General features: G+C 41.3%; 2 protein-coding genes across 2 annotated transcripts; both read right to left on the bottom strand.

Moving 5' to 3' along the window:
* Positions 1-39,704: 39,704 nt before the first annotated feature.
* Positions 39,705-42,350, bottom strand: LOC122043321 (mitogen-activated protein kinase 5-like). The gene is made up of 6 exons (XM_042603892.1): positions 42,124-42,350; positions 41,862-41,991; positions 41,643-41,780; positions 41,218-41,550; positions 40,881-41,064; positions 39,705-40,100 (listed from the first exon to the last, which is right to left on the bottom strand). Exons 1-6 carry the CDS (start codon positions 42,273-42,275, stop codon positions 39,928-39,930), a joined length of 1,110 nt encoding a protein of 369 aa, XP_042459826.1. The 5' UTR covers positions 42,276-42,350; the 3' UTR covers positions 39,705-39,927.
* A 1,490-nt stretch (positions 42,351-43,840) lies between these two features.
* On the bottom strand, positions 43,841-48,123 carry LOC122043322 (probable sugar phosphate/phosphate translocator At3g11320). Its single transcript, XM_042603893.1, has 4 exons — positions 47,321-48,123; positions 45,611-45,714; positions 45,295-45,523; positions 43,841-44,318 (listed from the first exon to the last, which is right to left on the bottom strand). The coding sequence occupies exons 1-4, from the start codon at positions 47,840-47,842 to the stop codon at positions 44,166-44,168; spliced, it is 1,008 nt and encodes a 335-aa protein (XP_042459827.1). The 5' UTR covers positions 47,843-48,123; the 3' UTR covers positions 43,841-44,165.
* Positions 48,124-72,089: the final 23,966 nt, after the last annotated feature.

Genomic DNA, 72,089 nt, shown 5'->3' with positions numbered 1-72,089 from the left:
TCACAATCATATTTTAAGTACTAAATAAAAATTGTAATTAGTTGACCAGCGAATAAATATCAAGGATGTAAATCAATTTTAATCTTCTTTTTTTAGCTAGAATCTATTCATTCTAATCAATCACTTTCGTAGTTATGTTCCATGAACTGAATCATTCATAGCCAATAAGGTACATGCTAAAATAACAAACATTGATTAGAACTTTAAGTAGACAGCTAAATAGTCACGTAGGATAAAATTGAAATTAACTTATAATTTCAAGGGTCTTACAACTGTTGGTTAGTCCTAGGAAAACGTACCGGTTCCACTGTACAAAAATTTTGTACAAGTGTCGAACCTTTCCTTAAATAACCTATTGTGTTCTTTAGAAGTTAAATTAGGAATCACAGACGGAACTTAACATCATTGATTCCAAATTTAACTTATCTGTTCTCGATGGTTTAGATTTGAATCGCAAGCGGAATTTAACACTATTGATTAAAATCCACCTATGTTATTAATTCCATTAAATATTAATTTTCAAAATTGGCTTCCAGGACTGCATGGCGAGGCACATGGCCTTCTTGGATATGGGAGCAACCACCACCGCCTAGACAAAGCCTTTTAAGGAAAGCTAATATTTGATCTCCTTAAATAACTCTAGGTTAACCAAAAAGAACAATTGAATCACAAATTCGAAAACAAAGAAAACACAAACTCGAAAAACTAATTCGAAATACTAGATCTAATGCCTCTTGTGTTTGGAATTCATACAAAGAAATATAATTAGCATGATGCGGAAAACAATTGCTAATTATACCTTCTCTTTGTATGCTAATGACCTCGAGATCTTCTGCCGTATTCCTCGCCTCGCCTTGGACGTCGTGTGGGCGACGATCCTCCAAGATGAACACCACCCAAAAGCTTTCTTCCTCTTCCTCTAAAATCCGGCCACCACCACCACCAAGGAGAAGAGAACAAAGGGAAAGGGAGAAGAGAGAGGGTCGGCCACACCAAGAGAGACTCCTCCAAGAGAATAAGAATTGTGTCTCATGAAACCTCCTCACCCCTTCTTTTATAATACTTGCCCAAGGCAAATAAGGGAAGAATTTTTACAAAAATTAAAATCTTCCTCTAGTTTTTCCTTTTCCCTTTTAATTTTCCTTTTCTTTCCCCTTGATTGAATCAATCATCAAATCAATGGTTGGATGGATTTAATCTTGGCCGACCCCTTGCTTGGGCACCAAGCAAAGGTGGCCGGCCACTTATAGGAAGAAATAAAAAATTTTTAATAAAATTTTACAAGAAGAAATCCGCTTATAAAATTTTACAAACTCTCTTTCCTAAAGTGGATGTTAAAAAGGAAAGTTTTAAAAATTAAAACCATGTTTTAAAATTTAAAACTTCTCTTCAAAAGTTTCCTTTTTTTAACATGAATAGAAAATTTTAATTTTTAAAACTTCTCTTCTTTTTTTTCTAAAACTATGAGGATGGTTAAAAAAGGAAAGTTTTAAAACTTTTAAAACTCTCTATTAAACCATGTGACCTAATTCAAATAAGGAAAGTTTTTAAAATTAAAATCTCTCTTTTAAAACTTATAGTTTTCTACAAAGAGAAGATTTTAAAAATTCAAAATAACCCTCCTTGTTTGATTAATGTTGCCGACCCCTATTTGTTTGATCATCAAACAATAGGGCCGACCCCCATAGAAAAGGATGTGGCCGGCCCTTGCTTAGTCACCAAGCATTGGATCGGCCCCCTTCTTGGACACCAAGATGAGCTTATATTTGGATGGACTTGAGGCTTTAATGAGGCTACGATAAAGACCTAGAGAAGAAATTGGTTTTGACCTTCCGATGAGCTTGAGTATCCCGTGTTCGCCCCGAACACACAACTCAAGTTCATCGATAATAACTCATTCCACTAGAGAGTTATTATCGCACTATCGTACCAATCCCAAATTACATTATAGGCTCCTTCTTATCATGAGTGTGTTAGTCTCCCTGTGTTTAAGATTACGAATGTCCACTAATTAAGTAAGTTACTGACAACTCACTTAATTAATATCTAGCTCCAAGAGTAGTACCACTCAACTTTATTGTCATGTCGGACTAAGTCCACCTGCAGGGTTTAACATGCCAATCCTTATGAGCTCCTCTTGGGGACATTCTCAACCTAAATAACTAGGACACAGATTCCTGTTGGTGCGGGTAGCACTAACGGTCTAACCTAGGTTTTGATGAATGACAAATAGGTTAAGTTAGTTTTGTTGTTATCTGACACTTTGATCGAGTGTGCAGGAGAAGTCCAGACAGGTCGACGGGCTGACCGGATGTCTGGCACGAAGTCCAGCTAGGTCGACGGGCTGACCGGATAGATGGCGAGAAGTTCAAGCGGGTCGACGGGCTGACCGGACGCTTGGCGAGAAGTCCACTGGAGGGGAGTGACTGCGAGGACGCATTCCCGGGAAGGGAATATTAGGCGTCGATCCGGCTTAGATCCATTTTGGATATCTAAGTCGAGATCGTGACTAGATTCCGGTCTCGGAAAGACGGAATCTAAGTCATACTATTTGTGCTAATTCATACTATTATAAAATGTGCTAACAATCTATGTTGCAGGTTATATATTGCCTCGGACTAACTTTGTTTAGCAGGAAAAGGGAGTTTTCTGGAACAAAGTGGTCCGGACGCCCGGACCTCCGGGCGCCCGGAAGGCAAATTATATCCAGCCAAGTCGTCGTCACGTGGAGCATCACGGTTTGAGCAGCTACGTCATATTCCAGGCGCCCGGAACAACATATAAAAGAAGCCCCAGGCAGGAGCTTCAAACAATCAATCATCAATCTGAGAACTCTGCTGCGACGCCAACAAAGCTCCGACAAAGTGCTCCTTCAGTTTTTAGTTAATTTCCTTGTCGGTATTACTTTGTTTCATTAGCATTTCCTGTATTCATCTTGTAATTATATTCGAATTGCTAGTGATTGCCCAACGAAAGTGGTCAAGAACCACGGGCCTTCGAGTAGGAGTCGTCACAGGCTCCGAACGAAGTAAAAACAACTGTGTTCATTTACTTTTCCGCTACGCTTATACTCTGTATTTTCGAATCGATATTCACCCCCCCCTCTATCGAATCTAACGGTCCTACAAGTGGTATCAGAGCAGGTACCGCTCTGATTTGGTGCAACCACCAATTAGGCTGGGGGTGAAATTTTTTGTTTCCTTTTTTCTCTCGGTCTTCAGTTTTACACTTAAACTCAAAACTGGTTTATCATTTTTTTTAATATTTTTTTGTTGCAATTAAATCTAAATTGGTGCAACACCAATCTAGATTTTTCTTCTATTCTCTCTTCCCGCACTACTAATCCAAGACCAAGTCTTGGGTTTTTTTTCGGTTATTTATCTGTGTACAGGATGTCCCAACAAGAAGGCTTCAGCACAGTACGACCTCCACTCTTCAACGGGGACAATTTTCCGTACTGGAAGAAGCGCATGGAGGTCTACCTCAAAACAGGGATGAGCGTTACGAGACCCTACAAAATTCCAGCAGACACTTCCGGGAATATACTGGATCCTGAAGACTGGACAGCTGATTTGAAGAAGAAAGCGTCAACAGAAAATAAAGCAATCAACACTCTACAGTGTGGATTAACAAGAGAAAAACTAAATAGAGTCGGTCCACACAAAAACGCTAAAGAGCTGTGGGACAAATTGATCGAGCTACACGAGGGAACGAGCGACGCCAAGGTAACCAAACGAGACTTGCTCTTAAATAAAATTTTTAATATAAAAATGCAGGAAGGTGAAACGGCGAATCATCTCCACGCGAGGATCAAGGATATTCTCAACGGGCTTCATGCGATAGGCCACCAGATGGAAAATAGAGACTTAATAAGGTACGCATTAAATGCTTTTCCACGTAATAGTTTGTGGGCATCAATAGTGGATGCCTACAAAATTTCTAAAAATCTTTCCAAGTTAAAGTTAGATGAGCTTTTCTGTGAATTAGAATTACATGAACAAACTAATGCTGGAGCCGAGAAAGGTATAGTCTTATTTGCAGGTTCCACCAGAGAAAAGAAAAGCAAGCCTGAATTTGAAGAAGATTCCGACCAAGATTCTGAAGACGAAGAACACCTGGTGAACTTGGTAAGAAAAATGTTCACCAAGAGAAAAAGGAGCTTCAGCAAAAAGGATCTTCAAAAGATCAGTTCTCCCTCAGAACAAAAGAACGTGACTTGCTACGGCTGCAATAAAAAGGGACACTACAAGAACGAATGCCCAAAACTGAAGTTCGACAAACCAAAGCCAACCAAAAAGAAGGCACTCAAAGCAACGTGGGACGACTCCTCGGACGAATCGGAGGAAGAAGAGCAGAAACATCAGAACCACCTCGCACTGATGGCTCGCGAAGACGAAACAGAAGACGAGTCGGAAGATGAAGACGGGTCTGAACCCGAAACAAGCCACGAGTCCGTACTCGTTTCCGAAGGCCCGAATGAGGTATATTTTAATTTAAACAAAAAATTTTTTAGAATTATTTCCTGTTTAAATAGTAAATTAACTAAAATAGAAAATGAAAACAAATCACTTCTTGAGGAAAATCAAAACCTCAAGGAACAAATCAAAAATTCAAATCCAACTCAAGATCTAACACTTGAGGAGGAGAATTTATCACTAAAAAATGAGATTAACAATTTAAAAGAAATGTTAGAAAAATTCACAACAAGATCAAAAAATCTTGACTTAATCCTGAACAATCAAAAAGCATGTTATAATAAAACCGGACTCGGATACAAGTCAAACTCAAATAAAACTTTTAAGTCATTAATAACTCAATACAAATCAACTAATCAAGCTTGGGTTCCAAAAGCGTGTCTGACCACGCAAGTAGGACTTAATCAATATTATATACCTAAAGAAAAAATACATTATATAAAATCGAATAAACCAAACCAAAATCCAAAATACAAACCTAAATCAAATTCAAAATCTAAACATTTTAAAAATCAAGAAAATTATCACCAAATTAACCATAACTATAAAAAGAAACGACACAAACCTAAAACCAAAATTTAAATTAATGACCAATAATTCAGGGGGAGGCTCCAGAATAGCTGGCACCTCCAAAACTAACTTACCCGACAGGGTAACCCAAAACAAACTAACCCGGCAGGGTAGTTAGGATTAGAGACCAAGTTTAACTTGAATCATGGTACTAGTGAAATTTTTGGATGATTGTACGTTAGGGAAGCTTGGGCATCGCATGTCTAGAAAGATATGGCTTCGATCTGGTGCATTTGGCCAAGTGGAACTGACCGAAGCTACCCTTAAATGGATCCTAATCAGTTATACCAAGATTTAGTACTAAGCTCCGTGGATAGGACTATTCGGAAAATCTCGAAAGGTTGGTTACTTCTAATGACGTCCATGTGACTCACCAAGCTTAGAAATTTATCCGAAGAATGCCTATTTGTGGAGACCAAAGCTAAATTTGAATCTAACACAAGTTAAACCAAAACTCCATAAGTAAAAAAAAAATCTAATTTCATCTCACAAAATCATAGGATTCCCTGATTGATAATATAGATCGGGTGAGATGAATAAGGTACAAAATTTAATTTTAAACTTAAAAATTAATTTCAAAATTTTAAACTTAAAAATTAATTTCAAAATTTAATTTTAAACTTAAAAAATTAATTTCAAATTTAATTTTAAACTTAAAAATTAATTTCAAAATTTTAATTTTAAACTTAAAAAAAATTAATTTCAAATTTAATTTTAAACTTAAAAATTAATTTCAAAATTTTAAACTTAAAAATTAATTTCAAAATTTTAAACTTAAAAATTAATTTCAAAATTTTAAACTTAAAAATTAATTTCAAAATTTTAATTTTAAACTTAAAAAAAAAATTTCAAAATTTTAATTTTAAACTTAAAAATTAATTTCAAAATTTAATTTTAAACTTAAAAATTAATTTCAAATTTAATTTTAAACTTAAAAAATTAATTTCAAAATTTAATTTTAAAACTTAAAAATTAATTTCAAAATTTTAATTTAAAACTTAAAAAAAAATAATTTCAAAATTTAATTTTAAAACTTAAAAATTAATTTCAAAATTTTAATTTTAAACTTAAAAATTAATTTCAAAATTTAATTTTAAAACTTAAAAAAATTAATTTCATTTAATTTTAAACTTAAAAATTAATTTCAAAACTTAACTTCAAACCTAATCTTTAAAAAAAAAAAAAAAAAAAAATTCAAAAACCAGGGACGGGTGCCCCTGGTATTCTCCTCCGGGGCGCCCGGAAGGGGATCCGGGCGCCCCGCCCTAAATCAACCCCGGGCGCCCGGAAGGGATCCGGGCGCCCGGAGTCCCCTATAAATAAGGGGCATTTGCCCCACCAATTCTCACTTTTGCCAAGGTTCACTCCGAACCTCAGTATGAAAGTACTTTAAATCAAAATTTTCTTACGGTGAACGCTGCTGCGATTCAACCGAGGTCGTCAGATCTATATTTGTCGATGGCTCCTCGGTAAAACCTCTTCCCCTCTTTAAAAGTTTTTAGAATTTGACTTCTCAAATTTTTCTTAGAATATTTTCTTATATATACAGTAGGAAACGAACGAATACTAGTGCTGGACCCTCTAATGCTAGCTCTGACCCTAGGTTTCCCACAGATGAACTAAGGATTAAGTTTGAGTCAACCATTTATAAAGCCATTAGGACTACCTGCATAGATAGATCATTCTTTCTAGAGTCATGTCCCTCCGTTTTAGAGGTTATAGAACACTATAACTTAAGGAACCTTGTCGAATGTACCAGTCCAATAAACATAAGTCTGTGTGTCGAATTTTACAATAACCTAGTGAAAGTAGACGATCTCACCTATACCACTAGGGCAGCAGGCACTGATATCACATTTTCCCCTACGACTATCCGAGAGTTTTTAGAGTTGCGTCCATCTACTTGTTCCTTTTTGTGCTATCCTCCCAGGGATCTACCATTCGGAGATCCCTACTCACATATTACTCTCGATACGATTTATTCGTATTTTTTTGGGGGAGAGCGAGATCCCACTGTGACACAGTTTAGGTCGGTAGAACTTCGGGTCCAGGACTACGCTCTTTATAGGGTTTTAGTCCTTTGCATTTTACCACTGACTACTCGGGACATCGCTGTGATGCGCCCATTCCATTCATTCTTACTCTATGCCCTGAGTCATAGGTTAGATATTGATATCAGCCTACATATCTTCTCCACCATTATCTACTCGGCGGATTCGTGACTGATAGACAAGTCCACATGCCATTTTGTCACATTTTGACAGCCTATATGTCCTCGTTGCACATTGATGTCACTAGAGGAAACATTGCCCATATGACCGAGTTCGATGTTATAGCAGCTCGGAACTTCTCCCTAGCTGGTGTCCAGATAGATAGGGATGACGGGACTATGTCTTGGCGGAGGGGGGCACAGCACCAGCCCGATCCAGACGCACAGGTGGACGAGTTCATGCTCGCTAGAGGAAGCCGTGCAGGCTCCACCACCGCCCCCAGCTCGAGCACCACGTCACGCTCCCCGCACTCTAGCCGACCGTATGACCGGACTAGAGAGAGCTATGGCGAGTCTCCAGCAGGAGAACTTAGATTTTCATCGGGACATTCGGCGAGAGGTTGCCGAGTTACGAGCTGCCGGGGATACCCGACACACTGAACTGATGGCGCTTCTCCGATCCTTGGGATTTGGACCACCCCCTTCATCATCTCAGTAGATCTAGTTATGACTCACTTCTGTAGCTACACTACCTGTAAAATATTTTGGATCTATCTAGTGATATTTCAGACTTACATTGATTATGTTCTATCTTGAAAGACTAGGATTTTTCAAAAATACTTTCAAAAATGGTTTTATCAAATTATAAGTTAAACTTGTTTGTTTTCAAAACTTTCCATTTTTAGATTTTCAAAAACAGTTTTTGCCTTAGACTAGTTTTGAATCCTTAGAAAGCATGTACCCATAGGCCTAGTTTTTGAGCATCTCACCAACACCTTAGGTTTACCTTGCTTGTGTTTGACAAACATAGAAAGGGGTGAGATGCATAGGCCAATTGTCTGGACTTAAAATGCTTATTTCAGTGCATCAGCATAAGTCTGGACGTTAAATACAACTCAGATATTAATCAGATTAAGTCAAACACTGACTGCTTATAATCAACTTAATCTGACTAACCAAGTGAAAGCTACTATCTTCTGATAGTTAGTTAGTACCTAATTGGTTAGACAGCTGGTTAAATTTAAGTATCACGTTCAGGGGGAGAAATTAACTAAAATTTTGTGTATTTGAAAAATGCTTTTTAAAAACTAATTTATGTTTGAACATTAGTTCACAAAAAGTTAAATTTAATTAAGTGTTTGAAAAACTTGGAAGTTTAATTCCACCTAATTTTCAAACCTGATTTTAAAAGTTGACTAATGAACTTTCCAAATTTAGCTTTTATCAAATTAGCCTTAAAAATTTATTTTGGCAAATTTAATCTCACTTAATTTTTGCTTTGTTTTGAAAAATTGAAGTTGAAAATTTACCTTTTGAAAAGTAAATGTTCCTTAAACCTGAAAAGAAAATTTACCTTTTGAAAAGTTGAAAAACCTGATTTAAAAATTTTACACGCTTGAAAAGTTAAAACTTGATTAACTTTAAATTTATACTTGTCAAAATTCAACTTGTCTTCCCCAAATCAACTTAATTTTTTTTTTACTTGGATTTTTTTTACTTTTTTCCTTGAATTTTGAACCAAACTAAGATATTTTTCAAGATCAGTTGTTTTACAGTAACTCTACACTATGTTTACCCTTGTTTTTTTTTATGAATGCCAAAGGGGGAGGGTTAGGCGGTTAAGTTAGATAAACCAAATTGAAAACACTAAAACTAACTTTAAAACCGATGTACCTGTTTTTTGCGTTCTTTCACTAACTTAACCAGGTTGTCATTCCATCAAAAAGGGGGAGATTGTTGGTGCGGGTAGCACTAACGGTCTAACCTAGGTTTTGATGAATGACAAATAGGTTAAGTTAGTTTTTGTTATCGACACTTTGATCGAGTGTGCAGGAATTGACGAGTCCGGATGTCTGGCACGAAGTCCGGCTAGGTCGACGGATTTAGGCACGAAGTCCAGCTAGGTCGACGGGCTGACCGGATAGCTGGCGAGAAGTCCAGACGGGTCGACGGACTAACCGGACGTCTGGCAGGTAAGTGAGGTAAGTCACTGGAGGGGAGTGACTGCGAGGACGCGTTCCCGGGAAGGGAATATTAGGCGTCGATCCGGCTTAGATCCATTTTGGATATCTAAATCGAGATTGTGACTAGATTCCGGTCTCGGAAAGACGGAATCTAAGTCATACTATTTGTGCTAATTCATACTATTATAAAATGTACTAACAATCTATGTTGCAGGTTATATATTGCCTCGGACTAACTTTGTTTTGCAGGAAAAGGGAGTTTTCTGGAACAAAGTGGTCCGGGCGCCCGAACTAGGCTTGCCCCAAGTCGGCCACGTGGAGCATCACGGTTTAGGCGCCCAGACTCATTCCAGGCGCCCGGAACAACATATAAAAGAAGCCTCAGGCAGGAGCTTCAGACAATCAATCATCAATCTGAGAACTCTTCTACTGCTGGTCCTGCTGCGACGCCAACAAAGCTCCGACAAAGTGCTCCTTCGGTTTTTAGTTAATTTCCTTGTCGGTATTACTTTGTTTCATTAGCATTTCCTGTATTCATCTTGTAATTATATTCGAATTGCTAGTGATTGCCCAACGAAAGTGGTCAAGAACCACGAGCCTTCGAGTAGGAGTCGTCACAGGCTCCGAACGAAGTAAAAACAACTGTGTTCATTTACTTTTCCGCTGCGCTTATACTCTGTATTTTCGAATCGATATTCACCCCCCCTCTATCGAATCTAACGGTCCTACAATTCCTTCTATAATCAACAACACACACTATAAGTAATATCATTTTCCAACTTATCGGGCATATTGATTTATCGAGCTAAACCTCACCCTTTGATAAGTCAAAGAAATAAATATTAAATATATGTGCTTGTTATTATATTAGGATTAAGAGCACACACTTCTATAATAACTAAGGTCTAGTTCTTTTATTAAGTCAGTACAAAAAGAACTTACATAAAATGATCCTACTTAATACACTTAGAGTGTACCAGTGTAATTTATTAATCAAGATAAAATAATACTTAATTACACTACGACTATTCCGATGGTTTGTTCCTTTCCATCTTATTTGTCAGCAACTGTTTATAATTTATAAAGAACCGACAACATGATCTTCTGAGTGTGATACCACACACCATGTTATCTACTTATATAAATTAATTGGACAATTACATTTAACAAATAAATGTAGATATTGACCAATGTGATTCTTTTATTTCAAAAATAAATGTTTACAAAAGCTATGCTTTTAGTATGCACTCTAACAACAACTAGAGAAACAGGGATTCATTCTCCTACTACCTTATTATCGCTATTGCACATGTGGTACGAATCACATGTTACGATGTTTTCTCATTATCAATAAAGAGTGCATATTTTTCTCAATTTTAACATCGTACAGATTTAAATCTAGACATTCCTAATGACTAATCCTAAATTCAACTCATGAACTTCAATTTGGCCTCTAGCAGGTTCAGTAAATGGTGGGTACATTTACTCTGATTATTATTAATTCACAGTTGATCTAATCTTGATACAATAATCAAGGTGACCCCAACTTACATGTATGTCTCCATTCACAGCTGTACTAGATGACTCATAAGTAACGGTCTTATTTATATTTATACTAAACAAACAGAGATAATTGTCTATGTGAATGGATCAATCTCAACCTGTCAACACACTTATCTAGACTCTATACAAATGTAACAAAGATATGTACACTGAATAGATCATGATATTTTCATATATCTAATTGTCTTTACAATATGTTACATTCTTAGAAGTTTCAAAGACTTCACATGTCCTTGAAATAACTCTTTAGTCAATGACTTAGTAAAAGAATTTATAAGCATAACACGTGTAGAGATGTACTTAAGAACTGTCTTTTACTTGTCAATAATATCCCTTACAAAATTATATTTAATTTATATATGCTTACCTTTGCTATGATATTTAGGATCCTTGGAAAAAACTATAGTAGTTTGATTGTCACAATATACTGTAACAAGACTCTCATTATCCTCAGCAATTTTTATATGCTCCAAGAACCTTCTTAACTAAATAACTTGTTGCACAGTTGCTACACAAGCCATATACTCGACTTCCATTGTCGACAGTGCTACACAAGTCTATTTCTTGTTATTCCATGAGATGACACCATCATTAAGCAAAAATACATTGATAGATGTGGATTTTCTATCATCATGGTTTCTTGCCCAATCTGCATTTATGTAGCCCTTCAGGCTCATCTCAGATCCTTGAAAATAGATAATAATTTATTGTCCCTTTGAGATATTTGAATATCCTCTTCACCGCTTTTAGTGTCTTGATCTTGCGTTTGGCTAACTAAGCCAATAGTATAGCTTATATTAGAACGAGTACACAACATAGTGTATATTTAACTACCAATGACACTAATATATGTTTTTCTCTTCATTTTAGCTATTTCTTTAGAGTCTTGGGACACATTCTTTTACTAAAAATAGTACCTTTCACTGTAAATATTTGTTTAATGTTGCAATCTAACATATTGGAGTATTGTAGTATCTTAGTGATATAAGACTTTTGAGATAAACCCAAAAGTCATTTTGACCGATCTCTTATAATCTTATTTATAAGATGTATTTAGCTTCTCCCACATCTATTATGTCAAATTGTGATAAAAATAATGATTTAACTTTTATCACAAACTTTATGTCACTCACATCTATTAGAATATCATCAATATATAATGATAAAATGATAAACTTTCTTTTTTTTCCTTTCTTAGATAAACACGCTGATCATCATTAATCATTTTAAAACTACAAGATAAAATAATTTCATTAAATCTTATGTTCCATTGTCTTGACACTTGTTTTAGCCCATATATATACTTTTTAAATCTATATACTCTATTCTCTTGGCCTTCAGATATGTAACATTCTGGCTATGTCGTATAGATTTTCTGGTCAAAATTACCATTAAGGGAAGCCATTTTTACATTCATCTGATATAATTCCTTTTGTAATTAGTTGAGTTTTGTATCAATTAATCGATCCATCTACTTTCCTCTTAATTTTGAAAATCCACTTATTTCCAATAGCCCTTTAGCCTAGTGGAAGATCTACTAAAACTTTATTCTTTCTCATTATTCCTCATCCATTGTAATTTTCTATTTTTCTCTTACTGAGCATCTCAATGCTTCCTCAATCATCCGAGGTTCCTCATCGTTAATTGAGAGAATTATTAATACCTCATTCTCAATGTTAAATATTCTCTCAGGAATTATCTGATGACTACTTTTTCATAAGTTAGGCTGTTGAGAAACTAAAGCATTCATCGACAAATCACTCCCACTAGGTTGACTAGATTCAAACATTTTTCATGATACCTGATTTGTTGATTAAGTAACATTATCCTCCTCCTCTTTTACAAATAAAGGAATTGTCTTATCAACTTCACCTTTCGTTTAAATTGATTTTCAACTTCATTCAAATAACGATTAAATCAATCTAATGCTTCAAATTTATGAGAAATCAAATACACATGATAAAAACATGTGAAGTCATGTAATGAAATAAGAACTTCCATGTCTAGCCTTCACATTCATTGAACCATAAATATCTGAATAAATTAATTGCAATGGTGATTCAGCTCTAATAGCTTTATCAAATAGTTTTCTAGTTTCTTTTCTAGCAAAACAATGCGCACATATAGACAAGTTAATTTTAGCATGAGTGTCACGCAGATCCTCTTTAGCTAATCTATTCATTTGTTCTTGTCATATATGTCCTAATCTAGCATGTCAAACTTCATCATTTACATTAGCATCGCTAATAAGAGCAATGTTTGAAAAATAACCATTATTGCCACAATTAATATCTGGTTCTATATCAAGAACCAGAAACCATTCAATACATAACCATATTCTATTAACATAGAGTTAATATTTAGTTCCATACAACGATTGTAAAAGTTTATACAATAATCCAAATCAAGAAGACTAGTAACAGAAATCAGATTCCATTGAATCTCAGGAGCATACAGGACATCATGTAGAAACAAGGTACATCCACCACATATGTTGAGTTTGCAAGTGTTATGTAAAATACCGAAAATAGGCAAAAATTAATAAGGGAATTTTTCGGGATTTTTGGAAATTTTTCGGGAATTTTTTGGAGCTCATATGGACGAGTTTTCGGGGATAAAAGTGGGCCCGGAAAAGCCTGTTTAGGTCACCCTGTTTTAATGAGGAAAAGTTTTATTTCCTTTTTCTTTTTCTTTTTCTTTTTCTTTTTCTTTTCTTTTTCTTTTTCTCTTATTCTTCCCCGCGTGCCCGATTCCTCCCCCGCGACTGCGACGCCGTGCCCTCACCCGAGCGATCTCCCTGCCCTAACCGCCCGCGCACGCGGCGGTTCTTCTCCTTCCCTTCTATTTCTTTTCTTCCTCCCGATTCTTCTCCTCTTCGTCCTCCACCCGACGGCGCCACCTTGCTCCGCCAGCTCGTCAAGCCGCGCGCCGATCTCCCTTCTTTTCCGATTACACCACACGAGCGCCGGCTGAGCCTTCTTCCCGCACGAAGCCAGCCCAGCGACGCCAGCCGATCGCCGGCCCCTCCTCTGTGCTCGTGACCTAGCTAGCCGCCGGTGTCGCCCGGAGCAGCGCCGCTCCTCACTGTGCCGCCTCTCTTTTAATCACCTCTGCTCGTGCCCTAGGTCTGATCTCACCGTCGGCCTTGTCTCCCTTTCTCGGAGTCACCCTCTACACGGAAGAAGCAAGCCCTAGATGAGCCCCTGCCGATCTCCGATTGCCAGCCACCGAGATTTTTCCTAGCTGGCCAAACGTTTCTACCCTAGACCTCACCACCGGGTCCTCCTTCGCCACCAGCCGCCGGCAGAGAGGGAAACAAGGGGTGTCGAGTTAGGTAAGGCAAAAAGAGGTATTTGGATTTTTGATTTGGATCCTGTGCTGAATTTGTTGGCTGATAACTGTGGAACTTGTCACTGTTTTTCCCACAGCAGCTTCTCCAGATCTCGGCAGTAAGTTCTTCAGAATTTGAGCAACGCTGAGGCATTGGAAAATTTGGGTAAGGTTTTGTGTTAAGCTAAATACTAAGAGGGTAAGTTAGGTATGATTTGGATTTAAGTTAGGCAGGTCGAGGAGGTTGATTTAGGGTTTTGCCCTAAATAGTTCTTAAGAATTTATTTAGCTATTTATGTAAATTGTAGCTAAATAAATTATATTTATTTATTTGTGACTTAGGGTTTTGACGCGAGACGAGCATCTCGACGTCGTATTTGGACAGATTGGACTTTTCTATTGGAGGCGGGTACTTCTGACTTTATGTCGTTTGATATGCATAGTAGTGAATTTAACAAATTGTAATAATTATGTTTTTATCTGTTTCGGTTAGTCACTACCTGATACTTGTTACATGCTTGGTTGATACTTGTTTTGCATCTCATGTTATTCCTTACCTGCTTATACATGCTTATAGGGGGTAGTGATATACCATGCTTTACCATGTTCAGGACCTAGGTTTTATACCTTGTCTTATCTGTGTACCTTTGATTTGATTCATTGACCTAAGGTGCACCTTCTATATATATATATGGATTAGTTCAGGATATTTCCATGGTTAGTGTCATGCACCATTTGCATGATTGCATGCTGTGCGATAGTCCGCTCCATTATTGTTGAGCACATCGCCAGTTACATGGATCTGCACACACCACCACTCATGGGTTAGTGGTCGATTCAGGCAGAGTGTGTTGCAGCAGGGACTTTGTTTGGCTTCGTTGGTCCGCTCATGGGTAGTGTGACGCAGCGTGGTAGCCGGCAGAGATTCCTCCCCGTCATCGTGTACCGGGAGTTGAGAGCATTGCGCTCCCCCATTTATGATTTGGGGTAGGAGGATAGGTGTACTCCGACAGCATCCCGTCCACTCGGTCACTCATCAGGAGCAGTGACGACAGAGTGCACGGTTGTCACAGCCCTACCCACTCTGTCTCACTATTGTGTGTGAGATGGTTGACTGACGTCAGGGGTGACCAGGACGCATCATTGGCATCGTACGCATTGATGCATTTATTTCTTGTAATTGTGTTTGCTGCATTTATTTGCTGCATATTGGTTGGATGTCATGCTTGACATGCATACAGGATTTCTATACCTCTCGGACTGTTTATCCTTGTACCAGGTCCTGGTTAGTACAGTTTCCTCCTGTTTACTACAGTTGCATTTTATCCTTCTTATATCAGGAGACTGTACGCATGATTAGTGCTAGATGTTATTTCTCTACTATGTATATCAGTTGTTACCCGCTGAGGAGTTGACTCACCCCGTGGATATTTACTATTTTCAGGTTGATGCTGTCAGGAGAGAGTTCCAGTTGCTAGTCCCCTGGAGCCCACGAGGATGTCTATTGTCTTTTGGTGTCTTTTACTAGACTATGTTGGAAATTGTATTGTTTTGATATACTTGGATTTTATATGGACATTGCCGATGAGTTTTTAATTGGATTTGTTTTACTACACGCCTGCCTAGACGGCAGAAGAGGTAAGTGGATTTTATCGTCGGATTTGAGCTTTATGAGTGTAGTGGAGTAGGATATCGGTTTTGAGCTTTATGAGTATAGTTGAGTAGGGTGGATTTTGAGTCATATTATCCTTGTTCTAGTTTGTTATCTATTTAACTGCGTGGATGGCTGTGTGATGTATTTTATTATTGTTATTATTCCAGCTGCATGTGGCTGAGGTATATGGTGGTGTAGAAAGTTTCAGATTGTCCGCCGTACAGGGGAGATGCTGCCGAAATTTCTTCGGACAGGGACTCCTCTGGGGCGTGACATGTTAATGTTAGAATCCTTTGTACGGTTAGAGAGGGGGGGTGTGAATAGCCGACCCCAATTGCTCGCGTTTCTTTCTACAAACTAGGGTTAGCGCAGCGGAAACTAAATGCAGAAAGAAAACAGGAGAAGAAATCAAACCTCAATGCAAGGATGTAACGAGGTTCGGAGATGATACTCCTACTCCTCGGCGTGTCCGTAAGGTGGACGAAGCCTATCAATCCGTCGGTGGATGAGTCCCCGGGAAAACCGGCTAAATCAAACTCCTTCTGGGTGGAGAAACCTCGCCACAATGTCTTGCAATAGCAAGATAAACAGGAGTACCAGAATACAGCAAGAAACTAAGTACAATACAAGAATGTAATAACCCTAGCTTGGCTTCTTGTCGATTTGGATGAGCAAAGAACTTCAAGAGACGCCTACAGCGGGAACCCGTAGGAAGCTCACGAAGCTTTGGAGGAGCTCAAGCACAGCAGCACTTAGGGACAAAGGAGAGGAAGAAAAGCACCAAAGCCTTGATCTCCTTTTATAACTGCGAACTGCAGTAAAGACGAAGCCGGCGGAGAAGGCGGGCGACCGTTGTGACTCAAGCGGTCGAATGCGCCGATCGGGCTCCACCACATCGGTCCAGATTCTTCCGATCGGTCCGGGACCGATCAGCCTGGCTGATCGGTCCCTAGACCGATCAGATACTAGTTGCCCAACTTTTTCGTTTCTGATCGATCGTGGACCGATCAGCCACAACCTGATCGGTCCACGCACCGTCCCACCTCTCATTGCGTCTACGATCGGTCATGGAGCCGATCGGGCTATCTTGATCGGTCCCAGACCGATCAGTAAGCTCAGAACTGCGCTTTGCCTTCGTTTGTTATCGATCGGTCACCGGATCGATCAGATACACAAACGTATCGCTCTGATCGATCCGGAGCTTGGATTTTGCCCAAACCAAGTCCCAAGTCTCCAAACCAACATCCGGTCAACCTTGACTGTTGGTACATTATGCTTAGCATCCGGTCACTTCCTTGACCGCTAAGACTCTCCACCAGTGTCCGGTCAATCCCTTTGACCCACTTGGACTTTTCTCTTCGTGTCAAGTATCGGTCACTCCTTGACCTACTTGATCTTCTCAACACCAGATGTCCGATCATCCTTGATCCATCTGGATTTTTCTTGCAGCTTCACTCACCACTTTCCTCGCTTCACTCACCATGATTTCCACAACGCCTAACATCCCACTTAGACTTTCTCACCTGCTTCACTCACCAGGATTTCCAACCGCCTAACATCCTAGTTAGAACTTTCCCACCGCCTGCTTCACTCACTGGACTTTCCACACTGCCTAACATCCTAGGACTTTCCCACTGCCCGCTTCACTCACGGGACTTTCCACGCCTAACATCCAGTTAGGACTTTCCCAGCTCGGCTTCACTCACGGGACTTTCCACCGCCTAACATCCAGTTAGGACTTTCCTCGTGCCAAGCTCCCTGCTTGGACTTTTCCGTGCCAAGCTCCCTTGGACTTCTCCATGCCAAGTCTCCATACTTGGACTTTTCGGCAAGTCTCCATACTTGGACTTTTCAGTCAACAGGTCAATCTTGACCTAGGGTTGCACCAATCTCTCAACCATCTATTCTTGTCTCACATCAAGAATAGACTCTCTCACGAGTGTCAAACATCAACATGCAACTCAACTAGGTCAACCTTGACCTAAGGTTGCACCGCAATCTTCCCAAGTCAAACATCAAATACAACTCGAGTCAAGTCACCTCGAGTCGGGTCAACCAGTCAACCTTGACCTAGGGTTGCACCAACAATCTCCCCTTTTTATGTTTGACAAAACTCATAATCAAGTTAGGTTAACCCGATAACCTAACTTAGGTTTTCAACCATCTTCCAATGTCCAATGTTCTTTCCTTGAACATTCTCTGGACATTCTCCCTTTAGGTAACCCGATAACCTAACTTGGGTTCTCCAATAATTCTCCCCTTTTGACACATCAAAAAAAGGAGGTCAAGGTCAAGAGTTTCTTCCTAATGAAAGTCCCATACCTTTCATAGGAACTCTTAATTTCCCCCTTGATACTAAACTCAACAATCAACTTAGTGACAATCCCATATCACTAATCCTCAAGAGTCTTAAGGAGTAAAAACTCCCCCTAAAAGTCAACTCCCCCTTGACAATTAGTTAAGACTCCCCCTAAAGGTCAACTCCCCCTTGACCATTGCACCAACAATGTCTTGGAGAGTTTCAAACCTTTAGAAACCCGAACCTCAACTCCCACAGCTGAAATTTCAGACCACAGTCGAATTTCAGCAAATTCAGCACGCCTGATCGGTCACCGGACCGATCAGAATACCTCTGGATCGGTCCCCAGACCGATCCAGCCTTCCCTGGATCGGTCCAGTGACCGATCCAGCCTCTGAAATCAGAGATTTCTGATTTTTCTCCCCGGGAGAAATTCAGAAACTCACAGAAAATTACAGAAAATTTCAAAAATCATAAAATTTTGAGGATACATTCCTCATACCATATACTATCAAGGAAAAATAATTTTCTATGAAAATAACTTCCATTTTCAAATCTTGATACAAAGTTCAAAAGACTTTGAAATAGTTCAAAGTTAAGTCATCTTTGTATCATCTTGCTCAATGATGAATGCTATCACTAGAAAAGCTTCATCAAGATTTTTCAAATCAATTTTAAAATGATTTTAAACCTTTTAATTTAGGACCATAATCTTAGGGCTAAATGTATATGACTTGTACATAAGCTTTCCCTATGATCCCCAATTTCTTGAATTAGGCTCATCTAGGTACAAGAACTATGCACCTTGATCCTAACTCATGATCCTAATATCTCACACACATCTAAAGTGTATCAAACACATCCAAGTCAATTTTGATGTGAGATATGGGTTTAGGTTATCTTAGGCTAAGTTCTCATGCATTTGCTAAACTACACTTTGATCTCAATATCAAAATGTGTTTTTATCCTTAAATCAAATTCATTGATTATTAATGCAAGAGATGATGACATGGCATGAAATAATATCATAAATAAAAGCATGTGCCAATGTCATGATGTCATGGCATAAAGTATGAAACTTAACTAAAGCATGACATATAAATAACCTAAGCATTATCATGACATTTCAAATGATCATAAATTAAATATGATGTCATGACATGGCATATGGCAAACAATCATGGTAAGTTAGCACAAATGAAATACCTAGATTACCTATCTAAGTATCCTTAATCACTTAGCTAATTTAACATCTAATCCTAGATTGCCCTTATATCCCTAAGAGAAACCAAAATCCCAATTATGGTATTTCTCTAGGTTTTCCTCAAATTGTGCCACTTAAGATTAAAAATGATATTTCCACCATTAGGCACATTTAACTCTTCAAGGAGTAACTAGTAATTCTATTTCATTTTCAAAGGTTAACAAAACCTTGAAAATGCTCCTTGAGTGTCAATTTCCTCAAAGTTGGGCTAACTACCCTTCTAAGCGGAGTTGACACTCTCTAACCCATCTATGAGGTAGAGAGGATGCTCCTAGGAACCCAATACCTATTTGAGCTCATTGGGTTCACTAAATATTCACTAGGGATTACTTCCCTAGCAACCCTCCTAATGACTCTCTTAGGCTTTAAAGCCTTGGTCATTTGAGACTCATCAAGATCAACTCTAGGGGTGACTCCCCTTGTGACCTTAGTGGTGGTCTTCCTAGCCCTAGGTTTTGTTCCATACTCGAATGGAACACTATGATAAGTGGGCTTGGCCACTTGGGACTTAGGTTTGTGACCCAAACCTTTCTTGTCCTTGGACATTGATTTTTGACCCCTAGACTCTAGAGTCAAATCCTTAAGAGCCTTTTCTAAGGAGTCAAGTCTTGACCTCAAGACTTGATTTTCCTTTTCTAATACCTCAAGTTTTGATTTGTCATTCTTTCTTGAGGTGTTCCTAGGCATATGTCTAGTTCTTTTGGGGCTTCTACCTAGGTTTTCCTTAACCTTAGAAGTGTTAATCCTAGAGTTAGCATTCCTAATAGTATCCCTATCTAGGTTGACATGCTTGGCACCTAAGCACTTGTATTGATTCCTAAGGTTATCATGCTTGTTATTATCGACAAGTGCAATAAAATTCCTAGCATGCATTTTATTAGAATTGCAAAAATGAACCTTAGAGGTTACCTTAGGGTTTGCCTTAGCTCCCCCTATCGATGTGTCCGGTCTCTTGCCCTTGTGAGGTTGCCTCCCCCTCGGACAATGGCTCCTATAGTGTCTCCTTTGCTTGCATTGGAAGCACACGATGTGCTCCTTGCCCTTGCGTTTCGGGACTCTGGCTTCCTTGACCTTTGGCGCTGGTGGAGTCTTTCTTACCCTCTTCGGACACTTACTCTTGTAATGTCCATGTTCCCTACACTCAAAGCACATAATGTGTAATTTAATTAAACTTAAATTGCTTGAGTTACCTAGGGTTGAGGGTGGATGCGAGCTCTCTTCTTCATCCCTTTCGGAGGTAGAAGCTTCTTCTTCTTGCTCCGAACTTGAAGAAGAACTCTTCTCCTCTTCGTCCTTAGATGTTGAGTAACCCTCAACTTCTAATTCCTCTCTTCCATGATGTGAGCTACTTGATGACTCACTTGTCTCCTCTTCATGATTTGAAGTGGAGCTCTCCTCATGGTACTTGGCCAAGTTATCCCATAATTCCTTGGCATTGTTGTAACCTATCTTACACAAGATGTTAGTAGGCAATGAAAATTCAATTATTCTCGTTACCTCTTCGTTGATTTCGGATTTGTGAATTTGTTCTCTGGTCCACTCCTTCTTCTCAAGAGGTTTTCCTTCCTTATCCACCGGAGGAGTAAAACCTTCTTGTACACAAAACCAATTCATTATGTTAGTCATAAGAAAGTACTTCATCCTTACCTTCCAATACGCGAAGTCACCGCATTCGTAGAAGGGTGGAATAGTGACATCTTCTCCGAGTAGATCCATCCTCTAGCTCGTGCTCCCGGGTGTTAATCCGATGAAGAGCAAACCTTGCTCGATACCACTTGTTAGAATCCTTTATGCGGCTAGAGAGGGGGTGTGAATAGCCGACCCCAATTGCTCGCGTTTCTTTCTACAAACTAGGGTTAGCGCGGTGGAAACATCGAAAGAAAACAGGAGAAGAAATCAAACCTCAATGCAAGGATGTAACGAGGTTCGGAGATGATACTCCTACTCCTCGGCGTGTCCGTAAGGTGGACGAAGCCTATCAATCCGTCGGTGGATGAGTCCCCGGGAAAACCGGCTAAATCAAACTCCTTCTGGGTGGAGAAACCTCGCCACAATGTCTTGCAATAGCAAGATAAACAGGAGTACCAGAATACAGCAAGAAACTAAGTACAATACAAGAATGTAATAACCCTAGCTTGGCTTCTTGTCGACTGGATGAAGCAGCAACTTCAAGAGACGCCTACAACAGCAGGAACCCAGCCGGAAGCTCACGCGAAGCTTTGGAGGAGCTCAGCAAAGCTCAAGCACAGCAGCACTTAGGGACAGGAAAAAGGAGAGGAAGAAAAAGCACCAAAGCCTTGATCTCCTTTTATAACCTGCGAACAAGAAACAGCGAAGCCGGCGGAGAAGACGGAGCGACCCGTTGTGACTCAGCGGTCGAATGCGGACCGATCGAGCTCCACCGATCGGTCCAGATCTTCGATCGGTGCGGGACCGATCAGTCTGGCTGATCGGTCCCTAGACGATCAGATGCTCCACGAAAGTGCCCAACTTTCATTCGTTTCCTGATCGGTCGACCCGATCAAAGGAATCTGATCGGTCCACGGACCGATCCCACCTCTCTGCAGTGCTGATCGGTCATGGAGACCGATCAGGCTTCATCGATCGGTCCCAGGACCGATCGTAAGCCTCCTGAAGCTGCGCTTTTGCCTTGTTTGTTATCGATCGGTCACCGGCCGTCAGATATCTAACGTATCACTGAATCGATGCGGGCATCGATCCGAACTATTTTGCCCAAACCAAGTCCCAAGTCTCCCAAACCAACATCCGGTCAACCTTGACCTGTTGGTACATTATGCTTAGCATCCGGTCACTCCCTTGACCTGCTAAGACTCTCCACCAAGTGTCCGGTCAATCCCTTTGACCCACTTGAACTTTTCTCTTCGTGTCAAGTATCCGGTCACTCCCTTGACCTACTTGACCTACTTGACCTTCTCAACACCAGATGTCCGATCATCCTTGATCCATCTGGATTTTTCCTTGCCTGGCTTCACTCACCAGGACTTTCACCTGGCTTCACTCACCATGATTTCCACACTGCCTAACATCCCAGTTAGGACTTTCTCACTGCCTGGCTTCACTCACCAGGACTTTCCAACTGCCTAACATCCCAGTTAGAACTTTCCTTGGCTTCACTCACGGGACTTTCCACACTGCCTAACATCCAGTTAGGACTTTCCCATTGCTCGCTTCACTCACCAAGACTTTCAACCGCCTAACATCCCAGTTAGGACTTTCCCCTGGCTTCACTCACGGGACTTTCCACCTCAACTCCAGTTAGGACTTTCCCTCGTGCCAAGCTCCCTGCTTGGACTTTTCCCGTGCCAAGCTCCCTGCTTGGACTTCTCCAGTGCCAAGTCTCCATACTTGGACTTTTCCAGTGCCAAGTCTCCATACTTGGACTTTTCAGGTCAACCAGGTCAACCTTGACCTAGGGTTGCACCAATAATCTCACAACCATCTATTCTTGTCTCACATCAAGAATAGAACTCTCTCACGAGTGTCAAACATCAACATGCAACTCAACTAGGTCAACCTTGACCTAAGGTTGCACTGACAATCTTCCCAAGTCAAACATCAAAATACAACTCGAGTCAAGTCACCTTGAGTCGGGTCAACCAGGTCAACCTTGACCTAGGGTTGCACCAACAGTTAACTCCTTCGACTTTAATCCTTATATTGTTTCTCACGTATATCCATTTGAACTGGTACTCGACGATACTCCATGAATGTAACTCAATCATGAATTACATGATTCATTGCACCTAAATCTATAATTCACAAAGGATAAGATTCAAAAAATAACATTGAACTAGTAATATAATGCTCATGCAAAGAAGATAAACATGGATCTACCTTTTTCAGTTCAATACATTCCCGAGCAAAGTGACCCTTCTTGTCACAGTTATAGCAAGTCAGCTTGCTATTAGGTTTTTTTCATACTTATTTCCTTTCTTCTTAATTGGGTCTTGCCCAGCAGTAGCATCAACTTCTTTTCCTTTTCCCTTCACTTTCTTGAACCATCTTTACTTATTCTTGAATCCAGATGCTCTAACATAACCTTCAGTTACAAAAGTTTGTCCAGAAATCCTTACAGATTCAATTCTCTCTGCCTCAAGTTCAACATGACGTGAGACATCAATGAAAATCTTGATACTTTCATTGTGTGTAAGCCTCTATTTCATTGTTTCCAAAGAATCAAGAAGGAAATGGATTACTGCTAAACCTATTGTTCATCAGTCAACTCATGACCAACAACCTTTAGATCTCGAATCATATTCATCATTTCCTTCAGATGTTAGGCCATGGATACATTCAGACGCTTTTTACATTTTGTCAAACTTAATTGTCATCTGACGAAGTTTGCTCAAGCTAACTCCATTATAGTTGTCTCTTAGGCCAACCCAGATAGCATAAGCTGATGCTAATGACTCATACTCAAATACTAGGTCGTCTACCATTGAACTAATAAATATCCCCTTAACAATGGAGTCTTTTTTCTTCCTTGCCTTATATGCATCAAGATCATGTCTATGTTGTGTTGTGAAACCATCAATAGGTTCTTCCATAAACTGATTTACAGCCTCTAGAACTTCTTGTTTCTCAAGAACATATTGTATCTTGAGATGTCATATTTTATAGTTATCCTCATATAATTTATCTCCCTTATTGAGTTCAACTATGATACTTTTAGTATTCATGATCTAACATAAATAAACACATTATTTGAATTTCATATGTATATAATTTATTATTGACTCAATGTACATTTAAGTTGGTTTACAAAATCAAGTGGTAACTATATTTCCACTCATTATTTGTATGATCTAATCTAATCAACATTGATCAATTATATTACACATATCCCATCAAATGAATTAATCATAAAATGAACTAATCATTTTTCAAGTTTGTTAACATATAACATAACTTTTTTCATAAAATATAACACTATTCGTACATAACAACAGTTTCCTATACATTATTTTCATAAACTAAATGAGCTAATACTATTTGTATATAATGACAGTAACAATAACAAAACTCTAATAAACTAGATTGATCCGACAGTAAGGAGGCCCCCCCCTTTAGCAGAGTCAACGCCACGTGGAGGTTGAAAGGTAAAAGGCCAACCAGAAGCTTGGCCGAGTGGATAAAGGTTGAGGCGACCAGACGAATGTTCCGAGCGGAAGCAAAGACACCCCGGCGAGGAGTCGGGGTTCCGACGCTCATGTTTATCAGAGTCGTATGGCCGAGCGGGTCGCCCGCTCGGCCGAAGACATAAAGTAGCAACACTGCGAACAGTCCACAGAGCACACAACCAGGAATCTCCCGAGCGGACAAGCACATACGACCGGCCGGACGCGAGGGAACTGCCGACCGGCCGGACGCTCGACATGGAGTAAAAGGAGAAAAGGACAAGGGAACATCTTCTGACAGCGGGTATGTTCGACGAGCAAGTCATACGCAGGATCTTATGATAGAGGGGTCCGCTGTCCCATCAGAGATGTGCTCGGACTGTAGCAGTATGGTGTCAGGTAAGCTTTTCTGACAAGCCCATACTGAGGTATGGGCTGAGGACACGTATTCGCCTCGGTATGTGTGCGTGAGCCCCTTCCCAGCTCTATATAAGGAGCCTCACACTTCGCCGGAGGTACGCATTCTCTGATATTGAGAGCCACTTCTTTGTTGTCCACTTGCCTGACTTGAGCGTCGGAGGGTCGTCGCCGGGAACCCCTTCTCGGCCCGACTTCTTTGCAGGTTCGCCGGAGCTCCGTACGACCGGTCGGAGATCTACGTCAGCAACTAGGAGAGCGCCATGTGCCCAGCGTCCGTTGATTCAGCGATTCGGACAGGATCAATTTGGCGCCGTCTGTGGGAACGCTCCTGCATCCGATCAGAAGCAATGGACGAAGCTGGACGACCGCACTCGGTGATGCTCTCCACAGAAGAGCTCGACGCTTTGATCGAGACAAGAGCAGCTAAGCTTGTGGAACAACAGAGATAGAAGTTGCAAGCCGAGCGGATTGAGCAGCAAGCGACATCAGTATCAGGGGGCCGAGCGGAAGCACCTCAGGCCACGGTTCCATTTCATCGGGCCCTATTCCGCACGCCTCCGGAAGCCGCAGCAGTTAATCGCGATCGAGGATCCTCATCAGACGAAGTGCCAATACGAGACAACAGAAAAGGCAAGGCCCCCCGAGCGGACGCTTCTCCTGAGCGGATCAATCGGCAATTCTCAGAGGTCATTCTACGAGATCCTCTGCCAAAGCACTATGTGCCCCCGGCGATCGGTGAATACAACGGAACCACCGACCCGAACGATCATTTGGATAAGTTCGACAACACAGCTACCCTTCATCAATACACAGATGGAGTGAAGTGTCGGGTTTTCCTTACCACCCTCTCGGGATCGGCTCAACGGTGGTTTTGGAGGCTGCCGGACGGATCCATCACAAGTTTCAAAGACTTCCGCACGGCCTTCCTCCACCACTTTGCAAGCAGTCGGCATTATCAGAAGACAAGTGTCAGCCTGTTCGCCATCAAGCAAGAGCCCAGAGAGCCGCTCAGAGCTTATATCTAGCGATTCAACCAGGTGGCCATGGACATTCCAACGGCCACCTCAGAAACGATGATGAATGCGTTCACGCAAGGCCTCGTGGACAGTGACTTCTTCCGATCACTCATTCGAAAACCACCCCGAGACTACGATCATATGTTACACCGGGCCAATGAATACATCAATGTGGAGGAAGCCCAGGCGGCTCGAAGGAAAGAAGTTCCAACTGCCGAGCGGAAGCCTGTCACTCGCCCGGAGCCACCCAGAGGACCACGGGCCGAAGCAATCCGCTCTCACCATGCCAGGTCCCATGTCCAAGAGGTAGCTGCCGAGCGGCCCAAACCAAAGAAGAAGGTATGGACCCCTATGTTTTGCTCATTCCATCGGACCGACACGCATAACACAAGAGATCGTCGAAGCCTTCCCCTGATCGCTCACCCCGTTCCCCGGAGTGGCGGCCGTCGATCGCCATCATCCGACAGGCGACAGAGACCTCATGAAGTCGATCGGATGATATCCGACAGGCGACAAAGATAGACTCCCGAGCAGCATCACACCCCGAGGCGTGAGAATCCCCGGATGTCTAGGGAGCGGCCTAGACCGTCCGCTCGGGAAGAAGAAAACAGAAACAATACTTCCCGAGGTGAAATCAACATTATAGCTGGCAGGCCGACCGGAGGCGACTCTAACCGAGCAAGGAAGGCGAGCGTCAGGCAGCTCCAAATCCATGCGGTCGACTGCAGTCAGGAACGAGTGAGCGGACCCGAAATCAGCTTTGGGCCCAGGGATTTGGAGGGAGTTGAAGTGCCTCATGACGACGCCCTTCTCATCAAAGCGGTAATAGCCAATTATACTATTCACCGCATCTTCGTTGATACAGGCAGTTCGGTCAATATCATATTCAAAAAAGCTTTCGATCAACTGCAAATCGATCGAGCCGAGCTGCTGCCCATGACAACCCCCCTCTACGGGTTTACGGGCAATGAAGTCCTGCCGGTCGGATAGATCCGACTGGCTATTTCGCTGGGAGAGGAGCCGCTCAGAAGGACGCGGACTGCAAACTTCGTCGTGGTAGACTCTCCGTCAGCATACAACGTCATCTTGGGACGACCGGCTCTCAGTGAATTCCGAGCGGTCGTCTCCACCTTCCACCAGAAAATCAAGTTCCCGGTCGAAGACAAGGTTGGAGAAGTACGGGGGGACCAACTGGCGGCTCGGCAATGCTACGTCGAGATGGTCCGAACTGAAGCTAATGCCGCTCGGAAGACGCCACGGATCGAGGTAAACGCTATAACTGAAAAACCACTCTCTTTGGTTTATGAAGAAAAAGAGGAGGTACAGATCCATTCGACCCGTTCGGAGGCCACCACATTCATTGCGGCCGATCTGGAGGCGGGCCAGAAAGAGGAGTTGATCAAATGTCTCCAGAGAAACTGCGATGTCTTCGTTTGGTCGACGCATGAGCTGCCCGGGATTTCGCCGAATATAGCACAGCACGAGCTCCACGTCCGACCGGACGCTCGGCCAGTGAAGCAAAGGAAGAGGGACTTCAGCGCCGAACAAAATGCCATCATCCGAGCGGAGGTCGAGAGGCTCCTGGAGGCCGGCCACATACGCGAGGTCCAGTTCCCGAGCTGGCTGGCGAACGTGGTACTAGTCTCCAAGCCGGGCAACAAGTGAATAGTGTGCATCGATTTCCGGGATCTCAACAAAGCGTGCCCGAAGGATTTTTATCCTCTGCCCCGGATCGATCAACTGGTGGACTCCACAGCCGGCTGCGAGTTGATATGCATGCTCGACGCTTATCAGGACTACCATCAAGTGTCGCTCGCCCGAGAAGATCAAGAGAAGCTTAGCTTCGTTACAACCGACGGCACATACTGCTACAATGTGATGCCGTTCGGAATGAAGAACGCGGGGGCAACCTACCAGCGCTTGATGAACAAAGTGTTCAAGGAGCAGATTGGGCGAAATTTGGAAGTGTACGTGGATGATATTCTCATCAAGTCCGTCCGAGCGGCCTATCTCTTGAAAGACATGGAGGAGACTTTCCGAACGATGAGGCAGTATGGAGTTAAGCTGAACCCTCAGAAGTGTCTGTTCGGAGCAAAAGGCGGGGGTTTCTTGGGCTACATAGTGACCGAGCGGGGTATCGAGGCAAATCCCAGCAAGGTGAAAGCATTACAAGATATGCCGCCTCCAAGAAATCTAAGGGAAGTACAACGTTTGACCGGTCGGATAACAACATTATCCAGATTCATCTCGAAGACGGCCGATCGGAGTCTCCCATTTTTCAAAATCTTGCGCAAGGCTGCCAAGTTCCATTGGGATGAAGAATGCGATCGGGCGTTCGAAGAGCTGAAGACGTACATGAACTCTCTGCCAGTGCTAGCCAAGCCAGCTGTGGGTGAGCCACTCTGTATTTACTTGTCTTCAACTGATCAAGCAATAGGCTCGACATTAGTGAGGGCGAGCGGAGAAGAACCTGTGTATTTCTTAAGCCATATTTTGAAAGACGCTGAATCTCACTACACTGGGCTCGAGAAGGTGGCTTTTGCTTTGGTTCTCGCCGCTCGAAGACTTCGCCCCTATTTCTTGGCACATACTATCATCGTCGAACAAATAACCCTTTGAGAAGAGTGCTGTTGAACCCAGAAGCGTCCAGACGGCTCATCAAATGGACCACGGAGTTGAGCGAATTCGACATTCAGTATCAACCCCGTTCGGCGATAAAGGCGCAGTCCTTGGCAGATTTTGTCACAGAAGTGCAAAAGCCAGAGCCTGAAGCTATGTGGAAAATATTTGTGGATGGATCGTCCACTCGACTCGGGAGCGGAATTGGCGTGTTATTACTCTCTCCACAAGAAGAACGGATGCATCTATCCGTCCGGCTGGATTACAGAGCCACAAATAATAAGGCAGAGTATGAGGCCCTTATAGCCGGCTTGCAGGCCGCCCGGCATGTTGGGGCCGGTCGGGTGACGCTCCATTCAGATTCTCAGCTGGCCGCTCAATAGCTCTCTGGCACTTTTGAGATTAACAACACTCGGCTTAAACTCTACGCTGAAGCCTTCGAGAAGCTCAAGGCCAACTTCAGAGAAGTCATTATCCAAAAGATACCCCGAGCGGAAAACCATGCAACAAATGAGTTAGCCAAACTTGCTAGTTCAATATCACCGGTCGTCATCCAGCAGCCAATTGAACAAGTATCTTTGGTGGCGCACGTCGACAGGATGGAGGGCCTCGCATTTCCGAGCGATTGGAGGACACCCATCATGGAGTTTCTCCGCTCGGGTGCTACACCGTCCGATCGGGATGAAGCCCAGCTAATAAGAAGGAGAGCCGGTCGGTTCACACTTATTGGAGACCAACTCTACAAGAAGACTTTCTCCCGCCTGCTTTTGAAATGCGTGAGCTCGGAAGACGCGGCATACATCCTCCAAGAAGTGCATCAAGGATCGTGTGGAGGGATCCGTTGATGGCTGGGGCTTTGCCAAAAAGGCCAAAAGGGTGAATAGGTCCACCATAACGACCTATCTAGTCCGCAGCAAACGGCTCGCGGTAAGGACAACGCCAAATCCGTTGATGGCTGGGGCTTTGCCAAAAAGCCCAAGAGGGTACATAGATCCACCATAAGGATCTATCTAGTCCGCAGCAAACAGCTCGCGGTAAAGACACGACAAATCCGTTGATAGCTGACCACTTGCTAAAAGTGGGGCGACGACACTTTGATGCAGGATGACATCCTTGGCATGGTGACCTTGTGGGACTTTGCAGAGTCATTACAGGAGATGGACTGCACATTATAGCAGACGGATGCATTTACGGGCGGTTGCTGCGGTTGGGAGCAGGGCAGTGGATGAGGTGCAGTTGAGTTATGGCCAGGGTCGGACACACCCTTGTTGCAGACACTAGTGGGCCTTGCATGCTTGAGATGCAGGATGTGGCCAGTGCTGGGCCACCTTTGCATAGACCTGAGGCTGATGAGGTCAGATACATGGAGGATGAGCACGATGATCTTGGCACCTCATGGTATCTACAGAGCTTAGTGCAGTGGAGTGCGAGATATTGATTGTATTTTGGTGGATGGTATAGTGAGCACATGTGAGACAGGATGTATTTTGAGAGGATGGTACAGTGAGAGTACATTGCATGTACAGGGGCTTCTTCGAGGCCATACCGCAGATAGACATCTGGATCTGACACTTCGTCAGATCTGAATGGATATCCTAGGTCATGTAGATTGTACACATTTCTTTGATGATATATAATTTACCTTTCATCAAAAAAAAGGATCGTGTGGAGGGCATCCGGACGGACGATCGCTGGCTAAGAAGATCCTGCTGACCGGATACTTTTGGCCAACCCTGCAAGCAGACGCCGCTCGGCCGTCGCGACGTGCCTTTCCTACCAGAAGTATCACAACTTCTCCCACCAGCCGGCGGAGGAAATGAAAGCAGCTACCGTGTCCTGTCCGTTCAACCAATGGGGAATGGATATTGTGGGTCCGTTTCCTATGACGACCGAGCAGCGGAAGTTTCTACTAGTTGCGATAGACTATTTTTCCAAATGGGTGGAGGCCGAGCCGCTAGCCAAGATCACCGAGCAGATGGTCAAGAAGTTTATCTGGCAGTATATAATCTGTCGGTTCGGCATCCCTCGCCGGCTCGTATCTGATAACGGACGACAGTTCGTAGGGAAGCAGCTCGAAGAATGGTGCGAAAGTTATGGCATCGAGCAACACTTTACTTCTGTGGCGTATCCCCAGAGCAACGGCCAAGCGGAAGTAGCCAATTGGGAGATTCTTCGCATTCTTCGGGCTCGGCTCGACCACATGGGAGGAAGCTGGGTGGACGAGCTGTCAGGCGTTTTATGGGCTATCCGCACGACCCCAAAGGAAGGAACGGGCGTCACGCCATTCCATTTGGTGTATGGCGGCGAAGCGGTGATCCCGGTTGAAGTCGGCGTCGAGTCCGTCCGGATCCAGAATTATGATGATAATAACGCCGAGCAGAGGAACATGGAGCTGGATTTGGTCGACGAGGAGCGAGCCAAGGCGTCCGTCCGGCTGATGGAGTACCGGCAAAGAATGAAGCAAAACTACAACCGGCGCGTGATCCCTAGAGCATTCCAAGTTGGAAAGTAAAGCCGGTCGGCGACGTCGGCAAGCTGGAGGTTCCTTGGGCGGGCCCCTTCAAAGTCATCGAAAAGCTCCGCTCGGGTGCTTATTATTTGGAGGATGAAGACGGACGGCGGCTAGATCGACCATGGAGCGCGAATCATCTCCAGCCGTACCGAGCTGGGTGAGAGGTGCGCTGATGTAATTTTACATATGTTTTGGTCGCCTCTGTCCTTGTAATGCAGGAAGCAAAATGATAAAGGATGGCAAATAGCTTCGCCGAACGGCAGTGTTAAAATTAGCCTTAAAGGCCGTCGAGCTCCGACGTTAAATATCGAGAGTCGAGCCGACGACTATAAACCCTCCGAGCGAAAGACCGTCGAGCTCTGACGTTAAATATCGAAAGTCGAGCCGGCGACTATAAACCCTCCGAGCGGAAGACCGTCGAGCTCCGACGTTAAATATCGAGAGTCGAGCCGGCGACTATAAACCCTCCGAGCAGAAGACCGTCGAGCTCCGACGTTAAATATCGAGAGTCGAGCCGACGACTATAAACCCTCCGAGCGGAAGACCGTCGAGCTCCGACGTTAAAAATCGAGAGTCGAGCCGGCGACTATAAAGACTTGTGAGCAAGTACCCAAAAATACTCGTCGTCAACATCGTTCGACCGCCTATACGTTCCGCTCGGCCAAGTTCCCAAAAGTACTTCGTCAACATTGGGCGAACAACCTCTTCTGCCGAAGCAAGACATATTCAGACGAGCGGGCTAGCTACGCAAATACTTCGCGAAAAATCCTTTTCGAACAAAAGAGGTGTGATAAGAGCCGAGTGAGACAACACTCATTGAGTAGCAAAGGAGAAAGCAAGTAAAAGGATAGCATTATAGAAATTAAGGCCGAGCGCCTGAATTACAAAAAAAGGGTAGTTTTTGGCCGAGCGGCCGAATTACATATAAACTTTTATTCTAGATAATCGTAAAGATCCTTCGGGATGTTGTCGAGGAGCGCCACTTGATCTGCGGCCGGGATGAGAGCAGAGTCGGGAAGAAGACCCTTGGACTTCAAATATGTTGTGGTGGCGGTCATAGCAAGGTCAAAGGCAGTGTACATCCGCTCGCAAACTTTCTCCGAAAATTTGGGCGAGCGGATGTAATTCTGTCTCAGGGCGGCGACCCGGCTTGGCTCGGCCTCTTGATATTCTTTAAAGGCCGCTTGGGAGGTAGCGAGGGACTCCTGCAGAGTTTTAAGCTCCTCCTTTTGCTTATCCGCCTCTGCCGAGCGGGCCACCTTCTCGTCGGCCAGTTGGTCCGTCAGCTCTTTAACTTTCTGCTCCAAGCCCCGAGCCTCGACATTCTTTTTCTCCAGATCGGAGATAGCCGTGTTTTTCCGAGTAGTGGCTAGGCTTATTTTTTGGTCGAGCGTCTTGACTTGCCGCTCGAGCTCGGCCAAAGTGTGGGCCTGATCGGCCGTCTTCTTCTGCTCGGCCGCCAACAAGTCTTGGGCCTTCTTCAACTCCTTCTGCAGCTCGGCATACGAGGGGCCTTGAGAGCCGGACGGACCGCCCACAGCCTTCAGCCTCTTGAGCTCTTCATCCACCATCGCCAGCGGTTAGAGACAGCTATCTCTTCTACCCATCTCTGCAATTGACGAAGTCATTAATAAGCCGATCGGAAATATCGCATAAAAGACCTAAAAGAAAATACACTTACCCCGGTGGCCTCTTGCATATAGCTGTTGGCCAGATTGCTGAGGGGGATCATCGCAACACGTGTCCGAGCGTCAGCCCACATCTCGGCTAGGGGCCCCTTCAGGGTGATCGTGTGCTCAGGCGCTGCTGGCCGATCGGACTCGGGTAAAATCTCCTCGGTGGGGAGATGCAGGGTGACCCTAACAGTGCGGCCGTGACCGGGGGTCGTCCGAGTGGAGGATGGAAGAGGATCGGAGGCCGGCGCCGAATATTGGGATAAAATTGTTGAACGCTGGACTCGGCAGGAAGCGGGCGGAAGGACGCTAACTGGAACGACCTCAAGAGGGTCCGCCGGCGCGTCCAATTGAGATAGGGTCCGGTCGGACGAAATAGCCTCGACTTCTGGAGCCTTGTCGCGAGCGCTTGCAGTGACCCGGGCGGACGGCTGAACCGCGGACGTGGCTGACCGAAGGGGAGTCTCCACTCGGCGCCTCTTTTGTTGGAGAGGCCGCTCTTCTTCCGGAGCGGAGCCTTCCTCCCGAGCGGAAGGCTCTTGGCTAACAGTTGCGCCAGCCGCTGGCTCTGGGGGAGAAGCCTGAGCGGCCGACTCCCCAGCATTTGTCCCGCTCTCTTCTTCATTAGAGCCGACCGGCTGGATGCTGAGCGTCTCCATTTTTTTGGCCACCGCGGCCTCGAGCGCCGCCGCCTTCCTCTTCAGAATACCAACCATCACCGACTCCATGACAATATTAGCTGCAAAGGAAAAAGGAGAAAATCAGTTAGCAATCAAGGCAAAGGTACCGAGTAAAATTCTTACCGAAGCCGCTCGGGAGGGGGGTTCTGATCGGACTCAGGCCGAATATGTACATAACCCCTTCTGGAAGGAATTTGTTGATGTCAAACAGCAGACCGGCAAGCATGTTGGCGGCGTGAAGATAATCCGACCGGGTCTTGAATCTTTTGAGTTCTGGGGAGAGAGAATTTCTGACCTGCCATTGGGTTCGGAAGGGAGCCCGCTCAGGAAGGCGAATATAAAAGTAGAATTCTTTCCAATGCTTATTGGAAGAAAGAAGTTTATTGAAGAAAACTAAGCCGGGCCGAGCCTAGAACATGTAAGTGTCCGGCTCGGACTGTTTAGGGTAATAGAAATAATAGAAGACCTCCGGTCGGAGGGGAATGTTATGGATCTTGAATAAGACTACAACGCCGCATAGGAGGCGGAAGGTATTGGGGACTAGGCTTCCGAGCAGAATGCCGAAAAAGTTGCAAACTTCTACAAAGAAGGGATGGATCGGAAATCGCAGACCGGCTGTAAACTGGTCGCGGGAAACACAAAAAGCTCCGCGCGGCGGTTTGTGTGGCCGAGCGAAATCTGTGGGTAGGATGATTTCAAGGTCGGAGGGGATGTCAAAACTATTAATCAGAACATCGGCGTCGCGTCGATCGAAGCGCGACTCCATGGTAGTGTACCATGGGCCGAGGGTTTGGTCTTGGGACGGAGAGGAATGGGCCATTGTCCAAACGGACGGAATCAAAAAAGGCAAAGAAAGGTAAAATGAAGACAGCAAACGAAACGAGGCCCCGAGGATCAAAACTCGGGAAAGAAGTGCAGAGAAAACACAAGAACCAAAGAGAAAGAAGGAGAACCTTACAACGAGGAGGAGGATCGAGGGAAGAACACAGAAGATCGCCGGAATCAGGAGAGCAAGATTGCCGGAACTCTGGAGCGCGAGAAGCAGCGAGGGTCACGCGAGCGCAGAAATGCGGCGAAGGCAGAGGAGGCGAAGGCTTTATAGGGTTTAGCTCGAGCGGCCTCCACCGTCGGATTAAGGTCGCGAGAACCGGAGCACGCATCGCACCGTCCATTTCAAATCGCCTCGGTCTCGTCGCCTGCGACGCCGCCACCGTACACTGATGGCAGCAATGCCACGTGGCATTCCGCCACGGGAGAGCATTTAATGAGCGCCTTATCGAGGCGCAGAGCGCGTGCTTGGTCTTAATGACGAAGATTGGTGCAACTTCCAAGGAGATCCGAGGGATGGTGGCGTTGACTGAGGCCATAGTTATCGCCACATCTGCCGAGCGGAGGATGGTTTCTTGGAAGAGCCGCTCGGCGAAACAATCGTCCAGTCAGTCGGACTAATCGCCTCCTTCGACTAGACTTGAAGGGGAGGCAAGTGATCCGGCAGTAAGGAGGGGGCCCCCCTTTAGCAGAGTCAACGTCACGTGGAGGTTGAAAGGTAAAAGGCCAACCAGAAGCTTGGCCGAGCGGATAAAGGTTGAGGCGACCGGACGAATGTTCCGAGCGGAAGCAAAGACACCCCGGCGGGGAGTCGGAGTTCCGACGCTCATGTTTATCAGAGTCGTATGGCCGAGCGGGTCGCCCGCTCGGCCGAAGACATAAAGTAGCAACACTGCGAATAGTCCACAGAGCACACAACCGGGAATCTCCCAAGCGGACCAGCACATACGACCGGCCGGACGCGAGGGACTTGCCTACCGGCCGGACGCTCGACATGGAGTAAAAGGAGAAAAGGACAAGGGAACATCTTCTGACAGCGGGTATGTTCGACGAGCAGGCCATACGCAGGATCTTATGACAGAGGGGTCCGCTGTCCCATCAGAGATGTGTTCGGACTGTAGCAGTATGGTGTCAGGTAAGCTTTTCTGACAAGCCCATACTGAGGTATGGGCTGAGGACACGTATTCGCCTCGGTAAGTGTGCGTGAGCCCCTTCCCAGCTCTATATAAGGAGCCTCACACTTCACCGGAGGTACGCATTCTCTGATATTGAGAGCCACTTCTTTATTGTCCACTTGCCTGACCTGAGCGTCGGAGGGTCGTCGCTGGGAACCCCTTCCCAGTCCGACTTCTTTGCAGGTTCGCCGGAGCTCCGTACGACCGGTCGGAGATCTACGTCAGCAACTAGGAGAGCGCCACGTGCCCAGCGTCCGTTGATTCAGCGATTCGGACAGGATCATAGATAAACTAACACCACTCTCACTAGGACAAACGCTAGTGCAGTCGTCAACACTATCCCTTTCATCCTAGATTTGGTTGAGACAATCTCAAGTAGACTAGCTTCAAGATTCTCCATTTGGTCTATATTCGAATCCTATTCTGGATCCTCCTCAAACTCTTCAGGATTCTCCTCATGCTCTTCAAGATCTGCCTTCTTCACATGGTGAAGTAGCTTCACACACAACTCTGCATATGAGGTATGTCCTTTAGAGAGTCATAATATATGGTGTGCTACCACCTTGGGATACTCCGGCAATGATTGAATCAATGCCCAGATCCTGTAATTATCTAGGATTGGAAACTCTTCCCGCTCGAATTTCCAGAATAATCAGTTGAGTCATCCAATATGTCCTTCGACTCTATATGTTGGGTCATATTTTATCTCCTGAATTACCTCCCTTAGCTCATTCTATCGCACGTCATGATGAGTCATTGTGTATATCATTCGTGGTATCTAGAATTAAAATAATACTGTTAGTGCAAACCAACAAACCAGTAATAAAATTGATTCAATTCAATTCATACATATGCATAAAACAAACACACAAAATCCATAATTAAATAAGAAAAATAAAATTTCTTTATTTAAGGAGCTCTTGTTGGCTGACATACTGGATCAGTCGATTGGCAGATTGGATCCTAAGCATTAGCTTAGTCCCTTGTTCTCATTAGAATTAATCTAATTGTGATGTCCAATTATTATTGTTTATCTTAAGCCCCTTTAATTTAAATTCAGACATATTGATTAAGCCATGACTCATTTGATCAATTCTGACTCATTAGATAATCTAACTCAATTTTGATCAAATTTAGTTTATTAAAATAAATCTGACTCATTTGATCAAATCTGGAAAGATCCTAACTAATAAATCAAACTGGTCGAATTCTTAATTTTAATCAATTTTGATTAGTTCAGACTCATTGGATTAAATAATTCTAATTAGATTTAATCCGGCCTAAATGAATCAAACGGTTCTAGTTAAATCAACCAGTGATTTAAATCAAACTAGGATCTAAAAGGATCAATCTAGACTAATTAAATTAATGAATGATTTAAATCAAACTTAAGTTTAATTGAACTAACCTAGTCTGCTTTAAATGAACCAACCTGATTGGTTCAAATGAATAGACTGTCTGATTTAAACGAACCAAGCCGGTTCTTTTCCTTCAAATAAACTAAAGAAAAATGCTCACGTTTTTCTCATGTTTTTTTTCTTTGTTTTATTTTGTTTCGTTGCCAACTTCTTCTGCTAACTTTTCATTTTTGTTTTTTTTTATTAATTAAAATCAAACATTTTCTCTTCTTCCATCAAAAACGCTAAAACTAACCCTTTTCTCTATCAATTAAGATTATAAATGACTAGTCAAATCAAGTGTTAAGATATTCAATTTTATTTGATAGGATAACTGAACCGAACTTAAAATAAATTAAGTTTTTAAAATGATTATTCAATTTTGATTTGATTTATTTTTTATGATCTTGAATTTGTTTGAAACTTGACTTGATCAGCTTGGTTCATTTAGATATTATCGAGCTCTCAATTCAATCTTGACTTGAGCTTGGTTCAAGCTTGAGTTAAGTTTAATTTGAGCTTGATTTGTTTAGATGTTATCAAACTCTCAATTCAAGTTTGTTTGATTGTTTATTGAACTTGATAATTTAAATTTATTTGTTTATTTTATTTTATTATTTATTTAGTATATTAAAAAGAGTTTTATTAATGAATATGATTCATGAACATTGTTCACACACATTGTTCACGAACTTATTTGTTTAGTTTAACAAATTGTTTAAGTTTGTTTATTTAATTAATCTTGTGTATATTGAATGAACATAAATAAACTCTTACCAAGCAGAACATCAAATTTATTCACAAACGCTTAGTTCATTTATAGCCCTACTACCAATAGTTAGAAACGATGACAAATTTCATAGAGTGGATACTCTTCGAGGCTTGACAATGGCAACTGATCGTGATTCAGTCGTGATCTTGCCGGGCAATGGCAGTGGATCTCAACACAATCGAGGTTTCACCCTACGATGGTTGCATATCATGACACAATTGCAATTTCACCCGACAACGGCAAAACGCAAACAGAGCAACCTCTGTCGGTGATTTTTCTAGCAGCCAACATGAGCAAAGAAGCATAACATTTCACCAAGTGATTCGTAAACACAAAGGTAAGTTAGGGATTTTCTTATGCATTTAGAATCTACGTTCTGATATCATTGTTGGATTTAAAGAATGAAATATAGAAATACAAAATCTATAAACAGTAAACACTTACAATGGATCGACAATGATAGATCTCACATTCTGCATACTTGTTGTCGGAAGAACACTTACAAGATCGAAGAGCCCTTCACTCTTTCGCGAACTAAATCTCACCTTGATCTTCCTCTCTTATCATCTCCTTTCTGGATTTGCTTGGGCAAATATATGTGGAAAAAAGAGATTCGCTCGCCCCTAGCGTCCCTATCAATCGGTCCCTAGGTCAATACGGAGAAGGTAAATCACGGGTGACTACTATTGTGCAATAGTGCAAGTGGTCAAAACATGGGAGAAGACATGCTCGGACACGCCGAATTTCGACCCCAAAACCTCATCTGGTAACACCCGATATCTTAACCACCGCACCACCCCAAGGAGACTGCTTGAGCGAATATATATACCAAGATGTAAAGGGTGCATTTAATTGCACATTATTGGGGAAGATGAGTGGGTAAGTAACACCCACTCTTCCTAACGCGTGTAGTAAATTGCACACGTTCAACAATATAAAATGTCTATTAGCACAGTAGCAATAATAATAATAATAATAATAATAATAATAATAATAATAACATTCAATTTTAAGAATATTTTCTTAGTCTATAAGATGACTCAATTTAAAAGTCAACAAAATAGCTAACATAATGAAAATTATTAAATCCTTTAATTCGAACATGAATGTCGAAAATACTCTTCTAAAAACTCGTTTATTCCACGCAATAATAAACAATAAATATCAAAAAAAAAAAAACTATCTCAAAAGCAACTAAATAAAAATATTTAAATAGTCTCAAAACTCTAATCCTAACTTTCTAAAAGATAAAAAAAAATTAAAATTAAAAAATTAAAAATCTTCCGACCCTATGAAAAGATTTTAAATGTTATTTTTTAATTAAAATTGGACGATTATTGGTAAACATAAAAACTAACTATAGATCGATTTCATATATTATAAATCCTGTGATTTAAATCAAGATAAAAGTCATAATCTCTTAGAATTTCCATCCATCAGACTGCATATCATGAATCAATCTTATTACGCTGAGTGCGAGCATATTCATCTTTATCACCAATTATTCAATCCTACTAATACTGTTCTGATTTTACTATAAAATTCTGCATAAACCAAGATCGATTTGTGCTTCTGTCCAAACGATCTACGATCATGATTTTACCAACTCCGACCGCACCGGGAGCGGCATCGAACATTCGCACTTATCGATTGATTAATATAATATTTTTTTAATCAAAATTATAGTGCTCAACAGCATGTTTTGCTAGTGGATCATTCAATTTTCATAATCAACTCCAGTCCTGCCCTAGTTGGTCAACACTTATAGAAATAAAGCTAGTGCCTAGTGGTCATAAAAAAATAGGATAAAAATTGCACTATATTATAGCTGTACAGTCGTTATTACAACATGATAATTATATTAGTCATGACTACTCTGTGTATCTATCTAGTCCACACATTTATAGTCCCTGACCGACAAAATCTTCCTAAATTTAATAGCAAATCTAATTTTGTGAATTTGTCCTCATCTCATCATTGAAGCCAATAAATACACAGTCAAATTAAAGATAACTAAATTCAATTATCCAGACACTCATGAAGTATTAAGCAAGGTAATGAACATATAACACAGAAATTAAGACAGATGGGCCTAATTAGCCATTCATTTTATTGTAAATTTGGTTTCATGAGGTAAAAATGAATCTGACAGCACATAAAATTTCTTTATTCTTGAATTCTGACTTATAATGACTCCATCTTTTCTACCAAAAATCCACACAAATACATCCAAGCAACACTCCATCAATTACCCAAAAAAAATAATTAAAAAACATGACATGATTTCTAATATTTACACGGGGGGTGGGGATAATGGGCACACTATATATCTATAGAGAGATGGTTTTTTTTAATTGTTATTATTGACATTAAAAACTGTAGTCTGGATTAAATGCTAAAGCTTCTCTAAAAATGAGCTCCTTCATCTGGTCCTCTGTGAGGGCTTGCTGTTCAAAATCAAAGGAGAAGGGTTCCGTGCAAATGGGTTCGTCTGCTATGTCATGAAGCCTCTCAAGGTATGGATGAGCCAATGCTTCTTCCACTGCACAAGACCATGCACAGTTGCAAAACATAATTAAGCACACGTTTTTTGGACTGATTCAAGTGTCAAATGTGTTTCATTAAGTGCTTTGTAGCCCGTTTCCTAGGTGTCTGAGTTTTGTTCGACTAATCCTAGAGTTCGGAGTTAGACAGTCTTCTGGTTCGAAACCCTAAGAAATCCTGGTCCTCTTATTTTAAAGTATAATCTTGATTAACCACATGGTTATGGGATTTCGATAGACCTTGCTAATGTTTTATGGACGAAATCCCAACAGAGAGATAAACTGCTAGATCCTTGAACCTAATGCAGGTTTTAGTTATAAGGGATTAACCAGACGAGAAACGGGGTGGTTGGAGTTCAGTCAAGATGGAAAAGACTGGGAATCTGATTCGCCTAAACAGGAAAAGGGTTCAACTGAGGTTTAGGTGATTTGGTTGAGTCAGATACAACTTGGCCTGAAATGTGGTTTGCTGGAGGTATGATTAGAACTCTTGATTATTTCTAGGTGAAGAAATTGTTTGTGTGAACATTGACATAAATAAGAAAATCTAGAAATTTAGACATGATCATTTGATTCATTTAATCAAACGAACACTAATTTGACTTCCTTAATATAGTTCTTATCACTTGACAATAACATAACTTCTAGGTTGTCTTGCCCTACTTAGCACACTCCATCATGGAAAGGAAATGAGGAACTTGTATCATAACCCAATTAGTTCTAAAAGTTAAATCCTAAACGTCAAATTTAACAGTGCACAATCATGAAAGAACAGGTACCTGTAATCCTCTTGTTTGGATCAAATGTCAGCATTCTTTCAATGAGATCGATGGCAACCGGATTGATATGTGGAAACATACTTGCAAATGACTTGGGAGGAAACTGAGGCAGGTGCTTCATGTACCTTCTTGCATCCTCATTCCGGAGGAAGTCAAGCTCAGGTTCTGTGGGAGTGCCAATAAGCTGAAAACAGATAAATCAGTGGCTTCACAACACTACTCGAATAGAAGCCCTGGTTTAATTTCTACTTCCATCTTGACAAGTTCTAGATTCTATAAACTTTAGTTGGTTCTTGCATCAAAATGTGTATTAAAAATGCCTAATCTTGATGATTACCTCTGTGATTAGACGCATCTGGTTCATATGGTCTCTACCTGGGAAGAGCGCCTGCCTGTTCATCAATTCCATAAAGATGCAACCCACCGACCATAAATCGATGGCCGCAGTGTAATCCGATGAGTTCAGCAGCAACTCGGGGGCCCGGTACCACCTCGTCACCACGTATTCTGTCATGATATCGTTCTCTGACGCCGGCCGAGCAAGCCCAAAATCGCATATCTTGAGGTCGCAATTTGCGTTCAGCAGCAGATTGCTCGGCTTCAGGTCTCTGTGAATCACTTTGGCCGAGTGTATGTACTTCAATCCTCGAAGTATTTGGTACAAAAAGTACTGGAAAAGAAGAAATAAAGAAGGTTTTTTGACTCAAGAGTTGAAGATTAATGTGAGGAGGAGGATGAAAGGGACATAGAGTGAAATTTTACTTGGGAGTGCTCCTCGGAGAGCTCTTGGTTGGAGCGGATAATGTGGTGGAGGTCGGTGTCCATGAGCTCGGTGGCGACGTACACGTCGTTGAAGGTTTGAGGCATCGGAGGCGGAATCACGTCCCTTATTCCAACGATCTACCAATCAATCAATAGCAAAGCTTTTAGTTCAAAATTTCCGGCAAATTACCGAAATCGCAAAACAGCGACTGTTCTTACATTCTCATGATCCAAGTGGCGAAGGAGCTTGATCTCCCTCAACGTCCGCTTCGCGTCCATGTGGTTGTCGAACGCGTTCGCGATCTTCTTGATCGCCACCATGTCCCTCGTCTCCGTGTTCATCACCGAGCTACGAGATCCAAAAACAGTAAATCACCCCCAAACTATCCCAAAAAAAAAAAAAAAAGTCAACCGATCGAATCGATCGAAAGAGAAATCAGAAACCAAGATCGATCGATTAGGCCTTCGATCGAGCGATTACCAGACGATCCCGTAGGCACCCCTCCCGATGGGCATGATCGGAGGCCGATACTTCGCCGTGACCTCGAACAAGTTGCCGAAGATGTTGTACTGCAAGTACCGCCCGCCATGCGCCACCGTGACCGGGAAATCGTTCGCCGGAGCTCCGTCCATCTCTGATCCGTAGGAAGAAGAAGAACAAGAGGCAACCCTTTTCGATTTCGATCAGGTTCGAGTAGCCTTCTGGCTGAATTTATAGCAGAGGGAGAGGAAAGGGAGGAGGGAATAATTGCGAGGAAAGAGAGGGGGGGGAAGGAAAGAGGGAGGAAGATGCACGGACGGTCAAGATGGACGCCATCGCGGATTGGACGGTAGATAGGGGCTGCGTGTCCACAACGGCCACTGGCTCTGCGCGCGGGGGCCGTGGAACAAGCGTTTGTCATGGTCTGTGGAAATTTTCCTAGGGAAGAGAAAAGCTGAATAAACGACGAAACATGTTTTTTTTTTAGCTTGATATGGACGCTAATGAAGGTGGATAACGATCTAATAAGTGGTTAATAGACTTGATTAGTGGCGGGTTGACAGAGTTGGTGAGGGGTTGGTTTAATAGATGTTAGGGTTAATTTTCAATAGATACAATATTACAATTATACAAAATGTTTTATTAAATATTTGATCTTCTCTATGCAAAAGATCACTATATTAAGATAACAATGTCCTCTGTAATTTATCTATTTGTATCTAGTTAGAGGCCGGTGATATTGGGTCGCCTAGGATGTGCTTTTTTACTCCAGTAAAATTGATTAGTGAAATCCGATCATTTTTTTTTTATTAACTCAAGTATCAACTCTTGCAATCTAATTAATCCCGAAAGTTGATGGTTAAACCCCACAAATTGACCATTAGGTAAATTTGAGAAGTGCAAATGGATCATGACAAACATTACAGGTGTTTGATACGCTCAAGAATCGAATTCTCGTTGCATGGATATACCGCTCTGTCATTTACTATCGCATCATGCCACAATCAATTTATTAATGTTTACGAAGGTGGAGAACCATCTAATTAGTAGTTAATTGACATGATTAGCAAAGTTCAATTTATTTATTGTAACAAAAATGATATCATTCGCTCTCTCACATTCTATTCATAAGTTATACGATAAATCATGAAATTAATTTATAACTAACCATCAAATAGTTTAGGGTGGAAAGGGATTTGATTTATTTATTAATGCTTATGAAAGTCAAGAATGATCCAATTAGTAGTTAATTGATGTGATTAGTAAAGTTCCATCACTTTGTTAATGTTTGTAGTTTGGCAGTGACAAGACGAGAGAATAGACGACATATAGGGTCAACTCTCAAGTGGGCAATATCACTCTTTCAATTTCATCCAAATTTATATTATATCCAAAGATTACCCATTTTTATTAGAATAATTAAAAGAGTCCTTTTTCATAATTATTAAAATAGTGTGTCACCCTTTATTTTTTTTTATCGAAATTGCTCCTCCTTATTCAGGCAGTCTTAATTCATAAAAAATAATTGCTGTAACGTGAACACTAATTAGAATTTCCTATGATTTAAAAAGTATTTTAAGAGAATTTGCATAATTTAAGAACATTTAGACTGGAGATAAAATTAAGTGCTAGCATGTTCAAAATTATACAAAATAAAAACAGATTGGACTAGCTGAGTTATCGAACTCAAAGATTCAAATGAAAGAACTCAAACTACTGAAAGGAAAAAATGGTGATTTGTATCGACAAAATGATGTTCGTCTGAATTTATAGATGGAACAAATACTGTCACAAAGAATGTAAGAACTCAAACTACTGAACCTATTTGTCTATAGCCATTGATATGATAAAGGCCCAGAATGCATTCTAACTAATGAAAGTGAGGCATGGTACAACAAATAGCTCCCATCTACAGCACTATTCAGCATCCAAATGGAAGAGAGGGGGAGTGCATCTATGTGATTTTGTAAAATTAAAGGGTGCGTTTGACGAAGGAATAACGATTAGGGAGGTAGAAGAGTTTACTGGTGGTTCTCCTTGAATTAGCCTCCCTTGTTACGCTTCTTAGACTCGCTGTAGAGGATTACACCGATGATGGTAAGTGTGTACCCAGCCATTCCTGTGAAGGAAACTGGGTTCCTGAATATTAAGATTGAGATAACCACTGCCACAGCTCCTTTTGCGTTTCCCAGAACCTACAACAAAACAATGAACAGGGAGTGTTATGGAACTCACGAAGCATGAGTTCGAGGCAAGTAACTCAGATCCATGTAGAACCTCTAACATCGCTAAATGGCTTGGTAATTACATAATTTGATAGCAAATCCTTGCCTATCATGTTGTGTCAAGGATTATTGTTATGTGGATAGAGATTCAGATTCCACTGCGCAGATGTGAGCTAATTTTGCTAGAACTAATGGCGAAAGCCACTTTCGAAATTTTGAGAAATGTAATGCTACTGTACACAAAATCCATGTATGAATAATAATTTTTTTAAAAAAAAACAAAAAGAATGAACTCGAGCGTGAAAAAAATTGTTTGTAAATTCATTGCACTGACAATTCACAACCAATTGTTATACAAGGTCTGTTAATGTGTCTAATAAACAAGTTGGCTAGAAATTTTCATAAACAACAAAATAGAAAAATAAAAGCAGGGTAAGACTGCGTACAATGGATTCTTCCCAGGGATCCGTATGGCAGGAGTTTCGTGCACCGGGTTACCAGTAAAAGAAACACTCATATTGTGCACCGGGTTACCAGTAAAAGAAACACTCATATTGTCATACAAGTACTTGGGAGGGGGACAAGAAAATATGCACATATGAACACATTTTGTTAGGGATTTCATGGGTTAGGGAAATTTTTAAAAAAAATGAAATGATTTTGTTTTAGGAAATCAAGAGTTAAAATATTTTTTTAAAAAAACTCTTTGTTATATTTCAACCTGGTTAGTCAGATCAATTCAATTAATCCTTGGTTCGCTTGGTTCATCTAATAGAGTAGACATTCAAAATTTCCAAAATCTAAAAATTTATTTCAATAACCAAATAGCTTGCAAGGATTCCATATCTTTCCACAAGTAATGCATTTTTTTTATAAAAAAATATGCACTTTCATGAAACAAAGATAAGAAATAAAGTGCCAGGAGCGATATTCCAACAAAGCGTACCTGGAGTGTCAAAGCACTGGTATGCTTAGTGACCAGAAAATTGGTCAAATTCACAAAGTAGGCCATAGAAGAATTAAACAGCAGGTACCATATAATGTTGAAGTCTTTTCTAGCAAGTGCCAATGTAATGCCCACCACATTTTTCTCCATTATAATTGTTGCAGGAAGTAGCAAAACAACTGCTATTGGAGCCATATATAAAAGGAGATTCATGGAGTTCAACTTCTCCCTGAACATCAAGGATGTCGATAAGAAGATAGAAAATATATTTCTCTTCTTTTTTTTTTTTCTAAATTTACAAGTGATTATAACTCACCCTTCAGAGGACATCAGTATTCCCTGCAGCACTGACTTAAGTGCCCTAGCAGCAGTGGCACTAATACACATAATAAAACCAAACAAATGAAAGCTTGGCTCCCCCTATAAATTCAAACCATCAACATCTCAGTATTCACATCTTTTACTCTCTTTTTCCAAGACAATTTTTTACTGTATGAAATCCATAAGTTTAGGAAAACCATTTATATGAACATAAAAATACATGGATGGTGAACAAAGAATTATCACATCAGAACAAAGCACAAACAGAGAATCAAAGCCTAAGAAACTCACGGCTACTTGACTCAAGTATGTTGCTAATTTCCTACTGTCTTAGATAAGCTAATTTATTTGTTTCATGTCATTCCTGAACAAGGGTAGTGCTATAAATTTTATGTTACTAAAAAAATTATTCCAATATATATATATATATATATATATATATATATATAATCTGAAAAATTATTAAAATTTTCACACAAATATATATATTAAATCTGAAAAAAAGATTCTTAAAATTTTCTTTTTGTGTGAACAATTATTTATTGGGAAAATTAAAGGTATAGATATTTATTCACACAGATCTAATGACCTTGGATGGATTTGAATGAAGCAATCAAAATGGATCAATTCTATCCACCAATGACAACTTTAGATCAGTCCAGTCTCCTCCACATGATATAAAGGAGGCTTGCAGTGTTTAAGATAGTTAATGTTCTTTTTCTACAAATATCTCATCTTTACCTCTACCTTGCATTTTGGAGTGCACCTATACAAGACAAATTAGTTGTCGAATCTAGGGAGAAAATTATCACACCATTTATACCTGTAGAAAGCAATATTTTCTTAAAGAATAGAGTTGGTATATCAGCACCTCAACCAGATAACTTCTAAACTCTCCACTTTTCTTTACCCAATTTTACAATTTTTTTTTTTTTTTTTTTTTGAATAGGTAGTGTCTTCTTTTGTATGTTGGATGAATTAAAAATCATCTCCTGCTAGACTTTTCTAAATAGATTTCTAACATATAGATGTAAGCAACAGAAGCAGTTAAACAATTTGCTGAATCTATGAGATGTGTGCAAACAAAAGAAAATAAATTAGGAAGAGTGAATTGTAGGCAACATGGAATGGCGGGAATGAAGCAACTATACTAAGAATATCCAAGTTAGTAAGCCGATTTAGAACCATTCAGATAACATCTTTTAAGCAATTGGTTTAAGAGAGGAACCACAAGGAGATGCAGCAAGATGAATAATAAAAAAAACAATACAAATTCATTTATTGCACTTGAAACTCATCACATTAAAAAGGAGGCGAGTCACGCATCAAATTCAATGATCTAATCTAAATCACAACACGGACTTATGTTTGATCTGCTCATCGATTATATGTGGCCAGGATCAGCAAGATCCATGTATCTGCTAGCAGACATAGTCTAATGTATACATGATTCAACCATTCTTGGGACCTGGGTAAATCTCTCAGATGTATCACAGATGAATCGGGGTTATGTAAAACACTTTTTTTTCCCTCTCAATTCACTTGCGCAGTTGCGCTAGAGAATGGGGGTTATGTAAAACATTTTTTTCCTCAATTCACATGCGTAGAGAGTAATATAGATTGAATCAATTGCTGGAATGTAGAGCGCAGTTAAATTTAGGGAAACAGTAGATGCAGCCAATATACGTTGAAACTGAGGACTCACCCCACTAGCAATAATAACACCGGTGACGACGGGCACGAGGGTAATGTATGTGAGCCATGACTCTTTCCGGAAAGTCATGAGATAAGCGAAGACGGCCGTGAAGAATGGCGTGGTGGCGCCAACGGCCTGATTGAACGAGACCGGGAGGTAGCGGAGCGACACGTTCCCGCTGACCACCGAACCGCAGAAGACGAGGCTGAGCGCAGCGATCTTGAGGAACTGGACCCGCGACCGGACGGACTGCATCGGCACGATCTTGAGCCAGGCGATGGAGACGTAGCTGAAGAGGGAGCAGGCCGCCATGTGGCACATGGTGAGGAAGATCGGGTACTTGAACCCGTAGTTGCTGAGCAGGTACTTATTGAGGAGGAGCACCCCGATGTTGGAGGAGTACCAGGCGGCGACGAGCCCGACGGTGAAGAACCGCCCATCCGCAGGCGAGGGTGGCCCCGCCGCCGCCCTCGCGCTCATCTTCGCCGCCTCCGGGTCGCCTTCCCCTCCGCCGCTGCTGCTTCTCCTCATCAGGATCTACGCAGGCATGCGCGGGGGGAGTTCTCCGTCGATCGGAGGCCGACGAGATCAGCCGCAGGAGAAGGAAGAGAAGGCGATTCGATCCGATCTGGGACGGAGAGGAAGGAATTGAGGTCGGGAACGAACGGAGAAGAGAGGGAAAGGGAATGGATCTGGGAGAGGGAAGGAATGAATTGCTATTAATATGAGAAGGAGGAGAGGAGAGGGACGGACGGAAGAAGTGACGGTGAAGGAGAGAGGTCGATGGAGGCGGAGAAGGAGCAGCCGCCCATTTTATCAGAACGAACACATATTTTATAAATTATTTTACAAATGTTAGGGGCTATAATGAAAGTCGTGCAATTTAATATTAGGTAAAAATTAAAAAGGCGAAATAATAGATGTTTGATGAAATGATTGATTTCATAGATTGTTAATGTTAATTAATAAGGGGAACGAGTAGATTAGGGAAACAATTTGGACGTCTCAACAACTTCCTACCTAAACAATTTAAACGTACCGTGGAAATTCCTCCTACCTCGTCGATTGACCATCGCTCGATTTGGTGTAAAAAAAAATTAAGGTGCTATTTGTAATTTTTGTCAGATGTTGATTCATCCCAAATTTAAAATAATAATATTTTCTTTTCAAATTCCTTCTTCATTATTCGATCATCGTTCACAGCCCTGCCGCCGGCGACGCACGTCGCCACTTCGGCGCACTGACGGCCACTTCGCAGCCCCATCTTCCGACTCCACCCGAGCAGCACGCGGGGCCGAGAACGTCGTAACTTGGATAGGCGAAATGCAACCGGGAGAGTTGGCATTGTGGATCAAGGCGTCGCACACCCAGCGGAGGGGATGATGGCCGCAGCCGCCTCACAGAACCGCCGCCACCTCGCTGCCGCAGAGCTCGCACACTGTGGCCTCGATTTCATCTCCCTCGGATTGCTGTAGCCTCAACGGAGTCTCCTCCGGCCTCCGCCAAATCACGTGTAGAAATTAAAGTGGGCAAATGGGGGAATTTCCGGAGTTCTAAAAAATAATAATAATAAAAATATATATATATATAGCTGTAGCTTAAACGTCTTTCTAGAACCGTAAAGGCTTTGCCTTATTTCTTTTATTCTAAGCTTCTCAATTTTCCTCCGTCGTTTTAAACTCCGTGATGAATATAAGAATAAACAATTTACAAGCCAGATAAGGCCTATGTCAGCCGAGTAAGGTAGGCAATCAAGCCAACAATATGAAAATAGCTAGGGCAACGGATGATTGTGAGGTCTTTTGCTGGTGTAGCTCACCGGAAGTAATTGACTAGGCTTTTAAAGAAATTGGTATCCTTTCCGTGGATCTAACTCTTCTCAAAATATATGTCTTGAGCGCCCTATTTGGATGCCCAACATGCGTGGTTGAGTGTACGTGTGGTTCTCTACGTGTAACGCATGCTCTTAGTCGTGCACACTAGACATTCAAATATATACCCCCACTCCCGCTACAAGAGTATGCCTGATTTCTACTGTAGTAGTGCCTGTCATAATTTTTTTTCCTACTGTAACAACGATCCATCGTAATTATAAAAACCCTAAACCTTTTTTTTTCCTTTCCTTTTTAAAAACCTAAACATTTCAACCCCTTCTTCGAACTCCCTCATTTTCCTCAGTGCCGCCTCACCTTGCAGAGCCATCGATCATTGTCTTGGCCAATCAACTCTCTTAGTGTCGCATCGTCTCGCCAAGCTTGCCTGTCGCCGTTCATCTACAGTATGTTCCCTCATGTATGTGCCCTAAACATCTTCCTCCATCCAAATGCTACAGAACTTTAGCAGATAGAATGTTATAGTAACTACGGAACTGTAGTTGTTATACCATTCATATTTGTGGTCCTACCACATTGTAACAACTATAATTTCATACCTTTTATAATATTTTGGTCTAACCACATTTTAGCAGTTATGATTCTTAGACCAGCACATTGTAATAGCTACAGTACCATAGTACGTTGCTACAACATTCTGATCAGAACTAGTTGAAATCTCATTTTATTATTCAAAACTAATATTGTAATGTATCACTAAGATATTAAGTATTTGTTTACAAAATTAAATGGTGTTTAGTGCTTCAACCTCCCTCAAAAGCTTTACTTATCGTGCGTATTATAAAAAATATAATGGAAAAATAACGTCCCTTAGTTTAAGTCATTCATATTATCACTAGAACCAAATGAACAACAGATAGAGTTGATAAGTAGAGTTTCATTTGCTTGGGCATCAGAGACCTTGTACAAAATATGTTTGATAATTGAGATTATTATGCTAAGTATTTCATCTTTCAAAATCAGAAGATTATATTCATAAGAAAGATGTTGCACTAATTCTAGAACTTCTAGATCATAGTGATGAAGTCTCTTTACATTTGGATGTCGTTTCCACCCTACTCTACCTTCATCATTTCATAAGTCAGGAGTGTTCAAAGACTAAAGTAGAGAACAAGTTGATCAACATCAACAAACAACTAGAACCATCTCTTGATCTTTTGTTTTGCCAACTTGTTATTTTATATTTTTTATATGCGTGTTTTTATTACTAGTGGTAGTATATCTAGACTACCAGTAAATTCACTACTTGATTGCGCATATGACTTTAAAAATTTAGGTAGATATAATTGGTGTAAAACTGTATATGACTATATCACCCCACAAATGGAGGACATTGGTGTGATACTCTCATTGAGACTCGAGTCACCAGGCCTTGAGAGAAATCAAACTCCAATGTTGAAAGGATTTGCACATATACTTGCTGTAAGATGTTAAATTTTACTGTAACTTCATTGATTCAAAATTTATCACAATAGTTATTATATTGTAGGTTTGGATGCGTAAATATGTTAGAATCATAGAGCCACATAAAAACTTTGCTCTTCCAAGAATATGATGGTGGAACATGACAATCTCATATGTAACTATAATAAAACCAATTGGTCAGCTACCTTCATCAAAAATAATAACAATTTTGGTTCCATCAGATTTAAAGAAAAATCTGTAATCAATTGATTTCCTAGAAGATGTGGAAGAACAAATTAATGATCAAATTGCACAGGACTTTGCCAATGTGTCTTTTCCTCATCAAGTAGAGGATGTTTAGGAGGAGCATGTAGCAGAGGATGTTCAGGTTCAAGCTATAGAGGATATTCAGGAGCAAGTTGAATGTCAATATTGCAAAGTAAAAGATGATCAACTTGTTGAGGTACGAACTTTGGTTGCTAAGTTGAGCAAGGATATTGAACAGGAACTTTGGTTTCACACAAGAACTTTGAACCCTTTGTTATTATCAAAATTAGGTTCAATTAGTTGGTATTGTTGGAACCCCAAGGTGTTTTGATGTGATCAAACAAGTTAAGTTAGGTCTTGTTTGTTTTAACCCCTGTATCTAAGTGTGCAGGAGCTTAGGAGCACAGGAAGTCGAGCGGAAGATGCGGCTAACGAGAAGAATGGCACGGGAGAGAGCTGGAGGGCTCGGTGCGTCCGAAGGACGAGGTGTCTGCGGAAGAGTATACCGGTGGACGAGAAGAACGTACGCGACATTCGAGGGACGAGAAATCGGGGAGGAAGGCTGCTCGAGGAGAAGGCCGGAACTTGGGTTTGGGTGAGCTCTATTCTGGATGGCCGAGATCACCCAAGCTAGTGGAGCCGGAACGAAAGACCCAGACCGAGACGAGCTGAACCGGAGTAGAGGTCCCGGATCGAGAAAAGTCAATCCTGTTGACTTTCCTGGTCCGAGCGCCCGGAACCATTCCGGGCACCCGGACCCGACTTTTTAACCAGATCGAGTTTTGACTCGATCTGAACGTTAGGGGATAAAATTTATCCCCCTCGGGCGCCCGGACCCTTCAGGGCGCTCCGAACAGTGCTATAAATATAGCACTGATCTGCACAGTTAATTCAATTCACTTGTAATTCATTTCTTTGTGCTTTACTTTCCTGTCTGTGCTGTTAACGCTGTAAGAGGCTACTCCGCTCGAAGGAGACATCAGATAGTGCGCTATATTTTCTTTGGATTAGCAATCTCCTAATTGCAAACCAAGTAACTTCCTTGTGTCTGTTTGCTTTCTATTAGTCTCTTTATTTTAATTACAAGTGCTTTTATTTAGTTGAAAATCTGAGAAAGGGTTGTTTTATTTTGTAGGGCAATTCACCCCTCCCCTCTTGCCGGCCTCCAAAGGGATCAACAAGTGGTATCAAAGCAAGGACGCTTCAGGAGGACTAACCGCCGATCGAAGCAACGAGATGGTCGGACCAAGCATCGTTCCACCAAAATTTGAGGGGGACTTTGCACACTGGAAGTGTCGTATGGAGATATATTTGAAAACCGATTTTGAAATTCGTCTAATTATAAAATATGGTTTTGTAGCTCCTACTAATCAAAATGGAGAAGAAAAAGAAGAGAGTCTCTGGACGAAGAAGGAGTAGAATGATTCCGTAGCGAACAACCGAGCGGAGTATCACCTATTGAGTATGCTGCCGCCTCAAGAAATCAACCGCGTCGGAAGCTACTCGTCGACCAAAGAACTCTGGGAAAAATTCCTAGAGCTTCACGAAGGCACGTCCGAAGCCAAACTAGCAAGAAGAGACATCATTCGGAACAAACTGACGAACATCCGTCTAGAAAAAGGTGAGAAGGTAGCCGATCTACACGCGAAGGTAAAGGAATTAATTACCGGTCTCGAGAACCTCGGTGAAATGGTAACCAACCGGGACACCATACGCTACGCACTCAATGCATTTCCTAGAACTCCAGAATGGACGTCAATCATCGACGCCTACTACATTTCAAAGGACTGGGAGGTAAGTACCTTAGAAGAGTTATTTTCTACTCTTGAATTACATGAAATCAGATGTGCAGGGACAACAAAGGAATCAAACCAGATTATGACGCTAAACACAACCAAAAAGGATGAACCCGAGTCAGACTCAGAAGAAGATCAAGAAGCGTATATGGTAAGGAATTTTAAAAAATTCTTTCGATCTAATAAATTTAAAGAAATGCAGAATAAGAAAAATCCAAGAAATAGAAGAAGGGTTCGTTGCTACCAGTGTCAAAAGGAAGGACACTTTAAAGAAGATTGCCCAGAATTAAAGAAGGACAAAGTCAAGATATCCAAGAAGCACAAGATTCTAAAAACCACTTGGGACGACACTTCATCATCTGAATCCGAAGTATAAGAATATGCCGGACTAACACTGATGGCGAGCTATGAAGGGCAAAGTACATCGGAACCCATCATCAATGAAGGGGGAGCGACTTCAAACGAATGTAGTGAAACAGGGGGAGAGTCAGGCTTCAAGTCTGATATGGTAAGTGAGGTATGCCTCTTACCTCCTGATCAGCTTTATTTTGGTATTAAGGCTATGGAAAAATCCATGTACAAATTAGAAAATACAAATACCAAATTAAAAAAATGAAATTTTAGAAATAAAAAGAATTTTGGCAAAATCTTGTCTAATAGAAGACTTTGATAAAGTAAAATTTGAAAATGATAAATTAAAAAAAGAAATAGAAAATTTGAAAAAGCTTACCTGTTCAAATATTTCTGCTTTTAAAAATTATAGAGGATTAAACTGATACTATAAGTTTCATCAAAATCAAATCAGAAAAATATCAAAAGCCTATGTGTCTAGAAAATACTTGATTAACCCTGTAGGAAGGAATCTCCATTGAGTTCCAAAAACTTGTTTAATTTAAAAATTAAAATTAGACTTGGCATTTTGAGCAAGAAAATTAAACATTTAATTTCTTTATGCGGCTTTGTCTAAGAAAGTGGTTGTTGCTCCAATAACCAAGAAGGCTTAGTGTCTCGCCACTGCCTGCAAGCCAAGTATCAAAATAAGAGTTTAATTGACTAACTGAAAAATATTAAATTATTTTTTTTAAAAAAAATGCTTTAAAGGGTTACTCAATTTGTTTTGAAAAATATTTAAAATACTTTTCGTTACACAATAAATTTTTAATTTAAAGGTATTTTTTAAAAACTTTTCAAAATGCTTATCAATTTCATTTTTAAAAAATTCAATAGTTTCTACTAAAATGCTTTTCCATTAGAAATTTTGCCTTAGAATTTTTTTTTCTTCAACACTTACAAAAATTTCTTCTGTTGAAATATGTTTCTAACTTAAAATTTTAACTTAGAAATTTTTCTAAAGTTACTTATTCCGTTGCGAACAATTTATTTTTAACTTTGAAAATTAAATTTTCTTTTAACTTAGAATTTTTTTAAAGGTTAACCTTAGACTTGTTAAGGAACCCCAATTTTTTTTATGTGATCAAAGGGGGAGAAGAATGTTAAGTCTAGAGGGAGGTATAATTTCATTGAAAAATCATATTTGTACTTATTTACAAACTTAATTGTTTTTTCTTTATGTTTGTTTTACCCGCACTTATTTACAAACTTAATTGTTTTTTCTTTATGTTTGTTTTACCCTAGCTTAACTTGGGTTGCTCATATCAAAAAGGGGGAGATTGTTGGAACCCCAAGGTGTTTTGATGTGATCAAACAAGTTAAGTTAGGTACTGTTTGTTTTAACCCCTGTGTCTAAGTGTGCAGGAGCTTAGGAGCACAGGAAGTCGAGCGGAAGACGTGACTAACGAGAAGGACGACACGGGAGAGAGCCGACGGGCTTGGTGCGTTCGAGGGACGAGGTGTCCGCGGAAGAGTACACCGGTGGACGAGAAGAATGTACGCGACGTTCGAGGGACGAGAACCCAGCGAGGAAGGCTGCTCGAGGAGAAGGCCGGAACTTGGGTTTGGGTGAGCCCTATTGTGGATGGCCGAGATCACCCAAGCTAGTGGAGCCGAAGCGAAAGACCCAGACCGAGATGAGCTGAACCGGAGCAGAGGTCTCGGATCGAGAAAAGTCAACCCTATTGACTTTCCTAGTTCGGGCTCCCAGAACCATTCCGGGCGCTCAGACCCGACTTTTTTTACCAAATCAAGTTTTGACACGATCTGAACGTTAGGGGATAAAATTTATCCCCCCAAGCGCCCGGACCCTTCAGGGTGCCCCGAACAGTGCTATAAATATAGCACTGATCTGTACAGTTAATTCAATTCACTTGTAATTCATTTCTTTGTGCTTTACTTTTCTGTCTGTGCTGTTAACACTGTAAGAGGCTACTTCGCCTAAAGGAAACATCAGATAGTGCGCCATATTTTCCTTAGATTAGCAATCTCCTGATTGCAAACTAATTAACTTCCTTGTGTCTGTTTGCTTTTTATTAGTCTCTTTATTTTAATTACAAGTGCTTTTATTTAGTTGAAAATTCGAGAAAGGGTTGTTTTATTTTGTAGGAAAATTCACCCCTCTCCTCTTGTCGGCCTCCAAAGGGACCAACAGGTACTTCCAGTACCAACAATTAGTGAATCTATTGAGATGGTTCTAAGGTCAAATCGATACTTAGGTACTCGAGCTTCCTGGCTCCATTTATATTTGGGCCTCCCGACTTCATAGCTACTTGAGCCTCCTCACTCCATAACTACTTGGGTCATAACTACTCGGGTCTCCCAACTCCATAGCTACTCGGACCTCCCAACCCCATTACCTCCTAGGCCTCCTGATTTCATAGTTACTCGAGCCTCTAGCTCCATAGCTACTCGAACCTCCTGGCTCCATAGCTACTCGAGTCTCCCGGCTCCATAGCTACTCGGACCTCCTAGCCCCATTGCCTCTCAGGCCTTTCGATTCCATAACTACTTGAGCTTCATAGAGCCATAGCTACTCGAGCTATAGATACTCAGGCCTCCCAACTCCATAGCTACTCGAACTTCCCTTCCTCATAACCATTTAGGCCTCTCAGTCCCTCAACCATACAGGATAAGGTGTCATTTTAGGAAAAGAATAATCATCACACAAATCTTAGTTGTTTTAGGAGAAAGACAGCAGCATGAATAAATCTTACATTATTTAAGGAATTAAATAATATCAACATGAGAATTGAAATAGAAGGAAAAATCTATCAATCTCAGTTATTTTAGGAAAAAGACGACAACACAAATAAATCTCACATTATTTAAGGAATTAAATAGTGATCGTATGAAGACCAAAACCGAATGAAAAGGTATGCTTTTCCTCTATAAAAATAGTCCTTTTCAATCTCCAAGGTACACATACATAAATGCATCACTACGTACATTGAAACCCTAATATTCATCTTCTTCATCCTTTAACTTGAGTGTCAGAGTGGTTACGTTGAGGAACCCTTGACTGGCATTTTATCCTTCTTCTTATTATTTCTCTTCATCCATGCCCCCAACCACATCTTCATCCTCATTGTCATCCAGCGATTGCCGATTAAATTGGCAACTAAGCCAATTCACCAATTACTCATCCATCGATGCTCACGGGCAGGATCATACAACCTTATACCTATTATATTTATCTGAATTTTCAAAATCATGTACACAATAAAGTAGTGAATTTATTGATAGTGTATATATACTTTCTAGTAGTAGTAAATAACACCCATATAAAAAAATATAAAAATAATAAGTTGACAAAACAAAAGATCAGATTCAGAAGATGGTTGTTTGATGATGTTGATCAGCTTGTTCTCTACTTCAGTTTTTGAGTAATCTCGATCTATGAAATGTTGCAAGTAGAGTGGGGTGGAGGCGACATCCAAATACAAAGGGACTTCATCGTCATGATCTGGAAGTCCTAGAATAAGTGCAATATCTAATCTTCTGATTTTGAAAAATGTTTCACTTAGAATGATAATCTCAATTGTCAAATATATTTTATACAAGGCCTCTAATATTTGCATATCCAACATGTCTAAGGTCTAGACAAATGAATTTTTGACTTATCAACTCCATCTGTGGCTTATTTGGTTATAGTGATAAAATGAACGAGTTAAACTGGGGGATATTACTTTTCCATTATATTTTTTATGATATGCACGAGAACTAGAGCTTCTAAGAAAGGTTAAATCACTCGACATCATTTATTTTTGTAAACAAATACTTGATATTTTAACTTAATATTTTAGTGATACATTACAATATTAATTTTAAATAATAAAATGAAATTTCAACAAGTTTTAGTCAAAACGTTGTAGCAGTTATGATACCGTAACTGCTACAACATGCTGGTTTAAGAACATTATAGCAGCTAAAGAACTATATCTACTACAACGTTCTTGTTTATAGTCCTACCATATTGTAGTAATTATGAAACCGTAGCTGATATAACATTCTTAGACCAGAACGTTGTGTAGGATAAAAGAAGCGCTAGAGGGGGTGAATAGCACGTTTCACTTTTTTACATTTTTTGAAAACTTGAGAAATAGTAGCGGAAATAGAAATCAAATACAATGCTAACATAGTTTTTTTTACTTGGTTCATAGTCTGTGCTGCTACTCTAAGGCCCATGATCATTGATCACTTTCATTTGATAATTCACTAAGTATTCGATGAGTACAAGAATTTGACTATGCACAATAATTAAAGACAATAAAAAATACCGACAACAAATTGAGATCCAAAGTAAAGTGTTGTTAATAGTGCTATGCTTCGACATTATGGAAGAATTTTAGAGTAACACAAAGATTATTTGAGTGTAGAAAAAATGATGTCTATTGTTGTTGGTCGAAGACTCATTTTATAGTGTATCTAGGGCATCTCGAATGACCTAGGGCGCCTCAAGTAAGCCTCATCTAATCCAATGTAGTCACGCGTTATCCTCTTGAGATAACTTTCTGATTGAGGCGTCTGGAATTACCTAGGTCACCTGGATTCCAATGCCTAAAACCACTCAGGGTGCCCTAGATCCCAAGAGCATAAGAACTGCCCAGGGCACCTTAGATCGCCCTAGATTCTTCTTCAAGCGTTTGGAACTTTGTCCAAGTTGTTTGTATTGGATCGTAAAGATGCTAGAGGGGGGTAAATAGCGTTCGTCGATTTTTAGAAATCGAGAGTTCGCAGCGAAAAAATAAACATGAAAGTACAAATGCTAACACAAGTAATTTTTACTTGGTTTGGAGCCTTTGACGACTCTTACTCCAAGACCCTCACCCGTTGAGTGCTTTTGCTGGACAATCATTATAAATTCAAAAATGAGTTACAAAGATTTTACTACAAAAATTGGAAAATAAAAGATTATCGACAATAAGAAAGACATAATAGAGTTCCTTGATCATTGATTGTTGGAGCATCTTTTTAGGATCACCGATGCCTTCTCAGAGAGCGCGCAAGAACAAAACTTATAGCAAATGTTGTTATGAACTTGCTGGTCGAAGGCTACTTTTATAGGCCCGTCTGGGCGCTAGGATCCCCTCCTGTGCACCTAGATTGTGCTGACGTAGCGAGCTCTCGTCAAAACTTCATCCTTAAAGTTTATCCACCTCCGGACACCCGGACCCCCTCCGAGCGCCTGGACCATTAATGTGGGTTTGGCCAGTCGTCGTGCTCCAACTCAGCTTCTGGATGAAATTTCTAGTCCGGGCACCTAGACAAACTCCGAGCGCTCGAACTGCTTAAGTGCCTGTCTAGGCACCCTCCTGGTTGAAATTGGTCCAGGCACTCAGATAAACTCCGGGCACCCGGACCACTCTTTTTCAGCCTTCTCTTTCTTGTAAAAAAGAGTTAGTTCAGGCAACAACAATATGTTTATCTTGCAAAATAAAATTAGCACAATAAGATAATAGTAGTAATTAGATTTTGTCTTCTCGAGACCAGGATCTAGTCAAGGTCTCAACTTAGGTTTTCCAAATGGACCTAATCTTGGCCGACGTCTACTGTTCCCTCAACTAGAAACGTGTCCTCACTGGATCTCTCTTCCAATTGTTTACTGATCCTGTCCGAAATCTGAGTCAGACGGAGGCCGGTGAAGGTGGCGTCGGTGTTGATGGAAAGGCGACTTTGACGCATCCTGTGTATGTGCGTTGGAAAAGTGAACCCCCACATGGTACCAAAGCTCGGTAGTAACGAAATCAGTGATACTTGGGTACTGCACACACTTAGACAAGCACACGGAGTGTTAGAGACTAGAAACCAGAAAAAAAGTCCCAGACGTAAGCCCTTCGATGCTCAAGTTAGGTCCTTTTTTCTCGAAAAAGCATTGTACAAAAGAAGAAAAAAGGAACTGTTGAAGATGCGTGCGAATGTGCGTGCACTTGGCTAATGAAAAGGACCTCCCTTTTTATAAGACTCTGCCTGCCTTTTGAGCCTAATCACTGTTAGAGAATGTCGGGTGTCAGGGTATGTTTGGGGAGGGAGGACGTCTGACGGCCTCCCATTGGCCAGAGGAACGTTCCACCTTTAGTGTGTGGCAAACTACTGGAATATTCACTGACTTATGATAGTTATTCTCTGATAGGAGGTTATGATTCTCTGAAACTATTGTCGCTTAGCGTTATCCGTCTCGCACAAATTCAACTGCAGACAGTCTGGGGTGATTGCTCAGATGTGCTACAAGGATTGAGCCTAGATGAAGAGGATGAGCTGTGATGAATCAACCGGGGCTTATCTAAGACTGTGATGAGGGACCCAACCTTCATGATTTGGCTGCTAAAGAGTCAATCGAGGATTATCTAGTAAAAGTACCAGGGCCATATTTAAAGCCTGAGCTGAAAAGATATGATCACTCAGGGGCAGGCCAGGAACTAGTCTAAACCTTGTCTCAAGACTAACCCGGGGACCTGCCCTGCCTATGACTAACCAAGAATTATGCGGCTGGTAATGCGAGGCGACCTGACTCCCGTCTTCCCTTGACTGTTGACTACCACATTATCTTGACTATTAGTTGTCACATCCTCTTGACTATTGACTGTCACGTCCTCTTGACCATTGACTGCCTAGGTTTATCGGGCCCCTCCTTCACACACCATATCACAAGCCTCCCCTTTAAGTCTAGTCAAAGGAGGCTCAAGTCCGACTGACTAGACCTTGACACGCTTGTGACTCAACTTGCATACAAGGGGTTGGTGTGTGGCTAACTATCTTTGCAAAGGTTGAATCCTACTTGTACCACTGCCCCAGTGCTACTATTAGCCAGGTGACATTGGCGATGTTTGAACAGATGGGAGCAAAACAAACACCCATGTTGTTAACAAGTGGTCACAAGAGTCATGCTTGCTTATACCTCACATTGGGGCGAGAGTCTGAAAAGTCGACTGGGAGGTTTTTGGTCGCAAGAGCATGCTCACTTATAACTCGTGCTGGGGCGAGAGCCTGGAACCAGACCGAGAGGTCGTTGGTCGCGAGAGCATACTCGTTATAACTCGCGCTGGGGTGAGAATATGGTACCCGACCGAGATGACGTTGGTCGTGAGAGTATGCTCACTTATAACTCTCATTGGGGTGAGAGTTTGGAATCCGACCGAGAGGTCATTGATCGCGAGAGCATGCTCATTTATAACTCGCACTGGGGAGAGAGTTTGGAAGTCGACCGAGAGGTCGTTGATCGTGAGAGCATGCTCGCTTATACCTTATGCTGGGGCGAGAGTCTGGAATCCGACTGAGAGGTCGTTAGTTGCGAGGGCATGCTTGCTTATAACTCTCACTGAGGTGAGAGTCTGGAATCCGACCGAGAGGTTTTGGTGGCGAGAACATGCTCGCTTTTAATTTGCGCTGGGGCAAGAGTCTGGAACCCGACCGAGAGGTCATTGGTCACGAGAGCATGCTCACTTATAACTCGCGCTGGGGCGAGAGTTTGGAATCCGACCGAAAGGTCGTTGGTCGCGAGAGTATGCTTGCTTATAACTCACGCTGGGGCGAGAGTCTGGAATCCGATCGAGAGGTCGTTGGTCGCGAGAGCATGCTCGCTTATAACTCGCACTGGGGAGAGAGTCTAGAACTCGACCGAGAGGTCTTTGATCGTGAGAGCATGCTCGCTTATACCTTACGCTGGGGCGAGAGTTTAGAATCTGACTGAGAGGTCATTAGTCGCGAGAGCATACTTGCTTATAACTCTCACTAGGGTGAGTCTGGAATCTGATCGAGAGGTCGTTGGTGGTGAGAACATGCTCGCTTTTAACTCGCGCTGGGGCAAGAGTCTGGAATCCGACCGAGAGGTCGTTGGTCACGAGAACATGCTCGCTTATAACTCGCGCTGGGGCGAGAGTCTAGAATCAGATCGGGAGGTCGTTGTTGATCCAAACAAATACACCCACAGACTTAACCCCCACGACCTTTGGAGAAACACGTGATCATGACTTCCATCGCATAATTTGGTATTAGCCAAATTTAAATCACCCTCCTTTTCTGAGGCTGGGGCGAGGTGCCAAGTCCTGATCAATGTTTCCCGCCGCCATCTACTCCTTTTCTCATTGCCATCGCATGGAATTGTCGGTCCTTGAGCCATGGTGACAATGACCCCATATCAGTCTCATGATTTTCCTGTCTCTTCCATCATAAATATCATCTTATAGGAAGCTAACACGTGTCTCTCTGACTCCTTTTGACACGATGCATGACGCACGCTTTCTGTACAGGACTCGATAGTGCTCCCCTTCTGTTGATTTGACGGCTATCATTCGCAGTGCTATTTTGATTATCCGGCTCACATTCCTATGTCCCTTAGTGGTTTTAGTTTAAAAATCCTAAAGGCATCAAGCGGCTATTCATCGGCGCTTCTCCTTCTTCCAACTTCTCCTCCTCTACCTATTTGCGTTAACCTTCGTGTGTTCCCTTCGTAAGTGCTCATTTTCCCTTTTCACCTGCCCCTACGTTTTTTGATTCGATTATGGCCGTAGAAACCTTTGTCCCTTGGTATGTCTTCTTCCGCTCCGATTTTGATAGGAGTGATCTGAGGCTAGTGCAATCTAGCTTGAAACTTTCTGAAGCCCACAACCTTTGCCTCCTTGGGCCTAACAACCATCCTGGTTATCCTCCTCTCGGTTTTGTGGCCTTCTTCAAGGACCAAGTTCTTGGAGGCCTACGATTCCCCATTCCTCCTTTCTTTTCCACGTTGAATCAAAATTTTTGTATCCCGTTGTCTCAATTTGCTCCCAATGTCCTTCATGCTATGTGTGGAATGGTAGTTCTATGCTACCTATATGACATTCCTTTAACCCCTCAACTTTTCCATCACTTCTACTCCCTCAAACGATTGGAACCCGATATTTTCATGGTGCAGCCTCGGCTCAGGTGTACATTCTTTAAGGGCATGCCTTCCTCTAACCAAGGCTGGAAATCCTGCTTTTTTTATGTACAACTACCTGAATCGGTAGCTTAGTCCACTAAGTGACGCTTAGGTCTTCCCCCTTCCTCTGAGTTAAGTAACCACCAACACGAACCAGATTGCTTTACTACTTCTAGGAAATTGGACAGGGTGCAGCTTCAACTTCCTTCCTTACTACGAGAGAGCGTGATGTATCTGGACACCCTTGGTTGCGCCCTTTGGTAAGATCAAAACAACTCTTCTCTCCTATCTTCATTAAATGAAGTATCTTCTTTTACCTATAGAAGTCATCATGTTTAGAGCTTTCGCCCTTGACTCTTCTACGATGCCCAACGACATTCTGCGGAAGCCCGGGAACGAGATTATGTCCGTCCAAGAGGTTCCTCAATCCGGCGCCTTAGCAGGACCCTCTTCCCATGAGGCCCTCGAAGATGAATCTCGCCCTTCGGTGGAACCTCCTGCTGCTGCTGCTGCTAGTGAGAAGACTTCTTCTCCAACCTATGAGCACCCCTTGCGACTTCAATGCAAAAGGCAATGTGTTACTCCTTCTGTCCAATCTTCCCCCCAAGAAACCAACTTTGATGCGGGTGCCTATACAGGCCAAAACTCCTTCTCGGGCAAGAACTCCAGCCTCCTCGGAGGTCGTGGCCTCCTCTCCACCCCTTCCCAGGTCAAGGAACAGACACCCTCCCAACCGGGGGACCAATCCATAAGTTCTACACCATCTCTGCCTCCCACATCTTCAGCTCGGCCATCTTCAGAGGCTCCTGCTCCTTCTCGCTCTAAGTGTTGGAACCCCAACGTTGTTTTGGTGTGATCAATAAGTTAAGTTAGGTCCTGTGTTGTTTTAACTTTGTGTCTAAGTGTGCAGGAGCTTAGGAGCACAGGTACTCGAGCGGAAGACACAACTAGTGAGAAAGACGGCACGCGGTGCGTCCGAGGGACGGGGTGCTGCGGAAGAGTACCCCGGTGGACGAGAAGGAAGCGTGCGGTGGTTCCGAGGGACAAAAGCCAGAGCGGAAGATTGCTCAGGGAGCAAGAGACGCAGCTAGCGAGAAGGTCGGCACGGGGTGCGACCAAGGGACAAAGACTGCGGATGAGTACGCTGGTGGATGAGAAGGAAACACGCGGCGATTCTGAAGGACGAGAAGCCGGAGCGGAAGGCTGCTCGAGAAGATCGGAACTTGGGTTCGGGTGAGCCCTCTTTCGGATGGCAGAGATCACCCAAGCGAGCAGATCCGGAGTAGAAGACCCGGACTGAGCCGAACCGAACCAGAGTAGTGGTCCCGGATGAAAAAGTCAACATAAGTTGACTTTACTGGTCCAAGGCGCCCGGAATAGTTCGAGGCGCCCGGACCGGCCTTTTGACCAGGATCGAGTTTTGACTCGATCTGATCATTGGGGGATAAAGTTTATCCCCCCAGGGCACCCAGAACCCTTCGGGGCGCTCCGACCAAGGCTATAAATATAGCCTTGGTCCAGAAGCTTTTCAATGAACTCATTACTTGTAACTCCAACACTTGTGCGCTTTAGTTTAGAGTTAAGCTTCTGTTTTCTGTGCTTCATTGTTGTACGAGGCTTCTCTGCCTGAAAGAGATTGATAGTGGGCTTTATCTTCCTTGGATTAACAACCACATCGATTGTAATCAAGTAAACTTTTTGTGCCTCATCTTTTTAATGCTTTATTTATTTGCTCTGCTTTATTTATGCAAGTGTTAGCTTAACGAGTTCGAGGAAGGGTTGTTTTGTTTTTATTTTTACAGGGCTATCCAACACACCCCCTCCTAGCCGGCCGCCAACGGTCCTACAAATGGTATCAAAGCCGAGACGCCTCAGAAGGACTAACCGCCATCTGAAGCAACAAAACGATGGTCGGAGCTAGCGACTACCCACCAGCATTCAAGGGGGAGTTCTCTTTATGGAAGCAACAAATGGAGGTATATCTAAACTCTGATTCTGGTATTTTTTTCAATAATGAAATTTGGTTATGAAGAATCGAAGAATGTGAATGGAGAAGAAATCGATTTACGCCTCTAGACCAACAAACAACGTAATGAATCAATGGCAAACGGATAGGCAGAATTTCATCTTCTAACCGTAATACCAAATGAAGCTCTCGACAGAATCGGCGAATACAAAAGTGCAAAAGAACTTTGAGAAACGTTCTTAAAACTCTACGAAGAACCGGTTGAAGTCGTCCCCTCAATAGACATCAAGTCGTCATCAGAAGAATCCGAGACGGAAGAAATTACCGAGACAACCCCAACAGCCGAAGTACATCCCGAGGACACAGAAAACCTTTCTTCAATAAGCATCAATGAAGGGGGAGAATCTTCGGAAGAAAATAAGTCAACAGGGGGAGAACCAACGGCCGACGAGGTAAGTAAGGTATGGACTCGAACCTCTGATCAATTGGTTCAATCAATCAAAAAATTGCCTGAAGATATTTGCGAACCAGAATTTGAATCATCGAAAGAATTTTTTTGAATTACAAAATGTTTTGATGAAATATTCTTGCAAACCAGAAATATTATCGAAAGAGTTTTTCGAACTTCAAAATGTTTTGACGAAAGATTCTTGCAAATTACAAATTATTTTGTCAAAAGAATTTTGCAAATTAGAAATATTTTTTCGAACAAAGTTTGCAAATTAGAGATATTATCAAAAGAGTTTTTCGGAGTAGAAAATTTATTATCGACGGATTTTTGCAAATTAAAATTTATGTTGTCAAAATACTTTTGCAAATTACAAAATATTTTGTCGAATGAAGTTTGCAAATTAGAAGTATTGTCGAAAAACTTTATCAAGTTTATATTATCGAAATATCTTTGCGAATTAGAAATTCAAAATACAATAGAAAATGACATGTTACAATTTGTACAAATTTCTACATATTCAAATTTTCTTGCTTCAAAGTTAAGAAATTATGATAAATTAAAATGGAAATTTAAAATTTTCTGATAAAAGCATTAGAATAAAATAAATAAATAATTGCATAGAATTTTTTTTAATATTATCAATTTTCTTAAATTTTCTTGCATAAAGTTTTGGGCTTAGAAAGATGTTTCTTGATGACGAAAACTAAGAAATTTTTCAAAAATTATTTTTGACTTAGAAAATTTTCTTTGACATGGAAATATTTTTTCCCTGAAAATCACTGAAATATATTTTCATAATTTTTCTAAATGTCAACCCCTAGATTCTTTTTGTACCCCATTTTTTTTATGTGATCAAAGGGGGAGAAGAAAGTATAAGTCTAGGGGGAGGTAGAAATTGAAAATTAGAATTTTTCAAATTTAATTTTTTCTATCATGTTGCATGTTATTGCAATAGAAATTATTTCATTTTCATATCTATTTTTTTTACCTACCTTAACTTGGGTTGATCACATCAAAAAGGGGGAGATTGTTGGAACCCCAAGGTTGTTTTGGTGTAATCAACAAGTTAAGTTAGGTCCTGTGTTGTTTTAACCTTGTGTCTAAGTGTGCAGGAGCTTAGGAGCACAGGTACTCGAGCGGAAGACGCAGCTAGCGAGAAGGACGACACGTAGTGCCTCTGAGGGACGAGGTGCTACGGAAGAGTACCCCAGTGGACGAGAAGGAAGCGTGCAGTGGTTCCGAGGGACGAAAGCCGGAGCGGAAGATTGCTCGGGGAGCAAGAGACGCAGGCGTCTGAGGGACGAAGACTGCGGATGAGTACGCTGGTGGACGAGAAGGAAACACGCGGTGATTCCGAGGGACGAGAAGCCGGAGCAGAAGGCTGCTCGAGAAGACCGGAACTTGGGTTCGGGTGAGCCCTCTTCCGGATGGCAGAGATCACCCAAGCGAGCGGATCCGAAGTAGAAAACTTGGACCGAGCTGAACCGAACCAGAGCAGTGGTCCCGGATGAAAAAGTCAGCACGGGTTGACTTTACTGGTCCGGGGCGCCCGGACTAGCCTTTTGACCAGGATCGAGTTTTGACTCGATCTGATCATCGGGGGATAAAGTTTATCCCCCCCCCCCAGGGCACCTGGAACCTTCGGGGTGCCCCGACCAAGGCTATAAATATAGCCTTGGTCCAGAAGCTGAGTCAGACGGAGGCCGGTGAAGGTGGCGTCGGTGTTGATGGAAAGGCGACTTTGACGCATCCTGTGTATGTGCGTCGGAAAAGTGAACCCCCACATGGTACCAAAGGTTGGTAGTAACGAAACCAGTGATACTTGGGTCCTGCACACACTCAGATAAGCACACAAAGTGTTAGAGACCAGAAATCAGGAAAAAAAGTCCCTAGCGCAGGCCCTCCGATGCTTAAGTCAAGTCTTTTCCCCCGGAAGAGCAGTGTACAAAAGAAGGAAAAAAAAAGAACTGTTGAAGATGTGCAAATGTGCGCGTTCCTGGCCAATGTAGAAGACCTCCATTTTTATAAGACTCTGCCTGCCTTTTGAGCCTGATCGCTGCCAGAGAATGTCGGGTGTCAGTGTATGTCGGGGGAGGGAGGACGTCTAGCGGCCTCCCATTGGCCAGAGGAAGGTTCCACCTTCAGTGTGTGGTAGACCACTGGAATATTCCCTAACTTATGACAGTTATTCTCTGACAGGAGGTTATGATTCTCTGACACTGTTGTCGCATAGTGTTATCCATCTCGCATAGGTTCAGTTGCAGACAGCTCGAGGTGACTGCTCAGATGTACTACAAGGATTGAGCCTGGATGAAGAGGATGAGCTGTGGTGAACCGATCGAGGCTTATCTGAGACTGTGGCAAGGGGCCCAGCCTTCATGATTTGGCTACTAAAGAGCCGATCGGGGGCTATCTAGTAAAAGTACCAGGGTCATATATAAAGCCTGAGCTGGAATGATTCGATCAGTCGGGGGCAGGCCAGGAACTACTCTAAACCTCGTCTCAAGGCTAACCCGGGGACCTACCCTGCCTATGACCGACCAGGAATTATGTGGTTGGTGATGCGAGGTGACCTAACTCTCATCTTCCCTTGACTGTTGACTGTCACGTTCTCTTGACTATGGACTGCCACATCCTCTTGACCATTGACTGCCTGGCCTTATCGGGCCCCTCCTTCACACACCATATCACTTACTTTTTACTTACCAACTATAGTTGCTTGACTCACCTTTGACCCACTAAGTCTTCCCACCAATTATCAAGTCCGTAGACCTAACTGGATTTCGACCGATTGTCAAGTCCCACGGACCTAATTGAACTTTTCTCCGGATATCGAATCCTACGGACCTATCTGGACTTCGTACTAACTATCGGGTCCTGTGGACCTAGCTAGATTTCAATTTGGTGTCAGTTCCTTTGGACTCATCAATTCATACAGACTTGGTAAAGTAATTAGACCACAAATACTCTAACTTTAATGTATTTATCATTAATTAAAACTTGAGTTAGATCATTAATACAAATTATACCAATAATTTTTCTCTTTTTGATATAATAATAACCTAGGTTAAAGTTAGAAAAAATAATATTGAAAGACGATATGCAAAATGCAAACAAATGATCTAAGTTAGTTTTGAATTTGATTTACTTGATCAAGTTTGTTTGTTCCTTTTCTACATTAATTCTTACTCTCTCCCTTTGGCATTCATAAAAAAAACTAGGTTAAAAGAAAAACAGACATAATATGGGATAAGTAATGTCAGACATTAATGTAGAAAATAAACAATGCATAAGAACATGATAGAAAGGATGTAAGTAGCAAAATAAAGCAAGCATAATAACATGTCAACAGTCAAGGTGCATCATAAAATATACATCCAAAACCAATAAACATAAGAACTGAAGAAATTCAACTAAGATGAACTAATAAGAAGATGATGAAGAATAGCCCAAGCTCCCAGAGAGAAACATATCCATCAGCTCAATATGGCGAGTCCTCTCCTCCTCTCGAAGACTGGAAAGGTCCTATCGAAGACCAGAGACCTCCTGTCTAAGATTCGTCATAGACTTCTCAAGCCTGGTAACTCTAACGTCTAGAGTAGGAGGGGCTAGAGGTGGAGACAGTCTAAAAAGATCAGCAATGATATGAGGTATCTCTGCCTCCTCTCCTGGAGTTGGGTTAGGCTGAGGCCGGGCTGTGGGGTGAAGCTGAGGCTGGGCTATGGGATTAGGTTGATGCTGGGCTTCTTTCCTCCAAGATAGGACACCCTGATCATCTATATGGATACCAGCTAAGGATAGATTCCTAGCTCCTACTATATCAAATTCATTTAGGACTCTAACATCATCCATGGTGACATCAATACCTAATGATGCTAAGTAGGAGGTTAAAATATGATAATAAGGCACATGGATCCGTCAGCTAGTGGTAATACTCGCTGAATAAATGATAGTATGAAATATATGCAAATTAATGTCTATATCTAGCCTATGACATAATGCATAAAGAAAGAATGAATGAAATGGACGCATCATAGCCACATCTCGTGTAGTCAGAGGCAGAATACACATGACTAGGATCCTATAGAGAACATAATCCTGGATCCTAAGGGTGACAGATCTACACTGGGCCACAATAGGTACGCGTTGTCCCCCACAAAAATATGAATATATCATATCTAAAGTGATATGTGAATAAGGATCACCAAATGGTATATTCCTATGGGGGTAGCACAAAAAAGGGCATGCAGAGAGTCGTAATCCTAAAAAGTCTCTAATGATCATAGGAGATAGCGTAATGTCTGTATCGGCGACTCTAGAAGTGTATGTAATATCATTAACTTTAACTAAATTGTTATATAATTCAGCACACAGACTTATGTTTATGAAACTAGAACAGTACACTAAATTCTGCAACCTATAGTAGTCAATGACCTCTACACAAGGAATGCATAACTGCCTAAAGAAACTCCTATCAAGAAATCTAGAATGTAATGAAATAGAAGAAAATATAATCCTAAGTTCTTTTATTGGAAACCTAGGGTCTGTATTAGGAGTTTGAGAAGGACCAGCGCCACTATTTGGCCTTTTCCTAATTAACAATAAAAAAATTCTAAAAATAAAATTATAAGTTTAATCAAACAATAAGGTTTAAGAGTATAATATTACCAATGCATTTCTAATATTTATAATAGAAATGATGACCTTGGTTAATCCTCAGCAACACAGCTTGAGAATCGAAGGAGAAAAAGTTTAAGATTTGTGGAAAAAAAACTTTAAAATTTCTTTTCCCTTTTTTTTTTTTTTTTGCTTTTGCTTTTAAAAACTTGGTGAAGAGCCTTTGCAAAAGAACAAAGGGGAGAGGGTTGAGTGAAGGGGCACCTCCACGACCCCTTACATAACCATCGTTCAGGCACCTAGATTCAGCTTCGGGCACCCGGACCGTGTAAAACAAGAGTGCCTCCACAAAACTGTGGGCTAGTTTTACAAAGGCGAGGTGGAGCAGGGCGCCTGGACTGTGTCTAGGAGCCTGCAACAATTTTTTTTTTTGAAACTTTTTCATTTAATTACATTCTCCCGGCAAACACACCAAAATATGAATTATGTTTTAAAAATTTTAATTAAGGATAAAATATTGATTAAATTTTAATTATATTAATTAACTTAATTTAATTAAGTTTCTTTTTTAAAATGTAGTAAAAAATTAATTATTTTGTTAAAAATTAATTTAGGTTTTGGAAAAAAATAATTTAAGTTGGAAAAAAATTAATTAAGTTGTTGTAAAAATTTAATTTAAGTTAAAAAATTAATTAAGTTGTTTAAAAATTAATTAAGTTATTTAAAAATTAATTTAAGGTAGTTTAAAAATACTCATCTAAAATTGGTCCTTAAATGTCTAATATTTAGTTACTAGCTAGCTATACAGAAGATACCAGTGTTCACTTGGTTAGTCAAGTTAAGTACTAATGTCCAGTTAGAAATTACTAAAAAAGAATTGCTTAACTTGATCAATGTGTTGTCATATTTATCGTCCAAACTTATATTGATGTACTGATATAAGCATCTGAAGTTCAAGCAAAAAGTCTATGCATCTCACGCTATTGTAAGTTTTTGAATACACAATTAAGGTAGACCTAGTGTGCTTGTGAGATGATCGTTGCCTAGATCTATAGGATCATGCTTTCTAGAAGTTTGACTTAGACTAATGCCAAAACAAATTTTGAACACTAAGAAAATATAAATTTTTAAAGAAATAAAATATAAGATTAGCTTAGAATTTGCAAATCACTTGAAGAAACATCCTTCCTCTTAACTTAAGGTCTTAGGTTTTCGGTAAAAATAATATACTTATAATTATTTACAAATACAATAGATTAATAAGTTTAAAGGAAATAATTGTTGAATTTTATATTTATTAACTAGAATTAATTATAATTTAATTTAATTATTTTATTTTATTTTATTTTAATTTATCCTTATTTATCTCACCTAGTATATATTTTTAGACAACGAAAATTCTACCACTTTGTGAGATGAGTTAAGTTGGGTTTCAGAGTTTGGTTTAACTTGTGTTAGATTCAAGTTTAGCTTTGGATTCAATAAACAGACATTCTTTGGATAAACGTCTAAGCTGTGGTAAGTCACCGGACATCATTAAAGTAACCACACATTTAAAATTTTTCAAATAGTCCTACCCACTGAACTTAGTACAAAACTTTAGTTTAACCATTTAGGATTAGTAAGAAGTAGATTCAGTTAGCTCCACTAAGCTAAATGCATCAGGTCGAAGTCATATCTTTCTAGACATGCATAGAAAGAGCTTCCCTAACCTACTATCATCCAAAACTTTTCTAGTACTGTTTTATCAAGTTAAACTTTTGTTCCTATTTAACCTAGTTTTAATTACCCAGCCGGGTAAATTATTATTTTAGAGGTGCCAACTAATTTGGAGTCTCCCCTTGAATTATTATACTTGGATTTATGTTTTAGGTTTGTGTTAATTTATTTTATAGTTATAGTAAACTTGATTGTAACTTGAGTTTATTTTGAATTTATAGTTATTTGATTTAAATTTAGTTTTTCAATTTAAATTTGATTGTTTATTTTCATTTTACATTTTAGGTTTGGGTTTGAATTAGTTAGTTTATTTAGTTTTAGGTAGTGAATTTCAAATTTATATATATAAAATTGATTGAGTCCTACTTACTTGGTTAAACAAGCTTTTGGAACCCAAGCTTTGGTTTATTTTGAATTTTGACTTATTAATGAGATGAAAGTTTTATTTGTAGAGCTGGACTTATATTCGAGCCCGAACTTATTATATATAGTTTTTTGTGATTTACGGATTAAGTCTAAATTCTTTGATCTTGTGGTGAAGGTTTCTAACAATCCTTTAAGTTTATCGATTTCACCTTTTAAAATTATATTTTCACTACAACAAAAATATTAAAAGACAGGATTTTATCCATTGTCGTAGGCCCTTTAAAACCGTTGTAATTAGCAGTGTTGTTAAAAGTGGGGGCTACGACAACGGTTTAAAACTGTTGTCATAGAATGAAACGACAATAGTTTTGCAACGGTTTAAAACCGTTGTCTTTGAATGAAAAGGCAACGGTTTAAAACTGTTGTTGTTTAGAGCACTTTTAATAACGCTGCTGCCAATTACAACGGTTTTTGGGGCTATGACAACGGTTTTTAACCGTTGTCTTTGAGGGCGATAGACAACAATAATAACAATTTTAAACCGTTGTCTTTTAAACTATTATCTTTTAATACCAATATATCATATTTCAATATAAATATATAATAAAAACTCATAATCACAAAAGAAAGAATATTTCCCATATCAATGTCATTAAAAATGTTACTTATACAAGAATTATAATCATAAAAGAAGAAACATGTCTCATATTCAAATAAAATTTATTCCAATACAAATAAACAAATAAACTCCATTTACAACTGTTTCCTGTGGTCCAACTCCCTAAACGTTTGTGGGCTCATTTGTGGACTCTCTTCCCTCAACGTGCCATTGAGTATGGCCAACTCCCTGAGCTGTTGCTTCTTGTAGTAGTCCATTGACTTGTCCTGCAAGATTTGGAGTTTGAATAGTGACTATGTTTCGATAATAACCTCGACATCTTGTAGAACAACGCGGAGGATGCAACCCAGGTTAAAGTTTTTGTTACCATAGGCTTCAGAAGATCTTCAAGG

Source organism: Zingiber officinale, chromosome 2A (assembly GCF_018446385.1).
Source record: "Zingiber officinale cultivar Zhangliang chromosome 2A, Zo_v1.1, whole genome shotgun sequence".
Taxonomy (NCBI): Eukaryota; Viridiplantae; Streptophyta; class Magnoliopsida; order Zingiberales; family Zingiberaceae; genus Zingiber; species Zingiber officinale.
Note: the sequence above shows the minus strand (reverse complement) of the source record. Positions and strands in the feature narration are given on the sequence as shown.

Coding starts and splice junctions, on each gene's coding strand:
- LOC122043321 (XM_042603892.1), bottom strand. CDS start 42,275: ATGGACGGAGCTCCGGCGAACGATTTCCCGGTCACGGTGGCGCATGGC. Junction 41,551..41,642: donor TCTCCGAGGAGCACTCCCAA/GTAAAATTTCAC, acceptor CTTCTTTTCCAG/TACTTTTTGTACCAAATACT. Junction 41,065..41,217: donor AGATGCGTCTAATCACAGAG/GTAATCATCAAG, acceptor ATCTGTTTTCAG/CTTATTGGCACTCCCACAGA.
- LOC122043322 (XM_042603893.1), bottom strand. CDS start 47,842: ATGAGGAGAAGCAGCAGCGGCGGAGGGGAAGGCGACCCGGAGGCGGCG. Junction 45,524..45,610: donor ATACTGATGTCCTCTGAAGG/GTGAGTTATAAT, acceptor CTTGATGTTCAG/GGAGAAGTTGAACTCCATGA. Junction 44,319..45,294: donor CCAGTGCTTTGACACTCCAG/GTACGCTTTGTT, acceptor GTTTTGTTGTAG/GTTCTGGGAAACGCAAAAGG.